Genomic DNA, 72089 nt, shown 5'->3' with positions numbered 1-72089 from the left:
TCGTCGATGCCCTGATTCCGCAGTGCTTGCATGACTGCTGATGTCTCCACCGAATCAAATGCCTTCTCGTAATCTATGAAGGCTATGTATAGGGGTTGGTTGTATTTCGCGCATTTCTCTATCACCTGATTGATAGTATGAATATGGTCTATTGTTGAGAAGCTTGTACGAAATCCTGCCTGGTCCCTTGGTTTATTAAACTCTAATGTCGTATTAATTCTGTTAGCAATTACTTTTGTGAATAGCTTGTAGACAACGGACAGTAAGCTGATGGGCCTGTAATTTTTCAGGTCCTTGACGTCCCCTTTCTTATGGATCAAGATGATGTTGGCATTCTTCCAAGATTCTGGTATCCTCCCTGTCGAGAGACACTTCGTATACAGGGTGGCCAGTTTCTCTAACATAATCTCTCCACCGTCTTTCAACAGGTCTGATGTTACCTGATCCTCACCAGCGGCTTTGCCTCTTTGCATTCCCTTTAGGGCTTTCTTTACTTCTCCTGTTAATACTGGTGGGATGTCAGATTCCTCTGGGATATTACTGCTTCTTACGTTATCATCCTGACTGTCTCGGCTGCTGTACAGATCTCTGTAGAACTCTTCCGCTACCTCAACTATTCTATCCATATTGGTTGTGACCTTGCCATCCTTGTCCCTTAATGCATACATCTGAATGAATGCATTATGAATGTACAAAAGTTGAGATCGCAAAAGGTAAAGTAGAAGAGTATGGGTATGAGCACGCATACTTCGCTCGGCAAATGATTTCAAATCGGGCAGACAATGACATAACGATATGTTTTGTGTGTAGGCACCTGCAGTTTGCCTCTTTTTATACTACAGACGCTACACAAAAGAGATAATTGTTACATTTACCTTGCGTGTGTGCTTGCAGGCGACGTGTGCGGTAAAACGAGCGACGGTCTAGTGTTAACACACTAAGTACAATGGCGAATGATTATTCCTACTGGACATGCAAATGAATATATTGAATTGGTGTACGGAAATAACGTAGGAGCGCAAGCTATTGAACCTAAACTAGTTCTGTGAATACGCAGGGCCGCTTTCTAGTTGTATCATTCTAACGCATTCGCTAGATTCTAGCGACGAGTGCCTCTTCATGGTGACGCTTAAGGTCATCGTTGGCTCGAGATTTGATTAAATGCCTTGCGATAGACAGTACGAGCAAATGGTGCACAACAGTAGGCAGAGATGGTGAAATGGCCTCTGTCGCAATTGGTATGCACATTCGCTACTGTGTTTTCAGTGGCGCTGCCTTCCACTACAGGCGGATAGATAAAAAATAGGCGCAGATGTGGACAGATTCCCCTGTTACCCATTGGCTAACACAACACACGCCGTAAAATGCGCAAATACGCGTGTGATCGTCTCAGAGTTCAGAGAAGTAAGTCATATCTTAAAGGGGTACTGACACGAAATTTCGCGGCTGAGATAGCCTGCGGGATCGAATCCAGTGAACCTGCGTATATAATCTGCAAAATACCAACAGCGAATATAGCTTGGAAGTTATTTTAAATAAATTTTTAAGTTTGCGTGAGCGATCGACAACCTCGCGCTACTGACACCCTCAAAGGGGACCCTTGGTGACCCCCTATTTCCCTCACGTGACCACGCTGCAAGAAGTTATGACGACGTCATACCGCCATGTTTTTTTTTACGCGTTCTCTCCAGCAGCCTACTTCTCGGCAGCTGCTCGCGCACCGCGCGGAAGTGCGTCAAAGTTCTGTGAGCTGACGTGATCGATCGCTGGACCCGCTAGGTGGAGATAGTTGCACCCGGAGGCTTGTCGTCCATTGAATCGAAACTGAAAGTGTTGTATGTTTGGATTTTTTTTTGCTCATAATATTGCGCTTTGTAGGAATATCTAATTATGAATACTTAGTCTACAAAAGGTATACTTTGCATTGAAAATATTTTCAGACCACTGATATTTCAAAACTGTACCAGAAAAAATCACAAATTTGAGAAAATTATCACTTTCGTCCACATTGAGACTCAATTTGCACAATGTGAAACATCAATTACCAATCACTTTACACGTCAATCGAAAGTAAACATAAAGTTATTTTTATATGGCAACTTTCATCATAAAAATTTTTGCTTTAAGGAAGAAAATAATTTTTCAAGTTCCCTATTGACGACAGTGGGAAACCTTAACGAGGAAGCTGCCGTACGAACAAATAAAATGATATCTTTTTTTACAAGGAACACACAGAACATATTCTCTGAAACTCAGAAGGCCTCCACGTGACCAAAAAAATTTTTTCTTGCCGAAATATGTTACCATATAACTGTTTTAAATGCAATGAATCAGTACGGTGTTTTCTGGCGCATTTGCGATGGCCGCCAAGATTCCTGGGACGCTTCGCGTGTAATTATTCGAAAAAAAAGAAAGAAAGAGAAAAAGAAAGACAGAAAAGCCACAGTTTCGCCGCAAGCGCGAAGCAATGAATGCGATAGCAAGAAAGGTGGCACGTGATGGACGCGCGGCTACGTTACAGAAATATCAGCCCCCCGGCAGCAACTACCGCGCGAGCAGACAGCGGAAGGGCAAGGTTCCCTCGGCGCAAGTATTGGAAGAAGCGAGCGAGCCAGCCGACGACTTTTAAATGCGCCCGTTGCGCTCCCCTCACCATCTCGCTGGTAATGAAAAAACGCTTATAGGCGCCTGCCGTCTCTGAGTCCTGCCAGCGGTAAAGGGTGTGTATATAACGCTCGCCGTTAGCTACCTGAAGGATCAGCATTTTCCTGAATTACTTTTCTTGGGACTTTTATATATATATACACACTTATACATATATGGTGCATGACGGCGACGGCAAAAACCTGCCAAGACTGTCCATATAATTGCTATCGCAATAAAAAAGAGAAGGAAAGGAAGCAATAGAATGAAAGGGAGAAAAAAATTTAACCAGCTCTGCTTCGCGGACACCGACACAAAATAGCGAGGCTGGTGGCGTTCCCTTCGTCAGGCTAACGCATTTCTATGTTCAGCAAGCCTTTCAGATATGTTGTATCACTGCTGTTTAACAAACAGTCTTTTTTAAGGTTTGAGGTGGTAGTATAATTTTATTGCATCTTGAACGTGCTACTCTTCTACACAGGTTTACAAGAAGCCTTCGCTTAAGAAGCTGCGATATGTTGTATCACTGTTAATTAAACCGTCAGCGTTAAGCTATGAGGTGGTAGTATAGCGCCTACCTTTTAAAACCACAAAGTATCACGTGACAGTGGTGTGACTATGGTAAGGCGCACGCCATTAGCTGTGCTAAGCGTTGCCTCCTTCCTTTTTAGGGGAAGTTGTGTGTAGTGGGATTTACCCAATTTCTGTGGCACACACGCGTTTATGATGATGATAGTTTTCTGACAGGCCGCACGGATTTGTGACACATGCCGGTTTGTAGGGCTAACTGTTGCCGTCATTTTTAGTGGACCAGCGGTGAGTAGTAGGATTCACCCAATGTCTGTGGCGCATACACGTTTATGATGCCCACAAGCGTTACCACGAATCCAGGACATGAAAAGCTCGACCAAGAACCGCTTCGCTGTTAAAAAAAAAGCCGAAGCGTGAACTAATCGCGCAAGGTTTCCGACAGCGAAGCTGGGCAGTTCTGAAGTCTTACAAAACAACCACTAACCTAGAAACAACCAAACAACAACCATCTGAAGCCCAACAACGACCTAGGAGCAACCAATAAAACAACATAACTAAGATACTAGCAGCTACCTAGAAGCAACCTAGCATGACCCAGCTAAAAGCAGAGCAACTACCTAAAAACATCCTAGTATCACCTAGCCAATGCCTGAAAGCAGCCTAGAAGTACCTAACTCATGCATCACATAACTAAAGCGTAGCATCAACGTAGAAGCAAACATACTGTAAGCACATTTATCGTACTCCGTCGTTCTCACTTGTACATAACCATCATCATAGCCATTGGGTTGGTTGGTTGCTGTTCTGAGCCGAGGCAGACATCGCGGAATAAACGCTGCTGCTGGCCCTGCCTGGTGAAGTCTTCCTTCTTCGCGCAACTTCGCGACTATAGCGGCTCCCCTAAATAAGCTATTAGTCGCTGGTGCTCCTTTCGCTTGGTCCGACGACTGCGAGATCGCATTTGAACTCCTTAAAGAACGCCTGACTTCCGGACCAGTGCTTCGGCAGTTTGACGAGAGCGCGCCTACTATCCTCCACACTGACGCAAGCGCGCAAGGTATTGGAGCAGTACTTTTGCAGCGTGATGCCGCCTCTAAAGAGCAGGTTGTGGCATAGGCCAGCCGGACTCTGTCGACAGCGGAGAGGAACTACACGATCACGGAGCAGGAATGTCTGGCTATTGTCTGGTCGATACAGAAATTCCGCCCGTACCTCTACGGTCGGCACTTCACTATCGTCACAGACCGTCACGCACTGTGTTGGTTGTCCTCGATGAAGAATGTGTCAGGACGTCTAGGGCGCTGGGTCCTGCGCTTGCAAGAGTATGACTTTACCATCACATATAAGTCTGGCAAATGTCATCATGATGCCGACGCGCTGTCCCGATGCCCACTTTCACTCACTCTTCACAATACGTCCTCCACATCGCCTCCTGATAGCTCCGACATCCCGCCTGCCTCACGACACCTGTCGATCACCTCACTGGACCAAATTCAACCTTCTTCGCAAGCCGGTTTCCGTTCACTTCAGCGGGCCGACTCCTACTGTCGAACTTTCCTTGACTACCTTCGCGGCATCAATAAACCACCTAACAGCCGCTTGAGACGCCAGCTTAGACAATTCCGCCTCGACGACGGTGTGCTCGAACGCTATATTTATCATCCCACGGGTAACAAGTGGGTGCCGGTCCTTCCCCGCTGCCTTCGTCTTCGCGTTTTAGAAGCATTTCACGATGACATTGCTGCTGGTCATCTAGGTTTTCGCAAGACCTACGACCGCATCAGGACCCGCTGTTTCTGGCCCGGCTTGTCCACGTCGGTAGCCAAATACGTGGGCTTGTGCGCGTCATGTCAGCACCGTAAGCGGTCCACGTCCCCACCCGCCGGTTTCCTGCAGCCTCTTCCCTGTCCGACAACACCTTTTGAATTTGGCGGAATTGACTTGTATGGTCCCTTCCCGTTGACGTCTAACGGTCACCGTTGGATCGTAACGGCAGTCGATCATTTAACAAGATACGCCGAGACTGCGTCTCTTCGGTCCGGTACTGCTACAGAAGTCGCCGACTTTTTCTTGCAGTCCATCGTCTTGCGCCATGGAGCTCCTCGCGTTCTTCTGAGTGACCGGGGCAAAGCCTTCATTTCGCACGTCCTCGAGGTAGTCCTACGGGGCTGTAGAACGACGCATAAAACCACTTCTACGTACCACCCACAGACGAACGGTCTTACTGAGCGCTTTCACCGAACGCTCTCTGACATGATCTCCATGTACCTACGTCCGGATCACAAAAACTGGGACAATATTTTGCCATTTGTCACCTTCGCATATAATACCGCGACACAAAGATATACCGGCTACAGCCCTTTCTTCGTTGTGTATGGACGATCTGCATTCTCAGTCTTCGACACGGCATTCTTCTTTGGTCCAGCTCCGTCCAGTACTCCTCTACCAGAAAAGTTCGCAGCTCGAGTCGCGCAATGCGGTGAAATTGCTCGGCGCAACACGGAAGCCACTCAAGAAGAACGAAAACGTCGCTGCGATAGCAAAAGACTCTACGTGACATTTCATTCCGGAGATAAGGTCTTACTATGGACCCCGACTCGAGCGTCAGGGCTCTGCGAGAAATTTCTTCACCAGTACGTTGGCCCATACACCGTTCTACGACGAACTTCCCCAGTGAACTATCTCGTCACCCCGCTTCACTCCGTCACTTACCACCGTCGTCGCAGCACAGAAATTGTTCACGTGTCACGCATGAAGCCTTTAATTACTCGTTCAGCTGACCTTTGAGTTGCGGCCAGGCTGGCCGCTTCGAAGAGGGGCGGAAATTAGTGTAAGCACATTTATCGTACTCCATCGTTCTCACTTGTACATAACCATCATCATCGCCATTGGGTTGGTTGGTTGCTGTTCTGAGCCGAGGCAGACATCGCGGAATAAACGCTGCTGCTGGCCCTGCCTGGTGAAGTCTTCCTGCGTCTTTCAATACAAACAATCTAGCGTCACCTAGACAAAGCCGAGCAACCTAGAAAAGACCTAGCGTCACCTAGCTAAAGCCTAGCCAGGACCTAGAAGTAACCTAGCATCACCTAGCTAAAGCCTAGCGACAACCCAGAAGCAACCTAGAAACAACGTAGCGTCACCTAGCTTCGCTCCTTCAAGCCTTGCGCGTTTAGTACAAGCTTCGGCATTTCTATACTGCGTGTGGGGAGACCATTTTGTCTCCTAGATTCATGTATTCGGTAGGCCATTAGAGCTCGCACATTATGGCATTTTCAGCAGTAACGTTCGTCGAGGCAAATATTGAGAACTACAAGGAGGAGGAGGCTCGCCAGTGAAAACAGCAGATTTCTTTAACTAGCGGCACGTTTTTTGTGCTTCAGAAGATCGAAATATGAAAGGAACTTATTCGCAGAGAGAAAGTACAGACACAACACAAATCGAACGCACCACGACACACAGGGAATGAATGTGGAGCCGAGCATGGGACCATCCCACCTCGTGGAAGAAAAGTGTTCCACTACCCGTCCCCAACATCCATAGAGCAAGCACCTCGTTACTGCGGCAATGTCTAGCCTAATAAACGCGGAAAGAAAAGAGAAGTTAAAAAAGAAATTAATGTTCGACGCGTGAATGACACTGTGGTATAGCTCAATAAATTTGCACATTTAGAAGTTTGTGTGTTGAATTTGTTGTATTTCGCCGCATGTGTTTGTCGACATTGTGTTGTTTTTGCATATATCTCCCTGTGTCTGTCAGGTTTATATTAAAACAATAAGCCTGGCCGGGTACGCGTGTCCGGCTATTGGAATACAATTCACTTCCTCGGAAATGTTGCTTTATCCGAAGTCACATGCGTTTAAGCCAAATAGAACTTAGGGCTCCGGTCGTTTTTGTCTACAACGTATTGCGCTATGCTGCTATCTTACCGCGTACTTTTTTCACAAAAGGTATTGCCTGTAAGATAGAAGTACTGGGAGTAACGGCAGATATCGTCAAAAACAGATAACTAAATGTCCACATAGCAGCAGCGGTAGGCGATGTTAGAACAATGCCCGCTGCTCGAGCGAATGGTGATAACAGGCTATTCAGCCGAGCTGACGTCACATGCACTTTATCTAGGCCCTCAATCCATATTCACTGATGACTTGTTAGAGGAGACGTAGTTCTATGCCCATAAGGCTTTCGTAATTCATTTTCTAATCTGTGATAGCGCGGAAGGGAGAGAATTAGGGTTGTGCAGAAAATCTCGCAAAAACATTTGCTGCCCACATCGTCAAAGTGCCATAGCAACAGCGTTTGCTGCCGACATGGGAAGACAACTAGCGCTACTCTTCAGTTTGTGCAGCATGGCTTTCGCACAAACCAATGGTAAGTCTCTCACTTATGCCGACCATTGCTTCTTCTTGTGTAACAAAAACCATGCGCTCCCGCGATACTAATTATGCAACGCCGGGATAAGGTGAAGTTGTGGCGCTTTCGCAGCTACAACGCTACGTTTGCCATGGGCAAAATATATTCCGGCACACTATACTGGCAGAACGCGACTGATCTTTCGCAAAAAACGCCATCGAAAGTGCCTTCTCGTCTCAACGTCTCTGTATGGCACCATAAATGTGAGCCTATAAATGCGAAAACATGCATGAGCGCGCGGTCGAGATGCATTTATTGCAACGGGTGCTTTACGCGGGAAAGCGCAGTGAGAAACTAGGGCTGCTTAATTGATATCGAGGCTCCAATACGGCACCTTTTTGAACGCGATTCAATGGCAGTCAAATTGTTAGGAGTACTCTTCCCAATTTTTGTTATCAATTCCGTTTACTAAAGCTCACCCATATCATAATCCGTCGGAAAAGACATTATTTAAAAGAAATTGATGATAACAGACAAACACAGCGACTAATCAGGCCACCCTAACAAACAAACACCTTTATGTGGATTGCAAAATGCTGAACGACTCCATTTTTGAAGAAAGACAGCGCACAAAAAGACATAGACAAAAGAACAGAGGGAACACGCAGCACTGCACTCACAACTGAAAGTTTAGTAGAAGGAAACATTAACTTACAAGCGAAAAGCTGCGCATTACAAGTGAGGTCAGAAAAAATGATTAGGTAATACGCTCATCAATAAAAGCAAGCTCTGTTTTCGTGCAACGTCACTGATGTCTGGCTGAGACAAAACTGACGTGACTTCTTAATGTGAAATGCTTCTGATACTTCACGTGTGAATAGGTGATGGTGCTTAAACAGTACAACGGTGTTTGAAAAACCGGGTGTACAACCACACGTGGCGCTGTGAGATGCCAAATGGTAAGGTGAGTCGTTCTGTAAAGAAAAATGGTGCTCGCTGAGCCGTTTTTTAACACATCAGCCCTTTGTCCAATATAGCAAAGACCACAAGATAATGGGCTACGATAGACAACCCCGACTGCACATGCAACATACTTATTTCTCTGGTTCACAGCACACTTTATTACATCGGGTTTATCGTTATTCTCTACGTTTTTTAAAACCAAAGCACGTGTTTTTTTCCCAAATAATTGGGTGCCCTGAAAACAAGGGCACCCAATAAATTGGATAACGTATTTCCAGTTTTCAACAAGCATCGATAAAGAACAGTCCCATTCAACAATCTTCCAATAAATTGGAAAATTGTTGCTTGTTCATTAAGAAAATGAACAAGCACCAACAAGCCCAACTTCCTTTGTTACTGATGAATGAGTCAGTGAATTAATCAATGAATAAATTTAATCCTTTGAGGGCCCGGCGCATGAAAAAAATTCGACGCATTTCAGAAGTGTGGCAGCACATGCCAAGCAAGAGAAAAGATCGAAAAAGGTGTGCGTTTTAAACATACAGGCACGTCATACATGTACGACGAAAACCCTTAGGTGCATGTTAGATGATACCGTACATGTACGGGTAAAACTCTCAAAGGGTTAAAGCAGCGATTGGTCATTTTTTGAACGTTTCCTCGACCAATGATTTTTCCTTTCCACGTGATAACTCATGTTATACTTGCTCGCCATACAAACACTACGCCAATATTAAAGGAATTTTATTCTCTGAGCAAGTTGAGTTTCAAGGCACCCACCAGAGACACAGGTGAGGGCGATGTTTTAAGCTATTACACGTGCTCACCGCCTCGGTTGCTTTTGCAACCTAAAGTATCGGGTTGTGTCTGCACGCGGTGTTAAAAAGTAATTTCGCGGCAAAATTACAAAGTAAGTGTAATTCTAGTTGTACCGCGATGGCTCAAGCAATACATTGGCAGACGAAGCTAGCGCCAGCTATTAACCATCTGTTTCGTGGTAGTCATAAAAATATAGTGAATAGTAAATGAAATCATACAATGGCTTCAAGCGTCCAGATGAATTGGTCAGGTTTTCTGGCCTATCGGCTTCTCGAAGAAACTTTACATCGACTAGGGTCATATAAAAAAGGTAAACTTGCCATCTCTGTATGTAGGCTTCGATTTGAATTCATACATGCTTACTACTACTTACTTGCGTGAAGGTGTGCTGACATTCCCAACAAGATTCGGATACTTGGACGATTCCTTGCATGTCATTTCGTTTGCCTTGTAAATTCGATGCTGCAAAAATGTTTCACCTTCTGGACATGATTATACATGTACAACACATGTACAGACACATGTGTTGTGTCTGTACATGATTCTGGACATGATACACTCTCCCGCACTGTGGCAATCTTACAGTAGCGGATAATACTAATCTTGGAGGCAAACTAACGAAAAAGAAATCCTGGAGATTTAAGTAGCGCCATCTACTCTCATGATTTGCGATCGCCCGCTCACTATCTTGTGCCAGTTAAAGCTGATACTGGCGCCTTTCTCCTGTTCTAGCAAGTCTCCTTCGTCGTAAGGATGATATTCCTATATTTGCTTTCAATCTACTTCGATTTTTTTTCTTCTTTCTCTTGCTGTTTGTTTCTTGGACCTGTTGTTTCTATTTCTTCCTGTCTATTTCTTTCTGACTTTTTATACCTTTACTTCTATTTCTTCCCTTTCTCTCTCTGTCTCCTTTTTCGTGTTTCTTTTTTCCTATCTCTTTCTCTTCTCTGATTCTTTCTTTCCCTTTCTTTGTTTCTCTTTATTACCGCGAAAGCTGTTATCAGATCACAGCAACGGCCGTTCTTGGCCCCGTAGTTGCCCGCCGTCGCCGGTGTCCCTAACTGCTATCGCGCGAAATAAGGAAAAAAAGGAAATAAGAAGAGATATCCAGGATGGAACGGGGTTCGGACCTCTGGCCCTCTGCGTCGGAACTATGTATTCTGCCTCAGAGCCATGCCAGCGCTTGAAGCAACTTTGCAAAAGGGCCCTATACAGGCTTCATGTCGGCAAAAAAAACCTCATTAACATAGGCCATATAGTTTGGTATAAGAGTAAAATAACAACCAGGCGTCACACAACGCGAAGTGCGTAACCAGGCGTCTCACAATGCGAATTGCACAAGGAGTGGGTCGTTGAATGCTTCTAACCCATTACAAAGGGCTCAACCAGGATTCTTTATGGTCATCAGGCACATCATCAACAAAATGCACTTAACGCCTTACAGAGGTGTAGCGGTTACCTCGCATCTCCGCAAAATGACGAATAGTGGGGCAACCGGTGGTTCCCAAGTTCACAAAATTTATGATTAATGGCGTAGTGGGTGCCTTGCAATGTGTGCTGATGTTAGTAGCCCTAGGGGAGTTTATAACGGGCTCTAGAAATGCCGCTCGTCCAGCTTTCGCTGTGATTGTGCTGCGCTTTCCGTGTAGGTCTGGCGTTTTTTTCCTTTCTTTGTCTGTCGGTCTTGCTCTCTGTTTTTCATCTCTTTTGCTTGTCTGTTGCTTTCTTTTTGTTTCTATGTCTTTCTATCTTTTCATGCCTTATTTATTCCCTTTGTTCCGCTCTATGTTTCTTTTTCTTTATATCGCTTTTCTCTCTCTCTTGATATCTTTCTTCCTCTCCCTCTTTCACGAGTTTCATGTGCTCCACCTCACCGAGCAGTTTTATTGCGACAATTATACGGACAGTCTCGACGGGTTTTCGCCGTCGCCGTCATGTCCTTCCGGCATGATGTCCAAATTGATAAGACCCCCCCCCACGCGGATTGTATAATCTGCCGCTGGTAAAAGCGCGCGAGCGGGAGCGACGAACGCGGGCGAAGCAGAGTTCAAGCGAGCCGGCCCATTTCTTTCGCTCGGAGGGTGCATGCGATAACATCACCCCCTCGGGAGGCCCGCCGTCGAAGCAGACAGGAAACGCCCCTCCCGTCTTTACCGAGCCTTAAAAGACGCGAAGACGCGAGGGGTGGGGACTGTCGCGCGAGGAGCACCTTTGAACTTTGAATCTAAGGGCGCGTTCGCGATTGCTGGCACGCGCGCTATCTCGAAAGCCATCACAGTGGGCGGCTCGTATACTCTTCTACGTGCTGCGCTGTCAACGCGAAGTGACTGTGCGGAGAGTATCGCTCCCTGGAGCGGCCGTATTCTCTTACACCAGCGTTTTGCAGTTACGCGAGATTGGATAAAAAACAGTTAGCTGCCAGCCTCACTTCGTGTAACACTACAATTTTTTGCTATGCTATTCATTGCATCGCGCTTGCGGTGAAACTGTGACTTTTTTGTTTAATCCTCGCACCTTCTGTATAAGGTAGTGGGGATTGGCCACTTACTGTGGCGCATACCCCCCTGTGGTTTTCTGTGGGCATCACAGTTTATACAGCCGGCTTAAGAAGCTACGCTGTTAATATAGATACATCACACGTGATCACTTATTATGAATGCTATCCGGCCAGACAAGGACATTCTTTGCAAATAACATCTCTATTTCCACGAAGTAACTCTTTCAAGTAATACTTCTTTTCTAGAGCGACTCCTTTTTAGTACTATGATTGCTAAATTGAGCAGCCCAATTTCTAACATTGTTACCCAATATTCATTGCCTTTGTTAGATAAATACTTAGACTTGTTTCTTACTAGTGTTGATTATATTTATTGATTAGCCGTGCATTTTTTGTTATTTAGACGTTTTTATTATTTCGGCTGTTGGCTCGACGTATTCGATGGAATTTTCTTTTCATGTGCAATTTCCTGTTCTCTTTTAACCAGTTATATTAGTCATTAGTTATCTACTTTCTACATCCTATTATATGTTCGTGTTTTTTTATAGGAAAGCTATTTTTATCCATATATTTTCAAAGGGCGCAGAAACTTGTCACCGAGAATAGACCACACAACACAGGCGCTGTGTGTGTTCTCGGCGTCCCAATTCTCGGTGTCCCGTTCTGCGCTGTTTGGAAAACCAGTGCACGTACGTACCGACAAGCCCGCTTAAACACCATTTGGAGTTCATATTTTATGCACGTCAATTGGTGGAATATTTTTTTGAGTTTTCAATAGGTATAAATCATTTAGATATAAGATAATGTGATAGCAGCAGATGTTTTCGTGCCATTCACGAAACAGAGAAGATTGAAATCGACATACATTGTTTTCTCTTATTGCTCATAAATAACTTTTTCTGTAAAAATACTGACTCTTATGCACCGCTCTAGCACACACGATGCAAGGCTGCCTTTCGCCGCCAAAAAACCTGGGCGTTTAAAATGAGTATCCAAGCTTGTTCAACCCGTAAACAGTGTGTGTGGGGACCAGCGGAAAACGTTTAAATAAATTGTGGTCTGGAAATGACATTGTCGTTTTCAGTACCGCAGGAGGTCACATGCAAAACGTTATCCCGTAGAGCGATTGGTGCATGAATTAGTACTCAGGAAAGCACAAGGAGCGCAATTGGTAGTCATCCCTTTGGAAGCTGCTCAAAAAACATATACCTGGGCTATTAGTGACAGGAGACTCGCATAATGGTGTGTTGACGTACTGACGAATAAAAAACTACACACATATCCCCCTAAGGAAACACTGATGGGCATACCAAGCAGCTTGGGGCGATGTCCGAAGCAGCTAGGGGCGACGACGCTAGGGGCTCCGGTCCACGAACTCGCATTTGAACCTTGCGTCAGCACGGCCGGGTAGGCAGCAGTCGTTTCATCCGTTTCGCTGCAGCCTCGCGAGCACGTGCTGCTTCGTGATCCGCTGCCCTGCATTTACGTTTCGCTGAAGGTTCCCTTGCACGAAGCTCCGGGACGGCTTATCTGTGTTCACGTTGCACTCTTCGTCTCTTCAGAAGCGGCGTTGCGCCGTTTCCGTCGAGCTTCAGCTTCCCTTGCACGAGGTTCATGGTCGGCTCGGGCTGCTGCCGTTTCGCAGCAGCGGCTCGAGCAGCAGCACCGAGCAGCAGCTGCGGATGAGTCAGACTGCTGTTTACCGCTCATACCGATGCGCCACCATTGAGTGTCACTGAAGGAATGCGCGCGCTACGGCGCGCAACCTAGCTGATCTTCTAGCTGATCTTCTAGCAGCGCCTTCTAGCTGATCTTTCAAGAAATTCCTTGTGAAGCGCCTCTAGCGGCAGGAGCGGTAACTAGAGCCGGGGGCGTTTCACAGGGGAGGTAGAATCTAGCATACCTGCTTAGCATCAAAAATTGCGCTCTTAAATTGAGCCCAACAATTTATTGTTAGGTCTAATGCGAAAGCAATGTACACCTCATGAGGCGGAAAATACGGCGTCCGTCCGACGAGCGCTGGTCTTTCCGTACTATGGCGAGAAAATTCACGTGACCAATTGATGTCGTCACGTAGATTTGGCACCCACATCGAAAAGTCATTTGAGCCACCTTCGCAGCCGACCTTGGCCGGCCCTCAAGTTTACTTGCCAAATTTCACGATTGACTGTTTCCAGTTGGAATGCATGACGGAGCGAAATCGTAGTGTGACGCAGCAACGTGACCAGGCAACAATCTTAAGTTGCGAGGTTACGTGACCAAGTGAAAACATCATGTGGCAATGTGACAATAAATGTCCACACGCCAAGACGCACCCTGCTTTCGCATTCAATGCCCTAAGGAGACTTACGTACCTCTGCAAGGTTTCGGATGGAGCGATGAAGAATTACAGCGTTTGGTTTATTACCACTCCCATATTGAGCAGAAACAGCGAGCTTAACAAGAATGCTTGACATAAAGCCAAAGAACACACGATAAGCGATGAAGCAAGAACTATCACAAGGATACAGGGCAGTAATCGGGTGAACTGCTAAGGAAACGGTTGTACCGAGATGAAAATGCTAAAACAAATATAATAAAGGAGCTTCGCGCTAGGGGTGTCAAGCCTGACGGAAGTGAGCAGCTGCGTGTCCTCCTTTCTCTCTTTTTATTTCTCTCTTTCTTTTTCCATCTTTTTCGCTACGTTTCCCTCTTCTCTGAATTATTTCGGTGCCTTTTTGTCTCCGTTTTTCCTTCTTTATCTCCCTCTCTCTCTCTCTCTCTCTCTCTCTCTCTATATATATATATATATATATATATATATATATATATATATATATATATATATATACACATAGATATTTCGTTTTCTCGCTCTTTCTTTCTCTTTCTGTTTTTACTTTTCATTTTCTTTATTTCTCTCTTTGTGCCTCTTTCTATACTATCCTTCACTCCCTCTCCTCCTCCTCCACACCCTCACATTCTTTGCCCACTCCCTTGCTATAGTACACTCTACAAGGCTGTGTTTCGCGCTGCTAGGTTGCCTGGATAGCCGAGTGGTTACGATGCTTGCCTTCGGATCGTGGGTGCGCGTGTTCGAATACCGCCTCGTGAAGAATTCCTTTTCGTGAAGAATTTTTCTCTTTCTATCTATCTCTTTCTTTCTCTCTGTACTCGTTCTCTCGCCCATCCGAGTTATGACATACTACGCCAGACAATCGGCTCAGCTGGAGAGCGAACTCCAGGCGCACACGTTCGGGGAGCGAAGGAAAAGATGGAGAGGACGAAGAGAGCGCGCCGGCCAAGTTATAGCGTTGCACGTGCTAGAAAGTTGGCACGTGCCATGCATCATCATGCATGGCACGTGCATCATCATGCACGTGCCATGCATGATGATGACAGTTTATTCGAACGCGTACCGGCATAACGAAAATGCGTAACAGCTCTGCTGTAAAAATTAGTGAGCCGCTACGCCTAAGCTGCCAACCGGTGGCCTTTAAAACGAACACAACGGCAGAAAAGGTAAGGGGATCTCAATCAAGGTTTTAAGGGTATCAGGTGGAGTTGTGCATAAGTTATCTAAAGATAATCGCGGGCACAGGAAGACATCTTCAAATGCCTTTCTGTTGCTAGGTGCCTAAATTACACTGTTGATTAGCATGTTCCAAGGCATGCGAGATGATCATAAGGAAGTGAAAGTTCACCTAATGTTTGTCTCAGAAGGCAGAGAGAGTACATGATTTTCTGCAATGACGGACCCTTCTTTCCATGCACAAGAAATATGTTTTTCGCAAATTAGAAGGACGGTGGGCATTGATGAGTGCAGAATGCCAATACATGGTACTAAAGCGAATAAGTTTGCTGAGGTCAATCTAGGGACAATTGGGCGAAATGATCGTGGTCACTTGAGTGAGCCGCCCGAAAATACAGACTCACCGAAAACAAGAAAAAAAACATAGCTGATCCCTCTGTCATAGAAATCACTATAACATGAAAGTGAACCATGTCTTAAAGTTGGTTGTTTATTGTACATTGATGTATGAGAGCATGCGCAATAACTATTGGTGTTTGGCAGCTACAACACCGGTTAACGTGCATGCACCCATGCTCACGCCTAGTGGCACATCCCGACGACTAACGTCGAGGATCATGATTTAACCCTTGTGGTAGCTGAAGTAGTTGACCTACACCTGGACACAGCATTTGCGGAATCTCGCGCTAAGATGGCATCAAGAAGCACATAACACTGGTACTCGATATACGCTCATTCAAAGCTTCATCATTTGAGGAGAAGAACGCCAAGGTGTCCGCTCCCCAGTAATATGGTCACCTATGCCTCTGCTCATGCGTATAACACACAGCGCTTCAGGAACGCGAGAGGCAAAGTTCATAGTATGAGTCGTGAACGCAGGAGGACGTCTCTCGCTGCACTGAAAGCTGAAGCTACCTAACCGCTTCCTGTCGGCGCTCGTCAATGTCATGATGCATTATTCACTTCACCGATCCCAGACATCGACACCGCCCCCCCCCCCCGCCAACCAAAGTCACAGTGTTCACTGTGCAAGGGAAAATGTGAGAGATATAATGCGCGTTTATCAAGACTCATGCATGAGTGGCAGCAGCGGGCGGTTACTCTCGTGGCGTACTGAGAAGTCGAGGGTTCGATTCACAGATCATCCCAATCAACGAAATTTCTTCTTCTGGTTTTTCTTTGCCTTCTGTACTTCACTAAAGTGTTTCCGTTATGGTAGTACATCAGTGAAATCTTTTCTTGCAAATAAACAAACACTCGCCAAAGTTGCAACGAAAAATAAGAATTTATGACGTTTCAAGACCACTATGGGTCTACTACGGGTCTTGAAACGTCATAAATTCTTATTTTTCGTTGCAACTTTGGCGAGTGTTTGTTTATTTGCAAGAAATGTATGCCCCTCGCCAGCGGTGTTCCGTCGAATCCTGGACTATATCAGTGAAATCTTGGTGGACCCCGGACGAAAACGATTCCGTGTTAAAAAAGGAATAGCGACCTAGAGCAAACACATTTTAGCTTCGTTCAATTATTACTTTCGCTTTTCTGATCCTTGTTTTTGCTCTTCGATACACACACGGAAGCTTCACCGCGTTTTACAACTCTTTTATTTTACATATACATTCTTCTACTCCTGCATCTCACTAAATTTACATTGCTAGTATAAGATCCAGCTATCTGGAATATTGCGTACACCTCTTCTTTCAGCAGTGACGCAGCGTCTTAGGTCAAGCGAAATAATACCAAGGCATTGTTTCTGCAGCCAAATGTGGAGTACCTTCGATAACACCGATGCTTGACCCCGACGATCGCATTTATGGAGGCTACTCCGCTGTGCCCGGTAGCTGGCCCTGGCAGGCCGGCGTTTACACGCATCGATACCAGCACTTCTGCGGCGGAGCTCTTATCAACGACAGGTACATCCTCACTGCGGCGCACTGTGTCTGGTAAGTCCTGTTGTTTCGCTCACCTCCATTCATTTTTAAACACTAAATGCTAAGCCTTATGCTTTGTTTGCAGTTATCGCACAATTTAAAGGATGATATAAGCTAAGAGCTCACTCTACACGGGGAGAAGGTAGATTACTCTGAGTGTATTTATTAATCGGAGCATCTGACATGCTTTAAGCTTCGAGCTATACGACTGGCTGAGTTCTGCCGAAATTCCGCACTGGTTAAATGATGACCCGTAATTTCATTTTGAGTTACGCGTTTACGCGCATCTTCTAGCTCATGGTACTTGCAAGTAGCTGTACTACTAGCTGATCGCGTAACGATGTGGGGCCAGTGCTTCGTTGCAGTGATATTAACATAGATTACATGGCGTCATCTTTGACAGCCGCAACTTCGTAGCTATTGAGGAATAAATTGGTTCTATGACTTGCCAGTGCAATGCCAACTAAATTTGAGCTGGCATCACCACAAGGTTTCAGAGAACGAATCATGAGCATCTGGCTATCCTACTGACGTAGCTCGAAGAGCAGCTAAATTAATCATACAGCGTCCCGGGCACAATACAAAAATTAGATAAAATGGAGAATCCTCGCATGAGACAAGCTCTTCCTTTGTTAAACAATCTGACGGTCAGATGTAAGAGCTATTCATTGTAAGATTAAATATCTCCATTTCTGAAACAGTGCTCAAGGTAAAGAAAAGTGTGTGCTACATTTTAGCGCACAAATGTTGACCATATTACTCAAGAATGCGCACACAGACAGCACGGATAACGTACCTCATATAATTTGTTCGCGCATAACAGAACTAGCACAATTAAAAATGCCCACCAGTTTCGCAATAAAAAAACGCCTGGCCTGCGCGGAACACGCAGCACAGTCACAGCGAAAGCTGCTGGCCTTTCTAGATCCCGTTGCCTCTCTTCGTGCGACTACTGCAATATAGTCGCAAGGTACCAAGTACGCCATAAATCGTCGTAATTTTGCGTAGTGAAGCATCCACTATGCCATTATTCTTCATTTTGTAGAGAAGCGAGGTACTCGCTACTAATCTGTAAGGCATCATGCGCACTTTGTCGTGGCTGTGGCCGAAGAGTATCAAGAATTATGGTTTAGCCCTTTGTAGTGGCTGGAAAGCTTTACACCACCTACTCGTCACGCACTTCTCGTTGCGTGACTCCTGGTCGTTATTTTACTCTTCTACTCCGCTTTAATACATCTGTTAACGTGATTCCTGACCGGGAATGAGGCCCTCACAGGGTGTTTTTGCGAAGGAGTTTTAAGCAACGGTGTGGCTTCGTGGTAGAACACTCGACTGCCACGAAGAGGGCGTGGGTTTAAATCCGGTGTCAATCCTGGATATTTTTTCTCATTGCGCTCGATAGCGGCCATGGACACCGGCGGAGCCGGCGAACTACGCCACCAAATTCGGTTGTTGTTGTGATCTCATAACAGCTTTCCCTGAAAAACAGGATCAATGTGTAGTGTTTCCTAAACGCATCAGTGTTCTGAAATTGTCCTGCCAGTAAGAACATACCATGAATGTTTGTGAATAAATTTAAGAAACCTACAGTGCAGTTTGGAGAGTTTCTGTAACAGAATACGTAATATGAAAATGCGACGTATTGTTAGAAGGGACAGTACAGTTTGAATCACAATAGCAACAGAAGACCATAGGTTGCAAGATTAACAGTGTGACACGGACTGCAACTCTTCCTCTTCTTGGGCGAAGTGTTTACAGGCTGACTTCAGGCTGGACGCACTTTCTCCCGCGATAGCGCTCTCAGGTGCTTACGTTTGTTAGCATTTCGAAAATCTAAATCAAGATGCCAGCGATGAAACGAGTCTCACTGAACCATACTAGCACAATATTGTTGGTTCTGTAGACTCTTCCGAATTATATTGAATAAGGGAAACCTTCTGTCTTGATGAGTGTCAAAAATGTTTATTTAAATGCATGTAATACATTGTATATCAAATAAATAAATATTGTATTGATAATCACATTAACACATTCATAAGATGGCATTGCTGTGCTATCATCACTTCGGTCCATTTCGAGGTCATCGTATTCGTTATCATCACGTGACTGCCGCCATATCAGTAGTTCCTGTCTTGTGAAATTCTAAAGTATGTTCTTTTTATACCTAGAGAGCTCTTGAACCTTCCTCCTCGATTTTTCTCGGAACCAAATGTAGCATCTACAGGTCGACTCTGAAGGCTGAAAGTTCCGGCTTGAGATAATACTTGCAAACATTTGTTGCATTCCAAGTTGACGCTGATAGCGGCGCCCGTGACGCCTACGTAGTTTCCCACAGGTTTGTCCTCTATCTTGCGCTTAAGCAGCGACAGCTGCTGCAACTACAACAGATAACACTGTTTTTTTTGCTACATTTTCGTTATGCATTCAGTGTGAGATATATACTTTTAGGTGAGGACACTGGCAAGACGCGATCGACCAGATGAAGTAGCGACGGCGCGCGACGTCGGTCCGGTCACGGCAGGCGATATCTATCGGCGTTAAGGAGTAAAGTTGGGCTGCTTGGTGCGTACTAGAACTACGTAACAGCGCAAGGATGCAACAAACGCTTTGTTTGTCTCAGTCTGTTTGTCCCGTGCTTGCGCTGTTATGCGGTCCTTATATCAGCGGGAGGATGGCCATTTCGAGGTAGAAAAAGGAGTTTCTATACCACTGGCTGCTTCGCGGGAAAGCTGGATTTGATGACAGACGGGCGCTGTGCGAATAAATGACTCTTCTCTAAAAGGCAGGCCGGAAGCATGCGGCAGGCGTGGTCTCTTTGCTTCTGTGTGGGAAGCTTCTGGCATTAGAAACTGGTCGTCCAGCGTGCTGTCAACTTCATATTTCTTGGTGTGTAACATACACGCACATCATCCGCACTTGATCAGACCTTGGCAAGTGGGCGTCTGACGGGTCTAAGCACACTCCCAAGCAGTCACTTTCGCTGTCCTCTTCGCCTTTCCTTGCGAACACTTTTGCTGCAAACTGCACTCTAGAAAAAGTGGAGTTTCCTTTCACGACCAACTTTTTTTGTTTTCATTGTACATAGATTCAGGGGATACTATTGCGGTTCTTGTTCTTCTATTTCGGTAAACATATTGCAGCACTTTCGCGATATTTGCGAAGTGCTGAAGTCTTTCAGTCCCTGTTTCTGGCCCTTGGTAGTGGCAAGTGCTTCGTAGTAATATTAACAACATCTGCGGTTTTATGTGCCAAACCACCATATGATAATGAGGCACGCCTTAGTGGAGGGATACGAAAATTTCGACTATCTGTTGTTCTTTAACTTGCACTGACATCACACAGTACATGGGTCTCAAGCATGTCGCCTCAGTAGAAATGCAACAGCCGCGCCCGGCACCAATTACGCGACATTTCTTGGCAGCAGCCAAGCACAGGAAGCACCCCACTATCGGAGCGAACTGCCCCATAGTGAGGAACTTTCTTTTCCTGGACTCCGATAAAGGGCGCGCGGGAGAAGATGGAACAACGCAAGGATTGACAACTTCCGACTCAAGGAGAAAACTGTGTGGGTCATGTAAGACTGCCAACGCGAATAATAAATAAATGCAAAAAACAAAGTAAATCTTCAGGCGACCTCAATCAATGACGTTGATGTCTCGTAGTAGCACTCGCTTGTTCGCGTTCGTGTGTCCTGATGTACTCCTTGCCTTAACATCATCCGATGTGGCCTCTGAGATCCACTTCGGATCTCAGAGGCCACAAAAGCATCACGTGGTTGATTGACATCTGTTCCACCAAGTGCCGCAACGATCCCATTCGATCACAAGATAAGCGCTGGCTCCTTCAATGAACGCATTCAAATAATTTCAATAAGTCATCGTTACAGTGAATTCGCCATTATCTTCAGTAAACGTTTGTTCCGATACCATATGTATCCAACATAACACCACTTCACTAGAATCCAAACCGTTGATTTCGTATCACTTTTATTTTTCCAACGACAGTTTTTGAATATTGGGAAAACCGGAAGAGTGAGTGCTCGACCGCAAGTGCTTGGGAGAGAATAAAAAGTGTCGCTTTAGCTCATGCCTCTAAAAAACTTTTTTTGCCGGTGCTGACACTTAAACCTAGGCCACCATGCTCAGAAGGCTAGTGTCTTAACCACTAGGCTACAGAACCACGTCTGCAGAATGTGAGTATATATGAAACGTATGAATGGGTCGTACCGGCGGCAAAGAATGTACGAAAGAACACTTTCTACGAAGGCTTGATGAAATATTTTGTGATGGTGGAATAAAAGCTCCCGGTAGGAGAACGTTGACTGTCGACATCGAGCAGCACACATTTTCAAAAATCTTGACTCTGCGAAAACGTAATGCAATACACGCGCTTATATGTCCCGATCGTGGGTTGGATGGGCCTTTCGTTTGCCGCAAATACGCAATGCCGGAAATACGAGGTGAATTCACATCTTGCGCGCTAGGGCCATAATTTCGGTACCTCACAACGCGACCTTAAAGTGCAGATCTTTGATCCTTAAAGTGCAGAATTTGATAATAACTTATGTACATGACACAGCGGTCACGGAAGCTTTTTGTTAACGTATTGCTTTTCCACGCTGGAAAACGCGGGTTTGATTCCCGGTAACGTCGACTGAAGTACCATAATGGTGCGATACAAAATCGCCTTGTCATGTGTTCACTTCTAGGTGCACGTAAGAGAACTCCATGGGGCCAAAATTACATTGGCGCCCAGTAACACCGCGTGCCTGATAATCATATCAGGGATTTGGCACGTAAACCTTCAGAATCAAACTAAGTATTCGTTGTACATTGCGCTGGTCTTCCAGGTCAAAGACATCCACAAGTGTGAGGGTTCACTTGGGCGCGTATGCTCGGCGCACCGTAGACAATACCGAGGTGATATACAAAGTGGAGGAGGTGTGTGCACACCCGAGTTTTAAACCAAGTCAGGTGAGCTTGAAGCTATTTCCTAAGATATATATTGCCTGCAGATGCTACAATGTTAGCGTTTGAATGTCTTCAGGCCATTCTGCAATTGCTTGCAGTGAACGCAGCAACGTTCACAGCAGGATTCAAATCTACAGTCTTGTGATCCATAGTTACGCAGTTACGCCACAGAATCTTCCACAATTTCATGGGTCATAAGTTTTACATATTTGTTATGTATTTCTTGGCTATCTTATTAGGCTTTAGAAATTTTAGGCATGAACGAATAACCCTTGTAAGCACGGCCACAAAATTGGTAGAGGTTATCTTTTAGCATGCCTCATGCGCTATGAACATTGGTCGGCCTCCAGGGCGCTTAAAATGAACACAAATGCCAAAACGTAGAAATTAGCAGGGTGAACGACACTGTAATAGTCAAGCGGATCGTATATCTTTGACACACGGATATACGATGCGTTCCAAATGCTGGCACGATGAGTGCCGAATTTTTAGCTTTACGCGAGGATACATGAAGTAGTTGGCGCATGATGCGAATGGAGAAGACGCAGTGTTTATTGTTACTGAGGCAGTGTAACTTTTGTCTTTTGGCCACTCTGCAAACGTGAATGCCCCTGCGCTTTGCTGTCCGTTATTTTCTACTCGATGTAGTCATTTTCTCTACTTCTTGAGCTGAGTGGAACACATTTCGTCTACTGTGTCTTTGCTGCCACGTATACATTCACCCCGGACAGTATGCGATGCTTTATATACAGCTTGCTGCAAGTGCTCACCGTGGCGCATTGAATTGATTCAACGTCTGTTTAGATGTAGTAGCAAATTGTTTGTAGGGTAAAGAAAATATTACCTTGAGTGCTAAAGGAGTTAGAGAATGGAGTTGACATTTTCAGTGAGGCTGGTTGTAAGAACAAATCATTAATTGAATTTATGAAGGGAACTGACGTGCCGGAGGTGCGTCTTCGGCAGTTAACTTCTTAAATATCTATAACCTGAATTTTAAGCCCTATTGTCTCACATTTTAGCATCATATAGCACAGGAAAAGAATAACGAAAACGAACTGTTAAATAATTAGTTGACAGAGTGAACTAATTATTATTTTATTTCTGCTCACCATTCAATTCTTGCACAATCCGTCCTCATGTACTCATTCCAGAAATATCTACCCGCACTTACCCTGTCGCTTTTTTTTTCTCCTCTTCCAACGTATCAGCGCAACTCGTCTGATATTGCTATCATCAAACTACGGGACCCCGTGACTTTCACAAAAACGATATCTCCAGTGTGTCTTCCCAGCCACAAGGAGGCGCTGCCAGTGGGATCCAAGTACTACGTCACGGGATGGGGTTCCACATCAAGTGAGGCACAATGTTATCACAGTGCTTGAATATGCTGCGTATATTTCCATATGTCTGATGTGTGTTGCTATTCAGGATATTTCTGCTGACTCTGGCGAGCTTTGAAAATTTATGTGGGGATTCTAAGAATGTTACCAATATCATATTGCTCACGGTCTTTCCGTGCACCTTATTACGATACCTTAAATTTGACGATATATAGAAAATAATAATTATTCAAGTTTTGCAGTACTCGTTTAAGCGTTAAACCTTTCACAAAAAATGCTGTAGAACTAAGTAATAATCTCAATTATTTCGTTCCGTGATAACGGGTACTGTAAGATGGAACACTGGGGGAGCTGGTATAGAGTCATCTTGGTTAGAGCGTGACTAATGAGGACGAAGCAAAAAAAAGCAGACACGCGACACACCTCTGACTTTATGCTCAAGTTTATTGACAGAAACCACAAACACAAATACAAGATTAGCCTACCTCGCGAGCGACCCGACCTTTGTCATTCATATCCACAGGTAAAAAAAAGTACACCATCTCCCGCTAATGGGAACCGTCTGTGGATGCGAAGCAGTGGGGAGATGGTTAGCTTGAGCGGGGGATGGTGTAATTTTATTGAGAGAACGAATGAGATTGCATAAGAGAAGAGAGACAACGCCACACGACTTTTACGTTTTGATTCGGCTTCCCGAGCCCGGAGTTGAAGGTCCGCTTCCCGGTGTTCACGTTTCCTTTCGGCTGCTCGAGCCCGAAGTTCGGGATCGCCGCGTCGCTGCTTCCGTTTCGCGGCAGCGGCCCGAGCGCTCATCGCGGCGCTGCACAGGAGAGAGAATGAGGCGCGCGCGCTCCTTCGTTTTCATACCGCGGAACTACTGCGGCGCCCCCAGCGGAGTATGCAGCTTTCATACCACCTGTCGTGCGCGCCGCTCCGTAGATTAGAGGATTCCTAGATGAGAAAGGGAGAGCGTAGGAGAGGATGAGAGAGGGGGGGACGCGCGCCGCTCGGTATTCCTAGAGGAGAATGAGGGGGGGGGGGGCGTAGGGGAGGAGAGAGAGGGAGAGGGGACGCGGATGCGCAGTTGGGGGTGGACGCCGCGGGACGCGGGAGTGAGGGACAAAGCCCCCGCCATAAGCTGCATTGCACCTAAAATCAACTCGAAAACACACCGCGCAACATAGTGGACAGCATCGTCGAGGAACACACGCCATGAACAAGACAAACTAATCGTAACCAAGATATTAGGCACGGGGCTACGGAAGGCCCTTATACACAATCTTAGAGGGTAACTGTGTTATCCATTAAAGCAATGAACGGGTGGCTAGCACACTTTCATCATTTTTACCTGCAAAAAAGGCATACATAGTCTCTCCTAATAATTTTTTCAGTGTCCGAAACTCGTTCCTTTTATCAAAAAGCGAGCGACACATATTCACGAAAACGTAGAGACAGGTGCGAATGCCAAAACCTTTTAAACAACTGTGGAGTTCCCTGAAACCAACGTCCAAGCAACGCCTTGCTTGACCTATATGCGGACGACCGCATGTTAATGGGACCGAATAAACCGCTTTAAGGATGCAAGGAACAATGCTGAGCCCATGTTTCATACCGAAGCCTTGACCAGTTTGACTCTGTTACTTACGCCCTTATTCATCGCCTAGCAAATTGCCTTTAGCTTGATTTCACTCAAAAAGGCAACATCGGTTCTGAACTTAATGCACGCTTCATTAATCTACTAAAGAAAACGAAACGGAGAGATGCGATAAAGACAGAACGACTCAAATCTTCCTCATTAGTGCTTTTTCGCGAGAGCCGCGCCTTGATTCGCCGAAGCAACTTATCGCGAGTCATAAAAATAACTGAATTCATATAGCCTGCATCATGCAGCCTTTTCTACTGATTTACAATTCTCTCACACATAATATGGGGACAGCTCTTGCTGTTTGCAGATCTAATGGCGGAAGCTGCGATACATTGTTTTGTCAATTAAGAGCGACCTGAACTGAAGTCAATAATAGACTCCTTTGACCTCAGTTGATATGGCCGACATGATCTGTCATGAAATCGAGCATGTGATCGAAAAGCAATGACGTTTCTTTCTCTGAACTTCAAAGACGAATCTGAGAGCTTGTCTCCGTTCCTTAAACACCTTCAAAGTCAACCGTGGATCTATGAAAATTATGCCTTCTGTCGAAAACTAAGCAATCATCCACGTAAAGGAAACTCTGCAAAGCGTGGTCATCGAGGTTACTTTCAATCTTTTGGTCAATGAGACATAGATGGCTCAATGCTGGCGCGATGAAAGCGGAAATTATTGGAACATTTTGAAGCTCTAGGAAGCTAGGAAATGAAATCTTGCATTTGTCAAGCCCAACACTTGCCTTCGCACGAGAGTGCATTCCTTAACAAAATTTTATAGGTGTACAAGAGTCAAAGAAAAATAGAGACCTTCTATGTTTAACTAGAACAGCAGCCCCCGGAGTTATGTCCCTCCAAAATATAGAAGACACACTTTGATCTGAAGACCACCAAACGGACTTTCAACTTTATACAGGCAAGACGTGTTTGGTGGTAATCTGAAAAGACATTCAACCAAAAATTTCTTTCCGAAACGATGGTCCTCGAAGAATATCCTTGATTGTCCGTCCTCACAATGAAGAGCGCACGGTCGCACTGTCTTCAGTGGGGCATACATGCAGTGGCGGCTGTCGTACGGGTTTATAGTTGGCTGCAATTATGTGATTTGCTTGGCCTGTGGGTACCAAGTAACGTGAAACTAGGAATATCATGTACCTTCGCGTCCTTTTTAATCAACATGGAATTGTTTCAACATACCTGCACCGAAGAAGTGGCGCTCTGGCTATTTCGTTGCCCTGCCTTATTGAAATAGCCGGTACGGTTGTGGCAACGGCAGTTGCACTTTGAGTAGGGAGGACGGCAAATCGAAGAACACATGCTTAGTTAGACGCAGGGGTGCTTCCATTCTCCTTGGACATTCCTTGAAGCTAATAAATCGACTGCTAAATTAGACCTAAAGATTTCAATGAAAAGTTATGACATTACCCAGACGAGCTCGTTTAGTTAAAGGGACACTAAAGGCAAATAACAATTTATGTCAGAGTGAAAGCTCAATGTATGACAACGTCTAAAACGGCAGTATTATCAACAGCAGTGCCCTGCTTACCGATAAATTAAGCTAAATGTATCACTCAATGAGCGCCACGAGTGGGACATTTTGGAAGTGATCCCGATGACGTGGGAGAGTCTGAATACAATTAATCACTAGTAATCAAACTAGCTGCAATAAAAAAAAAGAACCTTTCGTTCATCAAGACACGTAATAAAATGCTGCTTGTTCGTTTCTGTTTGATTCATGGAAAAAAGAACCTCTTTGGCGTTGTCATGGGGAACGGCGCGCGTGGTTCAAAAGTTCCATTTTCGCCGAACTGCGCTTCGCTCGGTGCCCTGCTTCGCTCACGCTGTTGCATCTCAGTGGTAGTTTCGATCGCGTACTGCCGCGTGTGTTTTGCACGCTCGTAAAAGTCGCTCTGACAGAAAGTTCGACAAAATACCGCATGCATGTGATGTTGCCGGATGCCCAAATGGTGCACGCCGCCGCGCAGTAAAGGCGGGCAATATTGGGCACGGCAACAGTGACGTGCGAAATACCGCTTTCAGGCGGGTGATTTGAAGTGCGCTAACGCGATGCGGACCACTAAAACGTGATTTTATTGCAAAATAAGCACTTCCTTGGCGTAAAAGTAGCACTACGAGGTTTCTGGACCGCTATTTCAACAATCAACGTCGACCTAATGTTTACCTTTAGTGTCCCTCTAATGACCGTTAGGGAGTGAACCAGCCACGTTTCTGCCTAAAATGTACATTCTCATTTCGCCTGCCAACACAGGAGGAAAATTCATTGAAAAGTCGAGAGAACTGAAGCAAGCGATAACTGAAGAGCTTCCTCAAAACGAATCGACATGTGCCATACTGAGGCCGGAATTGATCTGCGGAAGTCACGACTACGGATCATCTTGCTTCGTAAGTGCTTTCCTAATTACTTAGAACTGTAGCCATCCGTTTGCCACAGACGGATATTTATGTGACTATTATCGCAAGCACAATACTCTTCATGAAGATTTTGGCGAGATCTGTGCATGACAGCGTGAGATGTCAGAAAAGTAACTTAATGAAAAGAACCACCGTACTTTTAATACGTGTACCTTCCGTGACGATGCTGCCATCCTCAATGTATGAAACATTCTCCGCATCTAATTTCTTGTAACGTTACAATACTAAGAAAGGCACGCTTTTATGGCATGTAAATTATATCGCAGGGCAGCGAACAATCAGTGCGTCATTGCAGTGACCTGCTAAGGAGTCCTGCTTCTACATTAGGAGGTCTACTGAAAGAAGACGAGGGATAACTTGAAAGGTGCCCGGCAAGAATTCCTGAACATTGAAAACACATTGAAAATACTTCCTGAACATTGATTGAAAGAGAAAGAAATAGATAGGGACAGAAAGAAAAATATAGAAATAATCAGAGACAAAAAAGACGTAGAAAAAAAAGAGGGAAGAGAGCAAAAGAAAGAAAGGGATAATGAAAGAAACAGAAAAACAAAGAGAAACAAAGAAGGCCGCCCAGCTGCGTGCTTCCTTGAGGCTTGGCACCATTAGTGCGAAGTTGCCTAATTTTTTTTTCGCTTCTACATCCCTTTACAGGGTGACAGTGGTGGACCCCTAGTACACCAAAAGGATGGGATTTGGACACTCTTTGGCCTCGTGACTTCCGGGCCGTACACGTGCGGCGATGCATCGGACTATCCACTGTTATTCGCCAGGGTGTCTCACTACATCGACGACTTCATTGCGCCATACATGGATCCAAATACTCCGAGGAAAGAGATTCGACGAATCTGCACTATCACGTGATGCGCTTGATGACGCTACAGCGCACTGCTTGCTAAAATAAACGAATGCTAATATGCTGAAGGTGCAACATTAAGGGGTTTTCTCAGAGGGCATCGCCGAGGCGGGCGACGCGTGCTGAGGTAAGTACAACATCGCGATTTATTCTGTCTTATAGGTATTTCCGGATATATGTAACAGTGTTAACAGTATTTTTCTTCAAATGAGATTAATCAGTACGAACGCTATCGCAGTAATTCACAGCACAATAGTAGATATTTGAAAGATACTACATATTTTCGAGACATGCGCGGCCATCTAGCGGAGAGGCAATGTTTCCTTGCAGTTTGTTACAGCCTCGTTGAAAAAGAAAAGCTGAATACGCTTGTGGAATGAAACTAAAGAACTGTATTGACAAGGCTGGCTATGTGGCCTTGTTGGTGCATCTTCAATCAGCAACGGCGCAAAAAAAAAAGGCACACTTGAGACGCATGTTGTAATGCGCATATTGTTATGGTAGCGCCTGTGCGTCAAATGTGCGTTCTTCTGTCCTCGTATTTCTCTGCGCTGAATCAGCTTCACCTGATGATAGTAGCGCAGTGACTGATGATAGTAGCGCTGGTGTTGTTTCCTCCCTCTGTGTCCCTGTCTTAGTTTGCGCTAAAAGGTTCTCAAGACAAGAAAATTAGCTCACGGTTTAGCTCTGGCTAAGCAAGAACTCGCGCGCTAGCACCGTTCCTTCGTATACAAAGAAACGGTGATATCGCTCAATAGGACTAGACGTATACGTCTAGCCCTCAAGGCTCTGGATCGTCCACCTCGATAGGGCAGGAGTTACGGGGCTCGGCTCCTGACCCGAACGTCGTGGCTTCGATCCCGGCCGCGGCGGTCGCACTTCAATGGAGGCGAAATGCTAGAGGCCCGTGTGCTTAGACTTCGGTGGACATTAAAGAATACCAGATGGTCGAAATTTCAGGAGCCCTCTACTACGGCGTGCCGCAATACCATGTCGCGGTTTTGGCACGTAAAACCCCAGATGCTATCAAGGCTCATGATCAGCACCAAACTCATCCTTTGCATCTCACTATTACATCATAGCGCTTCTTCACCTTGTACAGTGACTCGTCAGTAACAATTGGTTCAAATTTGAAATCGCGGCAATCAGAAGCGTGCAGTTACTGTTCAAAAATTGCTGCCTGCTCATTTTGTTTTTAAATAAGCGGCACATTGAAGGCTTTTTAAGGAGGCGAAGACTGGCTATTATGTTTCTGACGCAAGAAAGTGGTTTCTTCCAACGCGTAGATCACAACGTGTGCCTCACAGTAAGTTCCTGTTAAACATAGCAAGGCGTTGCAATCGGAGGCTCGTTAGAACTTTCTTAGAGCGGATAGTTGCTCACCCGTGGTAAAAAATACGAAGTGGGCCGGAAACCAGTGGTCACAAAGGCTTAGTTCCTACCACTGTATTCTTGGAATGTTGCACGTGGGCATTCGTTAAATGGATAAAACTGCAATGATATTGTTGCAGCGAAGCTGGCAAGTAGCTTCGCTATGGAAGCAAGAGTACGCGTGCTTACACTACTGAAGTTAAACGGCTGTTGAACGAAGTTCCGATGCACACGCTAGCCACACAGCCATTATAAGCGGTTGTGATTCATGGCTTAGCCGCGCGGAGAACGCCGACAGGCGTGGACGTAAGCTTTCCTCGAACGATCGAAAGAAAATAAACAAAGGGCGGCGGCAATGCCACTCTAACTGCGGCAATTTATCATGGAGTAAGGTAAACACAAGTGTGCGATTGCTTTCCCGCGAGTTAAGCAGCAAACAGAGGAAATAAGAATATCGCGTTCGATGCCGCCTCATTGACATTGCTGATCAGACGTGGCAATAGTGATGGTGCCGCTTCGCCACAGCAAAAGGGTAACACTGTACTTAGAAGGTTTCGCCCAGTAGCCGATATGCATAACCATAAAAAAAAGGTAAAAATGAAGTGAAGGCGATCAGGTAGAGCTCACTGACTCCTAATTACTAGCGCCCACCGGACGACTCTGATTGGTGGGCGTGGCTGAGCAGTTTATATAGAAAAAAAAACTGGAGAAATAGGCGCTTACTCGCAACCACGTGCTGCAATACATGAGACATCCCAGAGCCCGTTTCTCAAGGTCGTTGCCGGCGTGGCGTACGGGTGGCGAGACAGGACCCGCTGCCGGGCACCCGAGAAAAACATAAGTGGCCCATTCTGCCGCCTAACATGCACCCGTTTATCGCCGATCGCGATGGAAGCCGGCTGGAATGTTATCATGGCCGTCGTCACCACAGCGGCCTGGACAAGTAATGGTAAGCGTAGAGGACTTTCGTGCTGCTATTCCGAAGGCAAAATGAACAGTACTTAATGGTCATTTGTGTTGTTTCTTGTATCAGTGAAGCAGTGTTGTAGGTATGACGCAATGTTTCTCTATCTCTCTCTGTCTCTTGATCTCTGAACGATTGCGCGCCCGTTATATGGCTTTCGCTTGTGCGAGCACGTGCGCGTAGGTGAGTTTCAAAATGCGTCGTCTTTCCGGGCTTCCCGAGGGATATTGTGATGGCGATGTGGCAATGAATGTCCACCGCCGCGTATGTACCTTTTCCAAAGCACTTCCGTACACTAACCGAGTACTCTTACAACACTAATTCATTCAGACATTCTTTTTTCGTTCCAACTATTAAAGGCTCGAACTCATTGCAACCCACAGTAACTAACGAATAATCATTTAGGCAAGTTTGCAACTATGATTGAAAATGAATAGTTTGCTTCACAAGTAGCTCTAATTACATTGTAGTATCGTTAATCTCGCTAAGTGCTGAGCCTACGCGATGTTACTGATGTATATATCTTTTGTGTTTTAGAATACTTTAAAGTTACATGTATTGCGATGAAGTCGGTGTTAATAAACTGTTTTAATATTTTGTTCTTCGGTTAGTAATGTATAAAAGTTAAGCATGTATGACTTTCTTCTGGTGCATTCCATGCTATAATATCTGAAGAGACTTGCAGTTCTTCAAATAAATAAATAAATAAATAAATAAATAAATAAATAAATAAATAAATAAATAAATAAATAAATAAAACGGTGCGTTTTTGCCGAGATCTTCTGATTATCTTCGGTATATAGCTGTCCTTGCGTAAATGAAAATTTTGTGAAGTTCCGTAAATGAAAACGACGGATGGAGCAATGAGTGGCCATTGCTGCGTGTTCAGTGCTTTCGCGTCTTCTACCACGATTAACAGCCGATAGCCTGGCATTTCTTTTAGCAACTTTAGCGCACACTAGTTTCCAACATTTTACCGATCTTACCTATAGAGCATAATTGATGCGAGGTTTTTTTTTCATATTTTTTTCAGATTTTTTATGGATACGAATACAAGAATGTTACATGTGTTTAGTATACAAAAGGAGGTCCCAAAGTCAAAGACTGTATCGGGACCTCCTGTTAAGGGCAAATTGTGGTAAAACAGTGTTAGAGGCAACATAAGCAATAATTGAAAGTATAAACTAAACACGTTTGCAGCAGAACATTGAAAATATATATATATATATATATATATATATATATATATATATATATATATATAAATGAAAACAAAATATACACAATAAAGCAATATGAAACGATGAATAATGCAGGCAGTATGACTGAAAAAGAATACAAATAGCTGTAATACAAGAAATGTGGACATTGAAACAAGGTGAAGCTATGGAAAGGAACAGTAATACTAATCATGCATAATGTGTGATTTTAGTTCTGTCTTAAATTGATGCAAGTTTCTTGCATTTTTATAGAAGCTGATAGTGTATTCCATGATGATACTGATGAAAATTCAGCAGTCAGTTTACCATAATTAGTTCGTACCTTAGGCAAAAGAACGTTATTGTTACACGCAAATGTAGTATTACTATGGGCAACCAGGTGAGTAGATGAGAAGCAGATTGGAGGTAGTGCCTTGGTCATGTATTTATAGAATATGATACCTAAGTTGTAATTGAGGAGCTCTGAAATGGTTAAGATGTTGTTATCATGAAGTAGGCATTTACCGTTAGAAAAACGTGAACTGTTAGTAATGATTCTTATGGATTGGTTCTGTAATACTTGAAGGGTAGCGAAATGAGTGTTATAGGTGTTACCCCAGCACATTATACCATAATTAATATGAGAATGAACGAATGAGTAGTAGAGTGACAGTAATGTGGCACGTGTGAAGTATGAACGAGTTTTAATTAGGGCGCGGATACCGTATGCTATTTTCTTTTCGATGTGAGAAATATGATCTATGTATTTCAAGTTAGAGTCAAGAGAAATTCCAAGAAAAGATGAGCAGGGACTGGGAGAAATAGAGTGCGAGCCAAAAGTCAAAGAAGGAAAGGATGCTGAATATTTTTGATGCGATGAAAATACTACAAAGTTAGTCTTGGTTGCGTTAATAGTTAACAAGTTAGCACTGCACCGACCTGAAACATTTTTCAAGTCACTGCTTAGCTTGTCAACGATAAGTGAAATGCTTTTGTCAGAAGTAAATATGGTAGTGTCATCGGCATACAAAATGGAATTAGTGGAGCACAGACAGTTACGAAGATCAATAATATAGATCAAAAATAGGAGCGGTCCCAAAAGATGCTACGTATTATCTAACGGCGTAATTCTTCCAGTGAAATTCCCCTTCCTCACAGTGGCTGCTGGCTTGTCAAATAGACGCATGCCTCAAGTCACACGGCATGTGCAAGCGAGGCCCTCTTTGCGCGCGTCCCTTTGCCCACACTGTCCTCAGCCTTCTTCGCTGGTCACAGATAAGGATGTCGACGTCAAATTCTGCGCATGCGCATTAACTAGAGTTGGCATGTCGGCGTAAACAGCGAGCAGTGGACTTCATGAATTTAACACGCTGCTGCATAGGTGTACTGTTCATCAACACAATATTTCTGTCAAAATAGGAAGGGGAGCGGAGGGGGGGGGGAGATGCAATTTTTCAGGCGTGAAGCAATCTTCAAATCTCACCAACGCCACAAAGAAAGTAGTAGGCGGAGCTCATGCATTCGAGACGAAACTGCTCAGTAGGAAAACGGAGTTGAAGTTGTCGTGATAAGTTTTTACCACCAGGAGCGTTGTGTGCTCCTAAATGGACAGATTTCTATCGGGTCGCGGAACAGTTATTGAACGTTGCCGGAAAACTGGGCCGGTATTATTGTTTCAGCTAGCAGAGATCGGCAAAAGAGACGCATTAAACTGTGATCTCTGTGAAAGTACGCGTAGAGGGGCTCCTTTATAAATGGAAATGTGCTCTTTATCAGGCGCGTGTATTGCAGTAAGTACGTTTAGGTACGCTGTGTCATTTTTTCTGCGTAGTAGTGCAGTGAATAGAGTGAGCGACGAGCACACAAGGTAAAGTACTATTCGGATAACGCTCAAGAGAAATACCGATTTCAATGGTAAGTCTTTTGAGGTGAACCAAAAGCTGGCACGACTTGGCGATACTAGGTGAGATTCTGTGCAGAGTTTCGCGAAGAATGCTTTCGATGACGATTAACCTTCGTATAAATGACAATATATAAAGTCAAGCGCGTCTCATTCAGCTAGAAGGAATTTGCGTTATGACTTCACGAAACGTAACTCCCTGTAGTAGGGTGGACCTGTACAAGTTTAGGCCATAAATCAGTCGAAGGTTGCTGCTTTTTGACAGCGGAGGATGAGGATACAACTTTATTGACGCCATGAAGTGGGCCAGGTGAGGGGGGGATGGGTTTTGGGAAGACGAAGCCGATGGGCCCTCGGGCCGCTCTAGGTGGCCGAAAGTCCTTGCGCTTCGGCGACCCCATGGCCCATCACACGATCCGGAGTTGGCCGTTCGGTCGTGAGCTGCACTAAGCAGCCTTCCATCGCCCCTATCTCTCAGCCCCCGCAAAGGGGGGATTTGGCTTGTTTGGATAATGACGATACACGTGATTAAAGTCGGCTCGCGGACTAGAGCAGAGACGACAATGGGGTAAGGCGTCACCCTCATGAATCCGGGAATTGATGAACGGAGCTGCTAAAGTGTTTTGTTCTGCCGGATCGCGCGACCAGAAAACTAAGCTGCGCCTAGGACATGCAACGCAGTAACTCGGCGGGCATGCGCTCTTTTCGTCCTCTTCGACATCGTAGGATTGAGTATCAAGAAAGACAGCTTGCTCTTGGCGACGTACATTCGAGAAATAAGGGTAGTTATAGTGTATTTTTTTCTGTATCGCCTAGTAATTTTTCGGATTATAAAGCCTGTGGCCAGCGCACTGAGAATTTAAAGAAAGTAAAATATTCGCAAAGCCCTGTAGGGGTGTCACAAAGCATATCATAGATTCCGTATATTTGAAGACTATGGAGCGGAGGTAGATGGTCGCGCTGCAAAACCGAAATGCACCCGCATTATTTCTTTCGACTTCCAATCAAACAGAGATGTTAAGTGCTCTCGCAAAACGCAGGCTACCATGACGTCAAGAGGGGCGCGTATTCCTGCTTCTCGGTGCTCGTTGACATGTAAACTCGACCGTAAAAATTGCAATTATAAGGTTTTACGTCGCAATAAAACGATGTCCCTGCACCGATAAACTCTAAGACATCTCCTGACCTTCTACGGTACTTTAATTTGTACGTAATTGTAAAATCTCAGCGCGTAGGCGTTTTTTCATTCCGTCTGCAAAAAAAAAAAAAAACGCGGCCGCCATAGTTAGGCATCAGCGAAGTCGCCAATAGCAGCGCTACGTCGAAAACGCTAAGTTAGCACACCGCATACTACAAGACCATCCAATTATCAGGATTTAAAATGATAGTTGCTATGCGAGCACTTATTGTTTGGCACATGCGCTGAGCATTGCTTTTTCAAAGGGACGCTGCATATGGCTGGGCGAAACCATAATTCGTCCTTCCTAAGTGAGAGGGAGAGAGAGAAAGAACTTTACTGGGGCCCTGAGGAAACAGATCATCAGGGCGTTTGGGTCCCCTAGTGTCTGTTCGGTGGCTTCACCGAAGTCGTCCTTAGTATGCCAGACTCCTAGCGCGAATGTGTCAATTTCGCGAAGCGCCACCGCTCACTCACTAGTCCATTAGGCGTAAAGAAGTCATCCGCAGGCAAAAGCGTATGTGGCATCGAAATTGGGAAAATCTCACTACCCACCTCTGGTATACCCAAAGTGATGAAAGGAACACACGGGCTGGAAACACCAATTAGAATTTCGGGACAGACGTAGCCAATAAAAAATACTTGAATGAACTCTCGGCATTAACCCAGTGAAAAACACCAGGGCCGCACGTTTCCCCTTAACTGGATCAACCAGTGTTGTACGCAGTGCTTGGGCAGTGTCCTTTAGAAGCGTAGACACTTGCACAAGGTCCTTGGCTCCATTTCGATGGTTTGGTAACGCAACGCTAACCAAGACGTAGAACGCGCTTGTCCGTGTAAATTCTCTCTTCGTCTTTGTTAGCATTGAGCTACCAAATCATCAGAATGAAATGGGCTATCTTTCAGCAAAGTTTGGGTGTGCTCCCTTTCGAAAACGCATTTTTCAAGGGCAGTTTGTAAGAGTGAACATGACATAACGTATAGTTGAAGTGGACTTCGTTTGCAACGTGCGCGCTTTGCTTACTGCGGAGACACGTGGCGGACATAGAGCAGCTGGTGACCTAATGGCTGCTCTTGGAAATACCGCTTGTCACGTGAAAATTAATAGGCCACTTAAGGTTTCTCAGTGCTGCTTGTTCTGACTGGAACGCAGCCAAGCATGCGGGCCGCACTCATGAGCGCAACTTTCTGAAACCGATAAAGCGATAATAGTGGGGAGTCTCCGTCCTGCCGACACGCTTATCTTGTTTTTATCGCTACAGATTGTCACGGCTTCATTTTCCTGGGGTGTAACGCTCCTATTATTGGTATGTGTACTGCACGCGACATTAATACAATGTATTTTGAAGACGAACTTGCTACTACATGGTGAGAAAATTCTCCTGAACGTTTCCAAATAAACGTTATTGTAAAAACGTTTACTCCGACTTCACGTAACAAATTATCAACAAAATGACATAGATTAGAGGTGTTTTCTATTCCCCCACTTTCGATCACAGGCAGATTCTTTTTTTTTGCAATCATGGATGCACCCGGCTTTTCGAACATTTTTGAAGATACTCGTAAATGCAGGAAGCTAGCAATTTAAAACGAGCATATCAATAGAGTTGCGTGGATAGCCTTCTCGGATGATTTCGCAATATGACGTAACGCCGTACAATGACGCAATGAAAAGCATAATAAGTTGTTGAGCACTCTAGAGATTAAGTATAAAACTGTATATCCATGTGCGAATTGTGAAATTATTCGGGATTAACAATAAACTACATATGTATTAAATATACGACTAAACATTTAAAGTTATACATGAAAATAGTCGATTGAAATGTCTCATACACACCATTCTTGTTATTCTTTATGCAAATGTTTTATAGCACCATAAAATTCGGACGCCAAACGAAGGAAAATAACAACTGATTGTTGCTTTGCGAGTAGCTATTTGAGTACTGCGTTTTATGTCATGCGGGCCTGCCACTTCAAGTTAATTCAAGTACTTTATAAAAAGAGCTAGAAAGAGCTCGTATCAGTCTGTTAGTTATTCGGAGTTAAAATAAGTCCTCTATCATGATGTCAACAAATGACCTGCGTTCCTAGCAATGGTCTTTGTTCACCGGAATGGCGCTAGAAGTTTTAAAAGCGCCTGCATGGCTGAAACTGCTATTATCAGAAACATTATTTCGACCAGAGGTAAAATACGCACCAGCAATGCACGACAATAGAGAAAACAGGCTATTTGACTCTTTAGATTTCATCAAAACCGATGAGCGCAATTTATTCTGACCGAGAACTGAACTTCAATGGTCATTTTAATCAAAGGTTCCCTCACCTTCCTGACTTGCCATTCGACGGAAAATTTTTCAACTTTCTGTAATTTGTTTACCTTGGAAACTAACAATCTCCGGACCGAATTTGTCTGAGCACCATCGTACTTGCAATCGCCCGTGGTCCATCCTAAAGAAAACATTATGGGTGCGAAGCCTGAAGGAAGTGTGAATCTGGACAGCCCTCTTTGTTTCACTTTGGTTTCTTCTTTCGTTCCTCCTGTCTTTCTTGTTTTTTCTCCTTTTCTGTTTTATTCTGTCGTTTTGTCTCTTTTTATTACCCTCCTCTCTCTGTTAATCTATTTGTTTCTCTTTGTTGCTCTTTCTATTCTTCTTCCCATTTTCCCTTTCTTTCCTTCTCTTTCTATTTCTCGCTTGCTTCCTCTTTTTTTCTATTTTTATACGTGGTTTTGGCCGCGTTACGCCAAGCGAGGGCAGTATGCGACATCGTACGACAGGCCGGGCCCCTTAGGTGCTCCGCACATAACAAATCTGGATGATACTTCTTCTCGCCCTACGAAATGCTGGAGTCACCTTCCCCGCGCCGTTGCTACCACAGAAAATAGAAAGTATTGCGCGACTGCGAGCACGCACATTATCTTTGTTAGCTGCACTAATTGACCTTTACGTATTCTGCTCTCTTAGACTGTCGCAATTATTATGCAACTTACCTCCGCGCTTTCAGTGTGCCCAACAAAGCCACCGCGATGCAACATTGGTTATGGTGCACGGCTGACGACCCAAATGACGCGGAGTCAATCCTGGCCGTGGTGGTGGCATTTCCGATGGAGGCGAGAATCCAAGATGCCCGTGTACTTAAATTTATACGCACGTTAAATAACCCCAGCCATTCGAAACTTCCGGAGCCACCCACCATGGCGTGCCTAATAATCATTTCGCGGTTTTGGCGCGTAAAAACCCAGAAAATATTGTTATCTATTAATGATTTACAATAATTTACAAATCGCGTATTTAGGTTAGCTTTCAATATATTTGTGAGACAGCGCCTCATTAGGCTGCGCAATTCACTCCAGTGATAGGTCTTATTGGGGCACACAAGAACAACCGCTGTTGCCAAAAGTCTCTCTATAGGAAACTATATCCTATGTATGTTAGCCAGGGCTGACTGATGTAACTGTGTCAACATTTAGGCGAGTTGGGCTCATTCTTGATTATATGAAAAGGAATAATTGTATGGCGTATACGAATAGAAGTATACGCGAATTTGACAATAATATTGTTAAGTGCCGGCAGTTACCTTTTGTAAGTATATTGAACTGATTCTTTAGCGTGCTGGTGCAATTTTAGGGCAGTGTGAAAAATTGGGAATTCTAAACTGACACTTCTTTTTTTTACATTGTTAGCATTGGCGTAGCTAGGGGGAGGGTTGGGGGCTCACCCCACCCCCTTCTCCCCACCGGCAATTTTTCAGTTCCAGAGGTTCATATACACGCACACACACAAACGCATGTTCAACAATATGCGAAGGGTAATTGAACCTGCCTTCCCCCGCCTAAAAAAATTATGGCAATGATCGCGTTTGTTAGTACTGCAACGGAATCATATTCGGTTCTATTTATAAACGAACAGGTGCCAGTAGGTGTACATTACAAAATTTGATCGGGAAATAAGATGGGACTTCTTTACTGCGTGCAGCACATCGCGTTGCAGCAGCATATTACATTACCCGTCAGTTTTTGGCAGCAAGGTCATGCGCTCTAACACTTTGCAGTCCCTTTTGCTAATAATAAGATGAACACCGACAAAAGCCTAGGCTCTTTCGAGACATCCATTAAAGTACTTCGGAGTTCTCACTCGGTTGCATTGTTCCTCCTATTATCTTTTCTTCGCTCGCGTAGACATAACCACTGCGTTGCAGGAGGATCGAAAGGTGGGCCAGTTGGTAATTCATTTTCTTCGTTCAGCGAACTGGCAGCGCAGAAAAAAACACAAAGGACGAAGCGAGCAACCACATAAGACTGCGTTGCATGATGATGTTTGGCCGCCAGGGGCGTCATATTTGGGCATGAAACTTTTCATTTAGTTTTATTCGCATATCATTCCCCTTTTACTGACATTATTACACTTTTACTCCTGATTCACTATTGCTTAGCACCTAATTCATCTTCAATTAATGTTATTTCAAATATTGGTCACCTTTAACTCATATGAATGCACTTCTTACACTTATTTTCACTTTTAAGCTCTTCCTACGCCCTTACTATCGCTCTCCCCATGTTCAATATTTCTCCATCCTACCCGGCATTTCACTAGCTCCGGGATCGGCACATCTTTAGGTGCCATTCCTGTGCGCGCCGCAGGATGCCTGTTTTTATACTCATGCGCCTCAAAGCGTTTTAAAGGGGTCATGGAGCACCCCTTGGGCCTGTTGAAAAAGCACATCCTGTGGAAAGCTGACATGGATATGAACTGCTCTGCCAAATATTACAGTCGTGCGCACCGCGTAAAGGCCACAAGCGGAGCGCGAAGTTGCCGTTTCCCCAGGAACGCTCTTTTCAAACAGAGGCCGGTTCTCACTCTCGTCGGTGGGCGGGGCGTCTGCACGTTGACGTCGCGGATCTACCAGTTTACGTCGCAAGAAACATAGCATGTTTATTGGCCGATAGCCGACGCAAATCGAGAGCGGCGTTCGGATCAGATGCGCTTCTTGCCACGGGGTGACGCCACTTGCCGGCGTCGCACTCCTCAGTACATGGTAGCCGCACTCGCGCACGCGAATCGCAGCGGGAGCGCGGTCGCGTTTCATGACGCGCGCTGACGTAACTTCTTTCCCCCGTGCCATCCCTCCCTGTGTAGCTTCCAGTGCGCTCGTCGGCACGAGAAAAGAGAGAAAGCGCTGAGAGCGTGCGCCAAACCCCCGTAACTCCGCTCATTCTTGACGGATTCGAGAAATTTTTGCGGCAATCGATTCGGCAGGCAGTAAACTCCGATACTGAGGTCATTAGATCATTACTTGGAAAAGTGGTTTATGACCCCTTTAATAACGATGCAAATGCATTCAAGCGCCAACGACGAAGAGTGTATATCCGCGATTGCAACGAATTGGGGACAACATATATATACGCAGGATGCTACTCGTGATAAATACCAGCTTCCAATATTTGCCGTCTCTGTGTAAAATTGTGGCCAGCAGGAGAAGGATAGGGAGCAGGGGAGGGGGGGTAGAAGTTGAGAGTCCTTGCTTTCGCGTATTTCAACGTGCAGTGTGGCAGAGAATACAGAAAGTACAACCGTACTCCACTGACCTCAGCGTATTCTTTCATGGACAGAGAGAGTGGGTGCCAGCGTAGAGACTGGAAAATAGACTGTATAGAAGCCACGCGAGTGCACCATGACACCAATACACAGAAAGAGTTCCTCCCTATGGTGAGTAACTAAGCAAAGGTTGATCGATGTCCTACAGACCCAATGTGTGGCGCAGCGTCCGTGACAACGAGACACTACGCTGACATCACCACTTCCAAGGTAGTCACTCCCGTACGGTGGCCGTGGAGCGTGGCCATCCACACGAGTTCCAGATTCCGGCCCGAACAGTTCTGCGGAGGTGCGCTTATCACGGACCAACACATCCTCACGGCGGCTCACTGCGTGGAGTCGGTGAACTTTTCTGTATTTCACGCTTGGCACGTTCCCCGTATCTGCACATAGATATGTTATTCAGCAGTGGCGTAGCAATTGGGTTCAAACCGTCATGCCGTGCCGCCCCGAAATGTTTACATATTGAATACGCTGCAAGGAGAGTAACAGATATAACGCCCGTTCGCTGGGGGTGGCTGCTCTATTCTCCAGCTTTGCATTCCTCTGATTCGCGCTAGCCGATCGAGAACTCGTGAGCGCCCGAGTCCCGGTTCCGCTTTTTGTCATTACAGTGTATATACTATACGCACGCGCATACATACACGCCCATGAACATAGATAAAGTGGTTTAGACATTGTCCCCCACCCCCGCCGGAAAAAATAAAGAGAAAAAATTGTTGTTTGCACCTCAGCTGTTACTCTGGAATTACAACAAAGAATTATGCATTCGGTTGCAGCAACTCAGGCACCAAGTCGCAATTGTCTCGTCTTTTTTATTATCACGCCATTCTCCTCCATCGCATTATCGCAAGTTAGTTGCTAGAAGAGGTCTCTTTGAATTTTGCACAACACACCTGAACAACATGAAGCAAAAAGAAATATTGTTAGCCAACGGCAGTCGACAATGTGTTAAGCTATACCGACAAACGATTTGCTGAGCGACCACAGGGGGTCCTGGTGATGTTATCTGCGTAGCGTAGGGAGGAAACAACGAGGAGGCTCAAGCCTGCATTTCCTGTCTTTGTAACCAGGTGTAATCGGTAATAGATAATAGTGAAGTTGAAATCAGACCTGTAAATTAAGACACCAAAAATCTTTGAGCAGGTAGTGCCGCTGGAGCCAACATTTCCACAAGCAGACTTGTCTTTGTAAAGGCAGCAACCACCAAGGAAGCAAGTGAATGCAGTTGCTGCCTTAACAAAGACAAGTCTACTTCTCGAAGCGCAGCCTCCAGTGACGCCCCCTGTTCAAGGATTTCTTTGAATCTCTTCAAGCGTACTTCTTCCCTTGAACTTCCCCTTATATGGATTCCCACCTTTTCATTATGTAATGAGTGAGGAAAATTGATTCGGAAGCTTTTGGAGAACGAGGCAGCAAAACAACTTATGCATTGGATATCGTGATGTGCAGTGAAGCAAAGTCCCAGGAGCGTTTCTTATGTTGTATATTTCATTACTCTCTTTGCAGTGAAGCAGCTCTCGATGCCATACGTGTCCATCTCGGATCGTGGCGGAGAAGCCTCCTTGACAAGGGAGAAATCGCTGTGCCAGTTAAGGAGATGTGCATCCATCAAAACTATACCGGATATGTAGGTATCTTACAGAATATTGAACACTTGAAGAATTTTTGAATAATTATCCACATCGGAAAAAACAGCCAATCTAGTGCCCCCCAGGGCTTTCACCACACTGGACGGCCCTGGGAACGCTGTACAGTGCGTCCGAGTGCCTTACAGCGCGGTGGGGGGCACTTAGACACAATGTACAGCGTGGCCAGAGCCGTCCAGTGCGCTGAAATGCACTGGGATTACTGTGCAGTGTGGCCCACTGTCTCACAGCACACTGGAAGGCACTGAAAACACTGTACCGTGTCTTCACGCGCAGTGAGAACACTGGCGCCACATGGCAACTATCGCCACATGCTCGTTGTTTTGAATGGTTGCGCGTTCAAGTCAATTTGGCAAATTTGGTGGCTTTGTAAGCCCGATCTCACAAAACTAGTGCAACGTGCTTTTACAGATTAAGTTGGAACAGGCACTTGGCTTTGACTCTGGGGAGTGTAAAGAATATCGAAGGTGGCCATTTTTCTTAATTTATTTTCAAAATATTGCATTTTCAGAGACGTGTCCTTACTTCAACATTTTTTGTTTCCGCTTGACATCATCCTCGGCAATTATATTTGGCGCACTTCTTAACCTAATGTGTGGCAACGCTCCGGCAAGTTTTGAAAATTATGATTCTTATAGAGGCGGCGCGAGAAATCTGAAATTAGATCATTATTGAGCAATGTACCATATTTGCGATATTTCCTCTTAAATCAAAAAGTCCCAGAAATCCAGGGTAACATAATTTTGTGAGCACGCGATAATCACAGTATGTCAAGAAACATTTAAAGACCCACAGGTACGGTAGTTACTTTGTGGGATCTCGTCAAATTTTCATATTCGCGCACATCGCGAAAAGCGGCTTTGCCTCAGTGGTGACTTCATTTTGAAAACAGCGCAGCAACACGAAGACGAAAGAGAAACAACAGGACGGCAGCGCTCGTCCCGTTGTTATTTTCTTTGTCCTAATGTTGCTGCGCTGTTTTTAATATGATTACCAACCAGCTTGCCAGATGTCTGTTCAGTGGTGATTTCCCAATTTAGTTTGACGAAGGCAAAGTTTTTTAACTACGATTGGTGTCGTAGCTGTGGGGACTCGGACAGCAAAATAATTTTTTTTCAGCGAAATTAATTAGGGTCGGCGGTCATGCACCGGCGTTATTATTTGAACAAACCCTGGAGAGTGGTGTGTTGTGTATGGACTAAAGTGGGCTGTTTTTTTAGTCAGCCGAAACTCAACACGAGTAAATATTGAACGTTTTTTTTTATTCACGCATTTCATACAACATGAAGACTAGCCTCCACGCAGTGCCGAAGCAATTATAATTCAGAATGTTCAAACAAATGCGAAAATTATTAACGATCACAAGTTGGTCACAGAGAACTAGACTCTAGCACTTCTTGTGACGGAGCACATTATTTGTGTAGCGGTTAGAGTACAATATATATATATATATATATATATATATATATATATATATATATATATATATATATATATATATATATATATATATATATATATATATATATATATATATATATATATATATATATATATATATATATATATATATAGAAAACTAAGATTAGCACAAGTAAAGACGCACATAATTTATTTCAAACCCGCTAGATGTATACATGCATGAGTGTGAAGGAACCTACGATTTCTTTCATGATTTGAAAAATAACGCCTATTAGGAAGTATGCTTTTGTCGCTTTTGTGCTTCATTTTTGTAGCGTTCACGAGCGTATATAAGCTCTACGTCGTCGTATTTTGCGTCATATTCGTGTATGCAGAAAAAATACGGAGTGTATTAAGGCGCTATTTTGACAGAACAGAAGCACAAGGAACTAAATATTCGTAAAAACAACTTCCTAGCACTCGGCATCACTAGAGATTGCCACTTGGCATTTATATTAGCATTCGCTACCATATACGTGTAGTTCTGGTATTTTCAATGGTATCTTTTAGGCTGAACACCATTGCGCCTCGTCTGTGAAACAAGCGCTAAAAAAAGCCGAACACACCAAAGCTGAACATGAAGCAAAGTATCAGTTTGAAATAAATAAATGCGCGTGCTCGGTGGCACGGTAGCCAAAGGGGGCCTCATGAGCAGCAATATTTGGGAGATTATTGATAATGGACACAGGTTTGATCTACGATGCCATAATTTTTTTAAAGGATGCCGTGTGTCACGCCTCCAGACATAACGAATATGCGAAAAAGGACAAAGAACAAGGTGAATAAAACAAATAGGACGTGGTTCTCCTGTCTGTTTTCTTCACCTTGTCTTGTGTCCTTGCGCTAATTAGTTGTTTCTGAAGTCAATTTGTACCAACTAGCCCAACTCGCATGTCTGTTACATCACGCCGCCGTGTACAAACATCTATACACGTTAGGGAGCCCAATGTATCTGTAAGTCAAGTCACCTAGATGTCTTTCTCTCAAAGCCAGTGAGCCAGTGAAATGTTTCTGAACGTAAAACCGAATCCCACAGTCAGTTGATGAGTGCACGCACAAAAACAGTACATATATGGTCATCTGCTGACGCGAAGTTGTATAATTTAGGTCATGTTAGTTTCGCTGCTTATGGGGGGCTCCCAAAAATGTTACCGGGCAATCAGCATATCTCACAAAAGTCTCCATGCAATACTTGTGCTAAAGACGCATGGTACAGTACATAGTGCAAAAAATCTGAGAGTGCAGACAGTGAAAACATTCTGCAGCGCGACATATCAAAATGGGACATCAAAACCCCAGGAATTACGTGCGTTCATCATTTTGCTATCATTGCTCTTGAGAATTCATAAAACATCATGGATATGTCACTTTTTCTTACTCAAGTCTTGGCTGTACATGTTGACAAAGTAAAGAGAGAAAATTTTATAGCCCAACAAACACGCACTCAAGCCCATCATTACATGTATTTCCCAGATATCAAATGGGCTGTCGCCAGCAAGGGTGCTCTTCTTTGATCATCTAACTTCTTTGATCATCTAAAATGGATACCTGCCAACAAAATAGGCCTCAACGCCTGTGCTGTGGCCACTGGGAAATCTGAAAAACTTTGCAGAACTCGAGATCCCGTTGTTGGAACACCACACGGCCGCAGATTTCGTGGGCGGATATAGCCGTGTCTGCGATTTTCGTCTGATGCTCGATTGACTTGGTTTCCGGCGTCTTCCGTTCTTTCCAAGCCTCGTGAAACCTTTCTATCTTAGCGTCGCCATCTACATTCTTAGATGTCTGGCACGACAATCAAATCATATCACCGCGCGCAATCCTGCCTGTGATATCGCTAAGCGAGTGGGAAGAGTGAGCGAAGACAAGCTCGACGGACGCACGATGCCATTCACATGCAGCGGTTCGCCTGATATAAAATTCACAAAAAAAGAAATAAAAAAATAAACAGAAACAATAGCTCTTCGCCTTTCATTCAATTTTTTTTTGCTTCTAAAAAAAGTTGCGAGTGACAAGGAATGCGAACATATAGATCTGCTTTTCTTTCTTCCACCAGATCTTACGATGGCCGGCAACCGCTAGGATTGCGCATGGTCCTTGAATACGAAACTAGCACTGAGTTTCCGGGGCCTAGTCTTATGGCAAAGAAATTTGAAGTATAGACGTGGCTTTGTGACAGAATACTCGACTGTCACATCGTGTGCCTGGGATGCAATCCCGCTAGAACCCTGCTTTTGTTTTCTCATCGTGGGCGCGATAGCTGCGACGCCACCGTGCGCTGTTGTGAGTAATGATTGCTTAAGCTATAAAAGACAGAAGTATTTTGCCATGATGATTATATCCTTTGAAACGATAGCATGTCAAGCGAATGAGAAAGCCATGCGAACGGGCCCCAACGAGGCTTTCGCGTCTCACTCTTCAAGACAAAGTGAAGGGTTATCAAAGCTTTGATTTCTGCATTTCAAGCTCAAAATTTTGTGTCTTATTACAGGACAGTGATATCGCAGTGCTAAAGCTTGCTCACCCAGTGAACTTCACGGCCACTGTGAGACCTGTGTGTCTTCCCGAAGGGGAGGATCACTTTCCCACTGAGACGGAAGCCTACGCCACTGGCTGGACAGTAAGAAAAGGTGTGTGCCTTCTGAGTGGGTCGTATGACCATACTTATTCTTACTACAAGCCAGAATACATCGGCGTTAGCGGCATTCTCAGGATGTCAAAGGGAAGGGTAGGATGATCATTTCCGCAGTTTCTACAATGATTGGCAACCGTTTGCATCAGGATAGATCACTTCGCTGCCGGAAAGCATGAAGCCTCGGTATGAGTGCTTTAAGGGAACACGGCTGAGGAAAATTGTTTTCAAAATAACTTTATTCCTTTGTAATGTGGAAAGTGTATCTGTTCATTTGCGCATATTTTCCACATTCGTGCTTTTATCTAAAAGCCTTCTTTATTTTTTGGCTGAAATACAGTTTCAACGCCATATTGTTAAAAAGCTCATTCCGGTGTCGGCGTCAGCGTCTTTAGTTGTGAGGGAAAAAAATTAGTGTTGTCCGTGAGGAAGAAATTGAGGTAGGTGCAAATAAATAGCACAAAATGTTTGTTCCAGTAGAAATCCAACACATGTTTAGCAAGCATGTGTTCTATCACATTGCCACGTCAGTGCTCGAATTCCTTTCACACAAAAAAAACCTACACACGAATGTGATGTAGTGCGAGGTGTCCCCTTAACACATGTAATATTGCGTGGCCGAAGCGTAGAATTTCACCAGGCATCAAAATATACGAAGTGCGCAGCGAGTGCGTGGTTTAGAGGCCTTAGCATCACAAAGCGCATAATTCATCATCATCATCAGCAACAGCATCAACAAAGCGGGCAGATACGCATGTGCGCGCATTTTCGTAGGGACGCTAGTGGGTACTTTGCCAAGTGGCGAAAGGAAGAACTATGGCTATTGGGTACCTTGCAACTGCACGTGCATGCGTTCTAGGATGATTTGAAAGGGCCTATGTTACGCGAACGGATGTTCCTTTCCTTGCGGCACAGTTGAGGTGTCCACCGAGAACCCAAGCTAGGCTACCGATTTAGAAGGCGAAGTGAATGGCGTCCGATTACGCTATCGCGCTTTACTCTTGAAGGCGAATTAGCTCAAGACTCCTCCAAATTTTTCCCAAAAGCAAGTAGTGGGAGAACGCGCCCCTGTGAACACGGCCCCCCGAATTCCCATGCTCGCCGTTTCTTTTTAACCTCGTCGAAGCTGTTCTTAGTCGAGTCTTTCGTGTTAAACGTTGGAGTAACGCAGATGGGCATTTTACAAGTATTTGCCAAAAAAATGGGATAAATCCCACTAATACATGTGCCACAGAAATTGGGTCCACTAAAAATGAAGAATATAATTTTTTTGCGAGCCAAAACCTGCTGAAACTCCTAGGACACGACAACGGGAAGACTGCGGTCATTTTACGACTCTGTGCCACAGAAATTGGGTAAATCGCACGACTCACCAGTGGTCCACAAAAATGAAGAAGAAAATTTCCTGCGTGCCGGAAGCTGTAGAAACGGTTCTTGGCCAATCCCCCAATGTGGGTATGAGCCACAGCTTCCAGGGTCTACTCTACTCATAGGACACAGTGACAGGAAGAAGAAGACTGCGGGCACCGAAGGCGCGCGCAGTAGTAATAAACATAACTCTCAGGGATGACAACAGACGTCGAAAAAGAAGGCCAGAGAAGAAATGAATGGAATACGAATAAAGACAAATGGAAAAGGAGAAAGAAGCGAGTTGTGCGCGCAAGGGACGCCATCTTGGGGGGCGCGCGCAGAAGAGAACAGCGGTGAAGGCGACGGTGAAGATAGCGGATGGTCCGCGCAGTCTGGGTCTTGCCCCAGTCCTGTGGAGCGTGGAGCCTGCCGGAGTATTAGCCTCGGCGAGCTCCGGTCTTCACGATCCGGTCGTCCAGCTGGCCGGCTGTGCAGTGAGCGGCCGGGACAGGTCAGCGCTTACGCTGCCGACCATGAACGAGCCCGGGCTTGCGGCCATCCGTCAGCCACGCCAACGGTGCCCGGGCCAGGGTGAGCTGGGACGTGCCAGGAGTGCCTGCAGGCACCAATCCCATTCTGCAGAAGACGAACAACGCACGAGTACGTCACAGTGCTTGCGGAGCGCACTTCTACATCAACGGAGACTTCGGTATCGACGGACGCGGTGAGCGACGGTCGGGTGACATCGCGAACGATCTTCCTCGTAAGCGACCGGCGGTAGCGGGCTAGATGTGAGGAGGGACGCGAGTAGAACTTGGTCGTGATATGACTTGTTAATTGCTTGGTTTTGGAGACCTCGTTATTTCTAGGTATTCCTATTCTTCTGTGTTTGTAATTGTCTTGTTGAGTGTAATGAAGTGTGTGTTTATGTCACACCTTGTCGCCTTCGTGTGTTCATTGCGCGTGCTCAAGAAAAACGTGCCGGGCGTCCTACACATCGTGACAATAACGAAAGAAGGACCTTGCTTTTGTTCGCCTAGAACGCCGCTGTCTGTTCCCGTTTCTAAGAGCATTTGCGCTTTCTGAATGGTCCACTTCATCATTATCCCGATGAAGAAGCCGCCCGACGTGAGCGTCGGCGAGAACTGACACAGGAACAGTCTAAAGCACGGCAATGACCAGTATAGGATTAGAGGACAGGTGGTGAATGTGCCGATTGATGTTCAGACAGCCGTAGATTGCCTTCCCAGAAACATTCCTGATGACGTTGCCATTGACGTGCATCTTAAGCGAAGGCTTCTTTGTAAACCGGTGTTTAATAGTCCTGTGGTCAAGATGAAGTAAAACTGTACTACCATCTCAAAGCTTCACAAAGAGTGTTTAGTAAAGAGTAGTATTACAACATGTCTTAAAGACTTGCAAAACATAGGAAGCTATAGCCTGACGAAGGGAAGGCCACCAGCTTCGCTGTTTCATCACTGTCCACGAAGCGAAGGTGGTTGAAAAACGCTTCTCTGGAACTGCCTTATAAGGAAGTGTGGATTAACTACTGCTTAGCTAATTTATAAGGTGAGACAGTAGAAGACGCTGTGAGCATTTTTTTTCGCATTTGTGTTTGGGAGCGCGTGGGTTCCTGTCCATGGGTTAAGATGCCGAGGCCAACGAAGGTCTTCAGAAACCGCAAGTTTCGTGCAAAGGAATATGGTTCTCTTGCAAACGCAAACGGATGCTGGCCACGTAGTGAAGTCAGGCGCCAAACGGTAAAGCAGCAAGTTCTTCAACGTTGAAGCTTTCAGCCTTTTCAGCTTCCAGCGAGGAGAAGAATCGCGAGCAGGCTGACAATCGCTATGCTCTAATGGACATGGATATTATTTGTGGTGTAGTTAGACGGAATTGTGCGTGCAAATTGTACGGTGGAACATGGAAGTGTGGAGCTCATGGAGAGTGCGTCGCAGCGTCTTTGTTTTTTGTCTGGGCTTGGCAGTCTAAGAATTGTGATGTCGAATGCTTTTTAATAATGACAGATCGCATGGACGAACATTTGGAAATCAGTACGATTGAAGCCTGGCTTGAACACAGCCACTGAAAGAAGCCCGTTGAAAGAAGTGGGCCACAATCGACGATACTTTTCGTACACAGCTGCACGACGGCTCACAGAAGAAGCAAGGCAAGCAAGACGACAGGCTGAAAAGTAAAAAAGAAAGACAACGACAATTATTGCCCACCTGGCGGCTTCTAAACAAGTTATCTGAGTGGTGTTTCTAGCAAAAAATGCTTGCTTTTCAGCTGTTTTCTTACGTTCAACGCAGTCATCTCCAGGCCATGTTTTTTTATATTACTTAAGTACCAGTAATTCCTATGTATGTCAAGATAACTCGCTATGAATGAAGGAAAGTAGATTGCACTTAAGGGCTCGTTTCGGTTTGTTAAACACAATATTAATGAGAACTAAAAGAAAATTGTCGGTTAGTTCTCATTAAGATAGCTCGCTGATGTTTTCCCCGTGTCAGTTGCGTAAATGTTGACAACTAGTGCGTCAGAGTTGGAAATATGAACGTCACTAGTTTTGTATTGAAACTTCTCAAATATGCAACGAAGTAGAAATTTAGGTTCTAGTAGAAAAAACACCAAGATTCTAGTCTGCGCCAGATTTTGTTAAATCTGGTACAGTAAAACGAGAACAGAAGTTGGAAAGAAATGATATATGCATTGTGTGGATGCCTTTTTTTAGTTGCTGAAAAACAGTTCCTGAATTTGGCCAAAAATGCCTGTGAAGTATAGGGCCTTACCTTAAACAAAATGTCGTCCTTGTTAACCTCTTTCTGATTCCTAGCTTCTCTCTCTCTCTCTCTCGTGTCCTTGGAGAGTGCATGCTAATTCCAACATCAATAAAATTTTGGTAGCATCAAATTTTGTAGGATCAGGAAAGAAAACTGCCAGTCATTCAGTATAACTGGCTGTAATGAGACGCTGTCTTTTGCAGGCTCCTAATAATCGATCATTGTGATGCGTTTCGAATGAATTTGTAGAGCAATTTGTACTTAAGTTTATATTAAATGTGATTTTAGGGCAATAAACTACTGTTCTGGAAGCATTATTAAATTATTCAGAGTGTATTGTGCCTATTCGCTATCTTACCGCCATTTCTGTGAATTCCCTCGTACTATGAGTTGCGCCTGCTCAACGTGGTAGTGCATAATCATGTGACATAGGTCTTAGACACTACATACATACTATCTCGCTTATTTTGCTTTTCATTCACGTAGTATTCGTAACGAATATCTTGTTAAATCCTTTGTTTCAGTGAAGGAGCAACATCGAACAAGAAGAATGCTTCAGGAACTGAAGATGATCCTCATGAACGAACAGCACTGTGCCAAGTATTTTGACATCGGCCTCCCAGAAAATGTACTCTGTGGATCGCACATCTATGGCTCACTTTGCGAGGTACGCATATTTATTCACCATTTGTACTTCTATCAACAGATTATTTTACCGCTGTGCATTCGAAAATATGCACCTAAACCTCGCGTATTTGGAAGGGCGGTCCTTCGGATGCATAATACATAATCTTTAGCTTACCATGCCATCGCAACACGAGAAGTCAGGTTGATGGAAGAAAACAATATGACCTGCTGCGTGGCGTCTGAAGTTGCTGCTGCTATAGTACATGCGGGATGGAAGAAAATAAGGTAGTACCGTATAGTGTCGAAGTAAAATAGTTTATGTAGAGCAAGCGCCTTCGAAATAATATTACTATTACGAATACGTAGTATCCACTGTGTTGTCAGAACAATTGGAGACAACAGACGCACAAAAATGCAGTAACCTGTCGAGTCAGGAGACGCTAAAAATTAGGCGCAGGCTGCCTTTTGAAATGGGCGTGCTGAAGGAGAATTTAGTGTCCATGTGGAGCGCAGGCTCAATATTTTCTATTAAATGATAGTTTTACTGTCAACAAGCACACTTGGGAAAACAAATCGCGGACGTACAGGCTGTTTGACACTTAGGGGAACACTTGGAGCGCATTGCAGCGTGCTCCCAGATTTTCCTTAACTGTGAAACTGCCTGTACCTTAAATGTTCAAAGTATCAATCGTACAACATGGAGTGTCAGCGCAACATAAATTTGTACTTGAGCCAATCTCGAACAATGCCGGAACTCTTACAAGAAGGTACGAGAAGCAGTCATGGCAAGCTTCCATACTGATATGCTTCCGTCAAGCTTTGAATACCTTGCGCCTGTTTTCAGATGCTCTTCAAGATCTGCTCATATATGAACCATAGTTAACAAGCGTGTCTCGTGACCCTGTTGTTGAATTACCTACGCATTCAAAATGCGGCAATCGCGAATAATGCATTTCTGAATTGTACAAGTGTAAGTGGAACAGTAATGTGCTCTGGAACAAATACAGCATAAAGACCACAAAAACACAGAGAAATAAAACAACATTCACGAAACCAAGCAGGCCCGTTATCGTCAAAATTAATGACGTGACGGAGATCTGTTAGCACAATTACTGTGACGTGTTCTTTTGCATTTCCTATGATCTACAAAATGGTTTTGCATTTGCTCCACTGGTATTTTGTATATTGATTTCTTTATTCAGAAAAAAAAAGACTTGAATAAGCATGAATAACTCTTTCGTTAGCGAGCCTACAGAACGGGGGTCACCAGTGACGCGAACGCGCCGAGCGAGAATTTAAAAACACGGACGCTCCTATGAACTAGTTGGACCAGCTATCACATTCTGTAAGCACTAATGTTTCGAGTCGTGCGTAGTTAGTTTCTTTCTTGAGCAGCAGCGATTTTTAACAGCGACTCAAATATAGCGGTTCGCTTGGTTTGTTCGCGAAAGTGTCAGACAAAAAGGTAGCGAGACCCTCTCAGAAATGTTCATTTGACAATTCTGTTGCGTCCGCAAGCGATTTTTCCTGTTATTTCTAGCAAACGTGACTACGAGGATGATGTCAAATCCTGGAAATATAGTTCGGACGATAAAACACCGTAGAACGTGCCCGGATTGCAGTCAGGTGTGGATGAGTACGTTAAGCTTTCTCGCATATCGATTTTTTCCTTAGATTGAAATGCCGTGAGGATGTTGGTACTATTATATATTTTATTGGTAGTGTCGCAGCAGTATATGAAAAAGATTTGCTAACATAACCTTCAACCAACAGATAGTAATGTCCAGCCCAAGAAGGCTACGCGGCCGTGACCTCAGAGTAGTGTCGCGCAGTGGAGTGAAATGCGTCACAAGGAAAATCGGCGTTTTGGGTATGTTTTTCACAGCGGAAGTAATAAACAGGATTTGTGTTAACGAGAATGAGTATGCGGTGTCGCAATTGCAGTGTTACAAAGCAGTCTCATGCCGAGGATGGCGGTTCTTGGAAAATGGCCACGGCCGCCGAGATGGTGAATTTCATTTGCCTGCTGATATCTCGTCGAGCATCATCGAGCTTGTACGACCACACCTCCCTAAAACAAGTACACCTTCTGAATAAGTCCCACCACCTGACGAAGCGGAGACAATAGAAATAGTTCTAAGAGGACAAGAAACTTGACGACCGGACAAATGCCACTTGTAACGCAGCTTTTAACCCAGTGCCACAACAACCTTAGAAAGATAATTTTTTTTACAACTTACAGCTTTCACACGTGCTTCCACCTATTTAGATAATGTCAGACATTGAAATGTGCACACGTTTTTTATAGCTTACAAGTAAAGAATATTTTTAGGGGCGCAGTGAAGCAATGCTTTAGGATGGTTTACTTCCGTGTTCAGTTCTACCTATTGGTATCTGACTTTTTTCTGTTATTGTGCATAACTACTGAAATAGCTGTGGCTCAATAGCAAATGCATTTCTCTTCTCATTTATATTTATTGTATTGCTGTGTTTGAAAAATTGTAGAGGGGAAAACTATAAGCGTGTAGCCTGATGGAATAATGCACTTTTCACTTGGCAGAACAAAATGGTGACTCATGCTTTTTGAGCTAGATCATTCAAACTTTCCTCTAATATAGAAAAGTGGTGTGCAAACACTTTGTGTATGTCGGGTTATTTTTAGTTTTTTTTTCATTTTATGCTAGCGGCATAACATTAAACATGTTCTATGCAATGTTCAGTAAATGTAGTTTTTCATAAATATTCTTGCATATTGTGCCTTAATATGCATTTTTAAGTAATACCATTAAAAGGTACGATCACTTAGGTTAATATTGATATGTAATATTACGCTTTCTCTATCATATTCTTCATAAAAAATAACTATTATAACATACAAAATATGGCCAGAGATAAACCATTAAAAATGACTATTTGAAGACTATAAAGAGAAATTGTGCACAGTTCGGCCGATGTAAATTTGCAAGATTGCATGTCTTATATCTTTTCCCTTGGTGGTGCCTGTTAAAAGAAGGCTAATTTACAGCCGTTTGCAACATTGCCCATCTGTACATACGTCAGTAGGATCGCCAAATTTATGGAAAGATGGGACAAATTTACTTGTTTCTAGCAAATGCAATTTATTCTACGAAGGTTAGTGACCGTTTCTGGAATTGTGAGCATCCAAAAGCGACGAGATGCGCTTACAACCCATTATATATGAAGAGGTAATTTTTCGCAACCCACTACACATTCGTATGGAAGTTTGGCGGCTTAGTTTGGATCAACTGGGCTAAGAACATTATTAGGGTGATTGTGGACAACTGGCATTACCGGCGAAAAATTACCGGAAAAATTAGTGCATGCTAAATGTGCTGATAAGACTCCGCAGTCACTGAAACGTCGTACCAAGGGTGACGTCCACGATCATATACGGGATGACTTCTTACCAACAAACTTTGAACAGTTTCTTCTATATTACGAGATATTCAAAGTAACGCTCGAGCATATTGTGCTGTTGTCTAATTATTTCCGAATGAATGCGCAACAAGGATGTACTACCCCTAATAACCACGAGAAATATAGGAAGGGGGTTTCATAGTTGTCCATCGCGTTTGGTGCTTTTGCCTGAGAACGAATACTAGGGCGGCCGTCGGTCAAAAATAGCGAATTGAAACTGCTTATTGAGTCTCATATGTAGATGTTTAAAGCATTGTCTTGTAGCACGTAATAAAGCCGCGTTTTCCCGTGAATATATGATACTCCGTCTGTGAGTGTTAACGCTACATGAATGCCTCCACGACATCTCATGCACTGCGCAGGGAGACAGCGGTGCACCCGCGATGCAGTTCATCGATGGCCACTGGTTTATCCAGGGCGTACTTTCCGGTGGTCCACTGAAATGCGGTGACACAACGCTGCCCATGGTGTTCTCGCGAGTCTCCAGCTACGTGCAGAGCTTCATTTACCCTTACCTCCGTGCCAAAACCTTCAATCGAAAAGCTCAAGTGTGCACGATCACGTGACACAAAGCGCCATTCAAGGGAACTTGCACTTCGCGTCACTTCATGACTCATCTGATCTGCGCAGAATACGTCGATGCTTGTGTGTCAAGCTTCATTGATTGATCGCCACATCATTCTTGCACACAGTGACAGCGCGCGTTTTCTTTTTCTGGCTATATATGAACGAACCAAAGAATTTTGCCAATGCGGTCTTCAGTGCTCTACGCTGCTTGGCGTACCAGTCCTCAAAGATGTTTTTATTCTTTATTCTGAAGGAGGATCTGGCGAAATCAGGGATATATGATATAGATCAAATAAAAGCTTTTAACTCTCCAAATGCAGGAGCTGTAGCACTGCGTCTGCAAACTTGTGGGATCTCTTACTCCACGTGCGCACAATGTTTAAAGTTCGATTGCAGTACTACCTACTGAAAGCCAAAACACAGGTAAAAAATTTACTCTGCGACAGAAGCCGTGTGTTTAAGACGCGCGGCTTTGTCGTCTTTGTTTCAACATCAGGTGCAGGTAAAACGGATGTTCGAAGGCCCCACTAAAGCCCGGAGCCTCCAAAGATATACCTACCACTGCCAGATGAGATTATGAGCTAGGCGGCATACAGAATCCGAAATTAAAGCGCGTCTGCAACGTCGAACACATGATGTTATTGCATCGCGGAGAGTGAAGTGAACCGGCAGAGGGAACAGCTAAAGATGTCTCAGGCTAGACAAGTGATGTCTGGCATGGTTAGAGCTGTTTAACTACTTTAAGGGATGAAACACGTAATAATTTACTCCAAACGCAATAGTTGTTGCGTTTAGTGTGTGCGGCCAGCACATCTACAAGAAGCGAGTAATTAGTGACGCACTCATTGACAAGTGCTCTTATATGGAGACGCGCCTGCAGCCCCTCGCACAACACTGCTGTTTCATGATGAAAGCAATTAGCGCGAAAAAACGTAAGACTAGACGAAGAAGGCTACAGCACAAGCGCATACTAACGACTGAACTTTTATTAGAAAGACGAAAATATATAGGCAACCCAAACCACATGTTCACCACAAACACAACCGAAAACCTTAGATGTGCGCATCCAGGTATGCGTTCACGTATGAAGTGCCGCGGGAAGGCGCTATTCAGTTTTTAGACTTGACCATTCGTTTTGGTGGTGCTCACACTTGTTGGCTGTATTCCCCGCGTTCAGTGAAGCCAATTTTAGACTTCCAATCTTGTCATTCTAAGTTAGTGAAAAATGGCGTTGCGGTTTCTTGTTTGACTTCCGCTTTAAAGAAAACGTGCCCGCACCTGTTGTATGAAAGTTTCAATAAGCAGCTGGACAGGCTCCGAGAAGCGCGCTGTCCTACTGCTAATTTGGGCCGCCTGTGTGAAAGGATTCTCGCGACCTTGAAATCTGAGTTGAAAGGCTCAGTCGAAAATGATAGGGTACGTGAGAAGAAGCCTCTCGCAAGTATCCCTTTCTTGCACGGTATTTCCCATCGTCTCAAGAAGGTTGGTGCCAGATATGATATAGATGTTGTTTTTTCGGCCAAGAATAAGCTTGGTAGAGTATGCGCCGCTGTTGAAATGAAGGTGGATGGGACTGCGCAGAAATGGCATGAGTGTAAGGTGAAACACAGGGACAGCCCTTCGGTTTGTGGCAAGGGGGTTGTATATCAGGTGCCTTTCACGTGCGGTAAATACTATATAGGACAAACAGGCTGCTGTCTGAATGCGCGCCTGCAAGATCACCGTCGATCTTTGAATGGGCAGCCGTCGTCTAATTTGGCCCTGCACTGCCGTGAGTGTAGGTGTACTCCTCGTTTGTCTGATGCGAAAGTGCTCGCACGTCATAGGGACCAGACGGCACGTGAGCTAGTTGAGGCTTTTTTCATTTTGAAAGCTGGAGATGACTGTGTGGCAAAGCCTTCCCTTGCGTTAACTAAGGCAGAGATAACATACCTGGATGCGCACATCTAAGGTTTTCGGTTGTGTTTGTGGTGAACATGTGGTTTGGGTTGCCTATATATTTTCGTTTTTCTAATAAAAGTTCAGTTGTTAGTATGCGTTTGTGCTGTAGCCTTCTTCGTCTAGTCTTACGTTTTTTCGCGCTAATTGCTTTCATCATGAATTACCAACTCGCCCAACAATCAATCCTTCTAACTGCCGTTTCGCGGTGGTTCATGGAATACGTTCATTTGCCCTCTTAACTAATTATCCGCCTCATTCGCGGCTTCGGCAGTTTATTCACAAATCAGTGAAAGCAAGGATGCATACAAGCACGCAGGCACCAGCCCTCATCAGGTACCATCCGAAACAAACATTGTCGCTCTGCGCTCTGGCTTTGCGTTTCTTTTTAAGGAATGTCCTCTGCTAAGACTGAGAAATAATTCTTGCGGCGCATATATATATACATACATATATATATATATATATATATATATATATATATATATATATATATATATATATATATATATATATATATATATATATATATATATATATATATATATATATATATATATATATATATATATATATATATATGCCTTGTGAAGCCATGGGCCGTTAGCGAAGAATCCGGGGCGGCGTCTTTGAGACGCCGCCCCGGAGTATTGGTGGCAGAAAACTACATAAAAAGGACAAAAATAAATAATGGGGGAAAAGAAAAATAAGGACATTCTGCCGTAAAGGGCACAGAACGGAGCTGAAAACTTAAGGTTTTTTTTTTTCTTCTGGAGTAAAATAGTTTTAATTGAAGTAAAGACACTAGGCCAACGCTAAAAAAAAAGTGTAAAGGTTTTTTTTTTCGAGCCTGGTGGCACACTTGTCACCGCCCCGTTATAAAGGGGATGCTCATAGCATCCATCCATCCATCTAAACCAATCGGATGCACAGGAACAGGTTGTCAGCTTATCTTACCGGGTAATTAAAATGAGAGGAGATGATAATTCTGTGTGGCAACGGGTATATGTTACTCGCAGGTGTGAACACCAGTCGCCTTGAGTCACTTTTGGTCGCCAGTCGACAATGGTCGCGCGACTGGTACCGGTCGAATGTATTAATGAGCCTTCACGGAACGCTTCTTCAAGTCACTCGAAAACACATACATCCGATGCTCCAAATCGACGATGCCCTTGAAGTCATTAGAGAAAGGCTCTTGCAAAAGGCGAAGAAGGAAACGAGAGGGGTAGAAGATAGTACTAATAAAAAGAGGGTTCCTTTTGCATGTATTCCGTATCTTCACCGTGTGTCTTGTCGTCTATAGAAGGTGGGGGGCAGGTACAAATGTAATGTGGATTTTCAGGTGGTAACAAGCTTGGCCAGCTTTCCGCGCCGGTGTACAAGATGCTTTGTGCGGCGGAGTGCAAGAAGCGGCAGAGGAAAAGTCGAGTGAACGAAGAGTGCAATATCAAGCATCGGGAAAATTAACTTAAGGTCTAGCAACTTACCTTTGTCATGTGGGAATTGCTATGTCGGGTAGACAGAGCGTCGTTTAAATAATATATTATTTGACCACGGGGCCTCTTTCAGTGGACCACCATGGTCAAATGTTTCGCTGCAATGCTGGGAGTGCGGTTGCACGCCTGAGTTGACAGAAGCAACCGTGCTTCTGAAAAGACGGCACGTGAGATTTCAGAGGAGTTTTTTATCAACAGATTTGGTGACGCATGTGTCGCGAGGCCGTCAATAGTGTTACATCCTATCGAGTTAGCTTTCCTCATCGCCAATCACTAAATCATTTTTATTTCTTGTTGCTTCGCAACACGCGTTGCTTTTCATGAGTGTATATGCGTGTGTGTTCGATAAGTCTCAGTTGACAGTTAGCGCAGTGTACGTGTGCTCCTCTTCTGTGTCCGTGTTTTTCGCGCTGCCTTTAATTATGATATCGTAACAGCCCACCCAGCAAGACACCCTTCTGTCTTCAATCAGGGCGCAAGTGTGCATCTTCGGTCACGGGTATTGGTAAATATCTCTGCACAAAGCGGACAAGCAAAAGTCACCTTCTGGAAACAACGGAGGGGCTTTATGAGTACTTAGTTACGGCGGAAAAAAATGGCCTAGTTGGTATCGATAATAGGACAGGATTACTAGCGTAAAGGGAACAGGGACGAGCAGAACGAACACGGAAACATGAGAGCGTGGTTCCGTGACAAGGCCATGAAGGCCTCCACAGCACATCTGCGAAATCAAAACCCCACCGAATTCCGCAGTTCTCGGATTAAAGAACAAATTTCTCTTGCGATAAACAAGCTGCATGAAAGTTTGTTTTGTAATTTAAAAAAAAAAGTTCGCGAGTGCTGCGTATCTATAATAAAACGCGTATTGCAAAATGTTTCGCTACACATAAGTTAACAACGTCGCCGCGACCCCTCATAAGAACGCACACAATAAAATAAGTTTTGCGTACCTTACGCGTAGCACCTACTATGCGCTTAAGGGAACTCAAAATATAATCAAACATACTGTGTTTCAATAACTGCAATAAACATGAAAAATGAAGGCCGGCGTACTCTCATGAACGTCTCAGGAAATGTTTAAAGAAATAAAAAAAAATGGGGAATAGCACGAGCGGCGCTTTTTTTTTTAGGCGAAAGCCTTTGCACGCCTCATCAAACGCCATAATTAACCGTGGGCATTGGCGTCCCGCGGCGTCACCACCAACACGAGTGATGCGAAAAATCATCAACATGTAATGGCGTTACCATATGACGTGATCGTCACGTCACAGATCGCAAAAGTTTGTGGCGTCATCATGACGTCACAGGACGTGACGTCACATGATGGCGTCATCACATGACATTGTCGGTTGATCCACGGCGGGCCGATAACGGAGGCAGTGCAAAACCAGGTGAGGTGCAGAATACTTGCAATGCCTCCGATCCTGGATGTAGTGTGAAACCACGTTAGGTACAAAGAGCTATCGCAAGGGGGCGGGGGAGGATGAATACATCTAGAGTTACTGTACACGCTTCCTTCAGGTAGTAGTGTTGCGCATAGGTATGGCAAGCAACCACAGCTATGCAGCGAAGCCGCTCGCCATTTTTGCAGGCGACATGCCTACCATGTCGCCGATGGACATGTTTGGAGTATCGAAGACCAGTTATTAACTTAACTATCGATGTCTGGCGTCGATCCGATTCGCTACAGTGGCGGCGTAGAGAAACTTAAAAGTAGGCCAAAGCAGCAGCTTCTCCGCAATGCATGGTTGCTAGCGGCGTTTGGAAGACAGATGCGCAACTTTGCTACCAAAAGGTAGCATATACAGTAGCTCTAAATACATCGACTGAGAAAGAAAAAAAAAAGACGGCTTTTGTCTTCGAGTCGTCTTAGGTGAATGCATAAGGAACCCTGTGTGTTTTTTTTTTTTTGTTAGACGCAGGCATTTCAAGCCAACAAACTACGATACGCAAGAAAGTGTAGGATGTGTTTTTGTACTTTAATTAATGCGAAATAATTACCAAATGAAAGCGAAGATGACTTGAACAGCACGGTAAAACAACTCGCCGCAAGTGGGGACTGAGCGCAGGACATTCGCATTAAGCGACCATAGAATAACCAGGCAATGAAACAACTCGAAATGGCCTTAAAAATAACCGGTTTTACACAAAGTGAATCTCCAACAGTCAAATTCTGTAAAACTTTTCTGACTAATGTAAAGATCGCACACGGACGCTGAGAATAAACATCAGTAAAGTTCAATCGCAAGCCTGCGCTTCTCGTATAACGAACTCGTCATCCGTACCAAGAACACTGGTCTTGTATGAATGCGTTTAGAATAATGCATACTTCCAGTGGCACTCCTGTCTATATAGGAAATGCACCTCTCGTGTTAAGGTTGCACTGGCTAATTCACACAGTACGCGAAAATGTAAACTCGCCTGTAGAAGCTCTTTCAATGCGTCTATCTTCGCGCCCGCTCATCATAAGTGTTTTCATGTATTGATCAAAGGAAATGCGCTTGAGCATAGATTGTGAAATTAAGCCAAATTATAAACCCAAACTGCGTTACGTTTGACAGTAACTTACTTGAGGCACGCCTAGATTTCTATCAATTCAAATGCATTGCTAAGCGAAATGAGCAATTCCCGATTGAACCGCCCACTCAGAAAATTTGCTTCGAATGAAAAATGAAAGTTGTTGGACATTCTTGGAACTCCTTCGTGGAGAACAGGCGTGTTCCGTAAACGCCCCATGAACAAAACAACTAACATTGTCGCCTTCAGTCCATTAACGTCCGAAACAGTCATATTGAATTTGTTCCAAAACGGTTCATTCAAAACGGACACCGACGAAAATAAATATATTTGGGGAACGGTTGGTGCGAGAACATATATAGTCAGGGAGTGGTGCATAAACCATAGAAAGAATGTACGGCTCCCCAAGTGCGCGTACAAAAAGAAAATGAAATTTCCACATATGAATGAAAAATAAACAAAGAGATTCAGAAAGCTTATTCAGGCATTTCCGAAAGAGTAGCATGTCGATTTAATGTTGATGGCATTGTACCATCCCGGAAATTGACGTTGACACCAAAACTCACGCTTCCGCATTGCACTGCCGGCGATATGGGTACTGGCCGCAAACATTTTTATCCAAAAGAAGGCAGTACCGAGCAATGATGGCTTACGTTGTTAATTTTGAATTGGTTCATGCGCTGCTGCTTAGACATTAAGTGTAGCGATGCAAGGCCGAAATAAAGCGTTAGCATCAAAAGTGGCCACTTACTCAGTTACATATTGACACGCGCACTTCCTTCCTTTTATTTCACGGGGACCGCCATTATCAATTTCTTATGACGCCTTTTATTGCTCGGCGCTGGCCGTTCTTGAACCTCCACGCTGTTTCGTGAATGACGCAGACAGTCCTACAAACATTGCCTGCCCGTCGCGTATGTTTCCGTACCTTCAGCGATAACACTACAGCAGCGATGACCCTAGACCAGCGATAACTCTAGATCAGCGATAACACTAGACCGTACTCTGACGCATGTATAAAAGCTGACGCATATCGCCGTCGATCAGATTACCGACGGCGGACGATTGTGATCACACTATCAGTGCACAGCCGGTATTGCTCGCACTTTGACTTTTCATTTCCGGGGCACAAGTCTGCTCAGAAAAGAATTTCGTCGTTAACAACGCGACTTCCGCCTTGTTTACTGACGCGACCACGTCACAATATTTATCAATGTCGAATATTCACACCCCTGAACTATGACTATATGAGGTTATACACATTTGCATTAACTGCAGTGCGGTGTAGCGCTGGTTAGGGGACATTAGAAAATTTATAAACACGTTTCCGAAAAGGCTAGACCCTATAGTTAGTAAGAATACAATTGTGATTTTCCCAATCCAACAAAAATTTTATTCGGTTCTTTCAGAAAACAAAAACGAACTCCTAATTTTCAGGATTATATATCAATGATCCAACCTACCGCTGTCTCTCTTAGTGCACATACAAAAACACGAGCCCTGCGCTTAAATATAGAAACCATTTTCTTGTCGTCTGAAGCGGGGAGTTCAAGCTTATTGAAAATAACTATTTCCAATATTCGAAAGAAGATCTCACGCTTAGCAACATACGTAAATGACCGAATGATGCTGGCAGTTCGATATAATGCCAAGAATTGCTCACAGCGAATTCGCAATCACTTAATTGTACTGCCTTCGACTTTGTTCTATGTCAGATAACTCCTGGGTGTCCGATTACCGATTGAGGACGTCTAAGTGGCGCACTGTGAGAGAACCAACACCTGCTCGGCTAAATGTCGCACCCACACCTGGCCAGATATCACAAAACCGTGAGGTAATGCCGCATGTTTGCTGAGCGTCTTATCGTGAGATAGCAAGACCGCGAGGTCGGCCATAAAACCACCTGTAACGGTTCGCAGCCACCAATCCAGAAGCTGTGTGCAGCGTTGTGTAGACGAGACGGCCGCCATGGGACTGATGTGGCTATTGTTTACGTTGATTGTGCGGTGTGGCTTAGCGTACAAAATCGGTGAGTTGCTGTTCTCTGCTAATTTTTCGCGGGAGTTTCGAAAGCATACGGACGATGTGTTCAAAAGTATTTGCGACAATTAGTAAACGCGTGTTATCTGCGCCAACAGTGCGTGTTTTTATCTATTAACCTGTTTAACAGCCTTCCTTTTCCCGTGGCAATGTGTCGGTGCGAGCGCAAGACCATCCGGAAATATAAAAATAAGCTATTTTTGAAGCTTTGGTGCTACTGACGAGTTCCAAGAATCATATGGATTACCAAACGAACAAATGTTTCTGCCGTAAGAGATTCCAGTTTTTAATGCCTGTCGACTCAAGCGCCTTGAAACTAAAAGATCTTTGTTTTGATCATGCCATGCGAATTGCCAAAGTTGAAAGTAAGAGCACTCAAAGCCGCAAGGTAGTTAGATGGTATTCTTAAGGCCACTGGGAAGCCATTTCTATTGCATGCAAGAGTTGTAAATAGTGGGTATCACCGCCACTAATCAGCTCATCCTGTCACCAGCAGTCGCTGGCGATGTTGCTGGTAATTATCAGCTGGATCAACAAAGCCCTATTTATATCTTTATTTATATATTTATTATTAAGTAGAATGTTGCCATGCACCCCTTTGTAGCTTCAACTTCAGAACTAAAGCTACGATGTTGCATTGAGATTGCACGCAACACAGAATCATTTTTTTGCGTCTGTTGTACAATGGATTATCTTCACACGGAATGCCATTTCTCTTAATCTCAAGGAGCCTTCAGGTAGCATTTTGAAAAGAACGCTAGCTAGTAAGCTCTTATTATATCCGCGTTCTAGCTTATGTAATGTATTCATTGTTCGTATGAATCGACAGTTCATAAAAATGTTAGAATTTGTCATCACTTAATCCTTGATGTCCATTGTGACGCCAATTTTATAGAACGTTTCACTTTTTTACCAATTTAAGAAAGACTAAAATATATTTTCAATAATTAGTCACACGATGAAAATAGTTGCGACACCAACTTAGAGGTACAACACCGAGTGATTTGGCAGGCCTGCAGCGACATCACTTGCGTGTACAGTGAACCACCTTCGAAGCAGTGAAGCACCGCTTGTAGACGGAAGCTAGGGGCGGTCTTAGCCGGGACTGCGATTGTGGAACACTCTTTTTTTTTGCCACCTGGCGTCACGTAGCACACGATCCTTTTGCGATAAGGTAGCTGACCAATATACCTTCGCATATTACCTTGAGCTGTAAAGTTTGCCGAAACGATAGCCCCGCTATGAATGCCGAACAAGCTGAGCAGTCTGTGCAAAAAGAATCGAAAGCAACCAAACCGGAGCGCGTCGGTAAAAATGTGTGCGAGAAGAACCCCTGAAGAAAGGTTGTAGCGTGCAAGACAGGAGTCATCCATCGTATCCCATTAACGTCTGGTGCATGCTAGTTCGGACAAACCGGTAGATGCATCAATGAGAGGCTAAACAAGCCCAGGGACAAAGTTGGCAAGGCACAATCAGAGGAGTTCCTTACAATTCACGGCAAGGATTGCGCATGCCAACCTCTTTTTAATCAAACGGGCATAATTGGAAAGAAGAGCAATGAAATTTGAAGGCTAATAATCGAAGCAGAATTCCTCACGAAGTTTGCTAACACATGCATCAGTCAACCACCTTTCGCATTATCAGCTAAAGGAACAGAATATTTGTGGGTGACGTGAACACCTGCCTTAGATGTATGACGTTTCCTTTTAGTACGCGTCCTGTTAGGTACCTGATGTAGGGTATATGTACTCTTGATCCTCTGAATAATCTTTACTGTTGGAATTTAATACTATGTATGTGTGTCGTGCGTCTTTCGCTTCGCCCCGTATTGGATGCGCTATACCTTTCGATGCTATGAACATGCTGTACCTGCAAGCCCGCCGTGCAACTGTAGCAACGCGTTGTGATTGAGTTTGAAAATTTTGGGGCATTCCTATATTGTGACGAGTAAGAGTGTCTTTCGAATTGAATCGAATTTTCGAAGTTTTAAATATTCCGCGACAACTACTTGTGAGGAAGTACGGGCAATTTTGAGGAGAAGTGCAAGGTCAGGTAAAATATCTCACTTAAGTTCTAGTGCGCTGAAAATAGGGCAAGATAACTGGTGACATTCTGTTCATGTAAGTCGGCGCAAGAAATATTGAAGAGGGAAGCGCCAAGGAGAAGCATGCTGAGCAAAAAAAAAAAAAAAAACGCCAGGCCTGCGCGGAAAGCGCAGCACAGTCACAGCGAAAGCTGGAAGAGCGGCATTTCTAGAGCCCGTTATAAACTCTCCTGTGGCTACTAATACAGGTACATTAGCAACGTACCCACTACGCAACAAAGCGTAATTTTTGGGAAGTTGGGAAGCATCCACCACGACATTATTCGTTGTTCTGCGGAGAAGCGAGGTACCATATGTAAGCGATTATCTGCAGTTTGTTGATGCGGCGGTTGATGACGATGAATAATTATGGTTGCGCCCTTTGTAATGGGTTGGAAGCTTTAAACGACCCACTAGTTACGTAATGCATATTGTGTGACGCCCGGTCGTTATTTAACTGTCCCACCACGCTTTATAACACACTTTAACCAGAGAAACGTAGAACGAGAGAGAGAGAAAATTGACTTTATTGAGACCCTGAGGAAATGGATCATGGGAGCTCTATGGGCTTCCTTGGCAACCAACAGAAGTGCACTTGCGAGGAACCCACTACGCTATAAATCATTGTAATTTTGAGAAGTAGGGCAGTAGGCACTGTGCCATTTTTCGTCATTCTACAGACAGCCGTGGTACCTGCTAAACGCATGTAAGCCATTATGCGCACTTTGTTGATGCTGTGCGTGATGACGATGAAGAATTATGGAAGAGCTCTTTGTAATGGGTTGGAAGCATTCAACAACCTACTCGTTGCGCAATTCGCATTGTGTGACGCCTGGTTACAGAATTCGCGTTGTGCGACGCTTGGTGCTTATTCTACTCTTTTACCACGCTATATTGCATATGCTAATGTGGTTCCTTCCCGACATGAAGCCTGTATGGGACCTTTTTGCAAAGCAGTTTCAAGCACCGGCATGGCTCAGAGGTTGAATTCTGGGCTCCCACGCAGCGGGCCCAGGTTCGAACCTCGTTCCATCCTGGAATTTCTTTCTTATTTAGTTTTTTTTTTCTTATTTCGAGCGATACTGGTTACGGACACCGGCTGCGGCGGCGGCGGACAACTACGGCACCAAAAAAACGCCAGGCGACCTCCTTCTATCCTGGAATTTTTTTCTTATTTAGTTTTTTTTTTCTTATTTCGAGCGATACTGGTTACGGACACCGGCGGCGGCGGACAACTACGGCACCAAAAACGGCCGGTGAAATGATCTCATAACAGCTTTCGCTGTAAAAAATATTCATGAGTGAAATTGCCCGTCAGTGTCAGCAGTACCAAAGAAATGATTGTAACGTCGCAGATAGGTCTCTTCCAAACTGGCTACGTTGAGGGATGCCAAATTTCCCTTACACTGCCTTTTTCACACGCCCAGGCACGGACGGTAAAAACTGCGGCCAAACGCCCATTCCACCTCTGCTGGACGAGGATGACCGCATTTTCGGTGGAAGCGAGGCCGTGCCAGGAAGCTGGCCATGGCACGCCGGCATTTTCACCAAAGAACTTTTCTCAAAGCACATATGTTCTGGCGCGCTGATCTCCGACAGACACGTTGTCACGGCTGCTCACTGTTTGATGTAAGTACTCACTGCTGATGTACTAGTGATATAGGAGTGAAAGACGCAGGAAATATTCCTGAATTCCTGTTGTAAGTAACGAAAGACTTACTCCGCAACATTTTGCGAAGTGCAAAATAAAAGATTCACAGTGAGTTCTCTAAGGATATTTCAATTAACAACTATGTGGATAACAACGAGAGATAAGGTGGAGCACACAGTGAATCTCTGCCTACATCTTTAAAGCGCATCCACATCGTCGTCATGCAGAGCGAGCTAGAGCAACTGAGTGCGCTGACAATTTTCATTTGTAATAACTTTCACCTCGACAAAAATATGCAACTAAGTGTAGCTTTATCGTTTTTAGTGTGTGGGGTTGTTGAGTACACATAGATCTCAGTCAGGCTAGGAACGGCTCAGTAGATTAAAGAATACATTTAGTACGCCACACAAAATTAGGGCACACAAAAGCGGACCGTTAGAAAAACAGAATTCTTTCGGGAACTCAGTATTGAGATAAGGTAAAGTTGTAAAAAGTAGTGACGATAATGGATTGGCCTTTGAAACCTGTCGCATCGAAATGCTTCCTGGAGTCTAAAAACATATGCAGGGTTTTTTTAAAAAGCCAAATTCAGTTAAACTGAAACTGAGAAAAATGAATCTTTTTGCTACTGCCAATACGGCCGGCTCTGCTCCAACAAATTTTTTGCCAGTGTGTTCCTGTCCCCTAAATGCCTAAAATCTATATTGCGGCTAAAATTTATATAGCCCACTATCGTCGGTATTCAAGAGTAAATTTGTATTTCAGTTTATAGATAGGAACAATTCATTTGGGCTTGAATTAGCTCGTAAACGAAGTCTAAAACGATTCGAATGTACGGTATAGTAATATACTGCGATAAAATTAAGATCATTCTTATTCTTCCGTCGGTGCCGCCCTCCGTGGCATGCGCGGAATGGCGATGACTAGACTTGAAGAGCGAGTGGTCCTTCCTGGCAAAAGGTGCAATGAACTGGATTGTCGGCAGCGCTTTCTTGTTCTTGGCATCTATAGAAGCCTTGAAATGTGCTCCAGCTCTTCTTCTTCTTCTGAGCTCGTCTTATGCCGTGCCGTTTCGGATCACTCATTCTTCTTCAAGGAATAGATCGGTGCCCAATATCTTCATTTAATACATCTCTTATTTCAAATATACCGTCTTGGAGCGAAAGAAGGACATGATACTGTAGCGCTAGACTCGAAAGGAACTCTAAGAGGCAAAAATAAGTAGTAACTTCCTCCTCTTACTCTTTATATTCGAATTTTGCCCTAGAACATCATGTCCTTCAGTAAGCGCCAACTCGCCCTAGAAAAAAGTAATTGTGGAAAGTAAACACGATATCAAAGCAACGAGGACACAAATGAAACAGGTTGGATGAGATCATGTTGGTTGTTTTGGTCACGATTCTTGACGCAGCGCCGGTTTAATGAATGTGGGTTGGTTTGATTGAAACAGATGCAGCATTTGGCTTATTTTTGTTAGGAACTGCCTTTTTGAGTTCACGTTACAATCAGGAGCTGCAGCTTTTTATTCCCACTGCTACATAAGTTAAAGATACTCACGGGTGCTTTACGCTCCCGTGAAATTTAGTACAGTTTTGGTTTCTGCATCTGAAAAAAGAAACGCCACATATATTCTTTATTGCGATCAACGTAGGCCAGACGCTAAGCAGACGAACCTAACACGTGAGTAAACGTAATAGTAGGGATGGTCAGAAAAACTACCAATTTCATCACACCAAGCGGTGTTATCGGATGGTGTATATTTTACCTCCTATATCTAATCAGTGTATTTAAAGAACTTCTTTAAAGAGATTCTTTGATTTATGCGAAAAAAATATTCTGACTAGGGTAGTGGTGGAGAGCCCTATGAAACCTTTGCTGCGATGGGCTCCTGTAGCGTGCATGCTACAGTCGGCACATGAACGCATCTCCATTTGGCAAACTTAGACCGCAGCTGCCTTATACAAATGATCTAATACGTCGAAGAAAATATGTTATGCGCAACAGTATTTCAAGAGACACGGGATTTGTACATGGCAGTCAGTTTCTTACAAGAGCACATTTATTTAAACCATTTCGCTACAGTGCCCAAAATTACGAGAGGGTAACAGACAAAAAAAAAAAGAAAAAGAAATTGCGCTCTTACAGCAGGCATTATTCAGTTGTTAACGGTAGTTTAAAGCTATGCTATAACAGAAAGAGTTCAAAACAGTATCTTTCTAGCAGTACTTGGATCTCATACGGACACTTGCGGCTTGACAAAGGGGTTTTAGTAGAAGTAAAATTCCGCGCTGGTAGCGATGGTCATCTGGAAGAGTGAACAAATTATCCGTGGATCATTGCATGTTTTGTTTACCGTAACCATAAGGACAGTCTCACATGCCATTCTTAGCAATTACTACTTTGTTTCTATTTGACGCAAGGCCGGAATAGGGCTGATGAACTATTCAAGTGCGTCAACTATCGTTTAGGCGCCAGAAATATCTACTTATCTACACTTATGCGGCTATTTTAAGGAAAACATTCAAGCAGTAAGACACTATAAAACATTCCAATAGCTATTAGAAGTAGTATAACCGCGACTGTATAACGTAATATCTGTATATTTTCATCATCTGTGGCTGCCATATACCGCATAATGGAGCCCTCAATATGGAAAACTGAGTGAGTATCCACACAAGATTTCTTTTAACACTGCTCAAATACGCGATGTTGTTTTAACCCCATATAAAAACACCGAAATTTGCAAAATTGAGAGCGTGCAGAACAAATCTATCAGGCTCAGTTATTTACAGCTTTAGAAGGAATCAAACAAAAAAAGGACATCGCAGTTGTGGTGAATGGACAGTGTTGCTAGGCCGAAGTAATTTACACCGGTTTAGAATAGTACGCCAACAATATAATTAACATCAAATCTCAACGCACGTCCAGAGAGTAAGTGATGTTTACCACTCCAAGACTTGCGAACTGTAAACACCACATGATCATATATCCCCTTTTAGCAGAACGGCCACTTGTGAACATCCCCTTTTTTCCGAGATGGGTTTAGAGAGAAATAAATTTATGAAGGACGCTCAACTCTCTGCCATCACCTGATTTTTTAATGGTTTTTTCATCATCCCTTTATGTGTATTATAAATCTTAAGTGCCCGTCCGCCCGATGAACGGCCATGCTATTGCTTGGTTCACATAAAAACGATTCGCCAAGTGATGTCAGTCACAGCTGGTATTCCCTGTGAACATTTATTGCAGGAGGAAGACATCTAAAATGTTACTTGTGCATCTGGGCGCCCACGATCAGAATAACGTTGAAGCTGGTGCAAGGACGCTGGAAGTGGCCGAAGTGTGCTTTCATAAAAAGTACAAACCTCCTCATGTGGTAAGTTCCCGTTACCTATCTTAAAAAGGAGAGATGCGGCGTATCCCATGCGGCAGAGAGGATTTATGTACTTTGTATTCAGACCCAAACCCAAGTGCAATTTTAATAGATACATAAGGCAGCAAGGAAGAAAAGTGGGAAACTTACACAAACTAGGCAAAAAAAGCTATCTTCTAAAAAAATATCAATATTGATATAAATCGAAAAACAAAGTTGCTATACGCCTGTGTGTAGGACTAAAGAAAGGATTGTGTCAATTTAAGCTTTAGAATAACGTGATCCCTGAACGCGGAAAATTTTGCGCCGCGATTACAAAGAACAGGCATCGCTGGCTGCGTACCTTACCTTCCAAGTCCCCCATATCATCTGCTATAATGTTTCTAAAAGCACAATTCAAAAGGACATTCATTCGCACTCGCCTAGCCAATAGTTTTGGCGTTTACTGCTGTCACTAGAACTATTAGCATGGAGTGTACAAAAATCGTTCGGAGGCACTCGGGTAGTTTTTATAGCACAGTTGTTATGGTCGAGGTTGGCAGTATGTCGTAGGTAGACATTTCTCATAATCTCTATGCCTCACGCGCTCAATCATCGACCAAGCATTCTGTAGAGATCTTTAACAAGGGCCCAGCAGCTCTGCCGTGACCCAGCCTTGCGCGACGTAGTGCAAGCTGCACTATGTTTTTTCAAGGTAGCAACGAACTATCTCCTGCCGCTGGCTGAGCTCAGATAACGCAGAATGGTGTGATACTGCATTTACTTTATTTCGACATCTTAGTGTCCACGCGAGTAGGCTGGCATTTGCTTTTGTGGTTGCAGATGTATATAAGACATGCACATGCGCATGTTTCGGGCCTTGTGGTGGACGTTTGGAACAGAAATTATGACTGGGAGGTACAAGAACACACTCACATAGCGCTTGTGCCTGTTCTTCCTGTGCCACCCCGTCATATGAGTCTTGCGTTTAATACTGAGTATATATCAAGGTGCATTTCAGTCCAAGCAACACATCCTTATAACCACCATTCGTAGTTCCAATAAATTCACTTGACAGTATGCGATTGTGCGTGTTGAATCCTGGTCTACGGTTTTCAAGCTGTGGGCAAAGAACCTAAGCCTTAATTGTTGCCAAATAACTCGCACCCTTGCTAGACAGCAAGAGAGCGATTGCCATCAGTGATGTGCGAATACCCTGTGACGCTATTTGAAGCGTCTGTATGAGCCGTACGCGCCTTGTATCGCATCAAGTCGACATCATTCGCAAGAGGAAGGTCTCAGATGAGGATAGGAGAACGAGCAGAGTGGAAGGCGGAAATTCTGTTCACCTCTTCGCCCTCTGATTTGGGGCAGAGGTGGAGGCGTACACATATATACACCCGGCGCTAGGGAAAGCAATTTGTTTTCTTCATAAAGAAAAGTCTGCATGCCCAAATGTTCTCTCCAGCAAAACTCCCTGTTCAAGGATTGGTCTTTTCAGCCTCAAACAAGTTGCAGAAACTTGGTCCGCGCATTTGTGCTAAAGGCCAACGAGGCTGCCTTATAAGGAACGAGTCACCCTTGACTAAATGCTCAATTAGAGTCGTTCATTCAATTCCCTTGGCTTGTAAAAGAATGTATGCCAGCGAAACTGAACTGTTTTCAACTACCGCCTTAGAAGCATGCTCAGACAGTTAAGAAGAGAGAAGTGCGCACATTTGGCCGCACTTGTGGATGCATGCGGCTGCAAGACATGTTTCCCAAACACTAAGATTTTCGGAAGTACTAAGAGCCGAACTGCTCGGTTGGCTTTAG

The 72089-nt window shown here is 44.3% G+C and overlaps 2 protein-coding genes across 2 annotated transcripts in view; both read left to right on the top strand.

The window, feature by feature from the left end:
• The first annotated feature begins 17065 nt into the window (after window positions 1-17065).
• On the top strand, window positions 17066-28516 carry LOC119390734 (chymotrypsinogen B). Its single transcript, XM_037658423.2, has 5 exons — window positions 17066-17257; window positions 22095-22218; window positions 23424-23568; window positions 27466-27599; window positions 28284-28516. Exons 1-5 carry the CDS (start codon window positions 17103-17105, stop codon window positions 28491-28493), a joined length of 768 nt encoding a protein of 255 aa, XP_037514351.1. The 5' UTR covers window positions 17066-17102; the 3' UTR covers window positions 28494-28516.
• A 34531-nt stretch (window positions 28517-63047) lies between these two features.
• The window catches only part of LOC119390733 (chymotrypsinogen A), a 19203-nt gene continuing 10161 nt past the window's right edge, over window positions 63048-72089 (top strand). The window contains exons 1-3 of the mRNA XM_037658422.2: window positions 63048-63177; window positions 66699-66900; window positions 70172-70298. Of these exons, the coding sequence (XP_037514350.1) occupies window positions 63117-63177; window positions 66699-66900; window positions 70172-70298 (390 nt within the window). The 5' untranslated portion in view covers window positions 63048-63116. The remainder of the gene's footprint in view (window positions 63178-66698; window positions 66901-70171; window positions 70299-72089) is intronic.

This window comes from Rhipicephalus sanguineus, chromosome 4 (genome assembly GCF_013339695.2).
Source record: "Rhipicephalus sanguineus isolate Rsan-2018 chromosome 4, BIME_Rsan_1.4, whole genome shotgun sequence".
NCBI classification, from domain to species: domain Eukaryota; kingdom Metazoa; phylum Arthropoda; class Arachnida; order Ixodida; family Ixodidae; genus Rhipicephalus; species Rhipicephalus sanguineus.
Note: the sequence above shows the minus strand (reverse complement) of the source record. Positions and strands in the feature narration are given on the sequence as shown.

Coding starts and splice junctions, on each gene's coding strand:
- LOC119390734 (XM_037658423.2), top strand. CDS start 17,103: ATGCTTGACCCCGACGATCGCATTTATGGAGGCTACTCCGCTGTGCCC. Junction 17,258..22,094: donor ACTGCGGCGCACTGTGTCTG/GTAAGTCCTGTT, acceptor CTGGTCTTCCAG/GTCAAAGACATCCACAAGTG. Junction 23,569..27,465: donor GGGATGGGGTTCCACATCAA/GTGAGGCACAAT, acceptor CTGCCAACACAG/GAGGAAAATTCATTGAAAAG.